We start from the raw sequence: 72,089 nt of genomic DNA, 5'->3' as shown, positions 1-72,089 counted from the left end.
TTTTGCTTCTCGATGCATCACTTGGGTTTCGTTTTGATAAGGTTTACCTATTCGCCCTATCCCATACTAATGGAATTCTAGATTTAATGTACATTGCAAAAGATATGAAGCCATTTGTACAAAACTGGCTTATTCTTCAATTTTGTTTAGGATAAAGTATGCCAAACTTGCCAAAATATAACCTACAGATGACACTTTATAGTTTTAAACATTTAATTAACAGACCCATATATTTCAGAAAAAAACATAATGTTCACATGTACTTTGACAAGGATACGGGATCGTGGATGCGTATACCGATTGTTTGGGAGTTACACCATAGCATGGTCAAGAGCCTCGTGGATCAAGTGAATGTATGGTTTGATTGTATAACCTTGTCTACGACTTTGCTTGTATATAAATATAAAAAACGATTAAATGTTGGCATGTCCTTTATCTTACATTTAATGTATAAAAGTTGCATAATGTCTAAAAAAATATTTTAAATCTCAATTCAAAATTGAACAACCAGTTAATGATGCCGATTAAGTACAAGCTATATCCTTCCGCTCATGTTCTGCTAGACTTTGGCTACACATTGTTTGGTACATGCAACTGTGGCTATGTATGTGTATATTACTGATTTGCTGAATTATATGTATTCCAAGGAATCAGTTCCGACATGGAGCGACCGTAACGACATCCTGTCCCTGCTACGTGCGTGTGACTACGACCCTGATGAGTGTATATCCATATACCTTAATCTACAAAAGGACAGTGAGTACACATGGTGGAAACATATGACTTTAACTACTTGCAATAATATCCTCTTAAGTGTAAACCCAAATACGGTATCTTCCATAATCGTTTCAAGATATGGAACATAGGTCGGGGTCATGTCCACCTTTTTTAAGATTCCAGAGCAAAACATTTTTTCCCTCTGTAAATTGATAAAACAACAACTTATATATCAAGTTTGTCCTGAGCTTAAACTTATTTTGCAACTTAAACATATAGTATGATTTACATTTGTATGCTTTATTATTTTTATTAGCGTATTTTTCTCATATTATGTCTTGATCAACATTCCAAAGAAAAAACCCATCTAGACCAATCATTTTCTCGAATCAACATATTCTAGGCAAGAATGCGCTTTTAAAAAGAGTAAAACAAGATAAGATTTTAATGATTTAATGCTTTCATAAGGCAGTTGAGATTGAAAAATGACTTGAATATTGTCGTGATATTAGGAATAGTTCTTTCTGCACCAAAAGGGTACACTTTTTGTGTAATAGATGTTGAGTAGCGTATTTTAGTTTGGTTACCTGCAGTTAGCAGATAAAATTGTGCTTAATGTAGCGTGGACCTTAAAATCACATTCCACCACCACGCCGCCATTTTTTTTTTTTTAGTAGAAACTATGGAAACTTTGAAGTCATATTTCCCATTCTAGTTTGAGTAACGTTAACTGTCCTTTTAGACCAGAGAATTTCTCGTTTTGCGGTTCTAATCACCGAGTCGTGAGTTTCATATGACAACAACCGTACTGTTGTTCAATTTGAGAGTCCAAGAATTGATGCTTCTGTCGACTCTTGAACCCTCAATCTGTTAGGTGAGAGATTAACCGATGCTACAACCTGTTTGTTTTTTTCCAGAGTGGATGAAAGGCCAAAATACGGCGGAGTAAGGGACGGTGGTAGAGGAGATGGAACACGGATGATCTGGTTGGATAATAAAGTAAGAAGAATGGTACACTCCTTGAGTTATAAAATGACGGATTTTTTTCAACCGATGTGTATTTTAAATAAAAAAAAATGTCATTATAATCATTAATATTATTGTTACGATAAGTTTTACATTCAGCCCTTCTACAGCAGTGCAAACTTGTGCTTGTTGAGTCGTCTTCAAAGTTACATAACAGTTACTAGTACTTTATTATATAAAGTTGCTGATATTTAATGAAGCATTTGTCTTAATAAGTGAGCATGCATATGTTTATGTTTGTTTTTTAAACGTTTCTTCACTGAACGCTTTATCTTCAGCACAATAAAATAATTTGCCGCAAACTTCAAATCAATACCAAACTTGTATAAAACGGTAACGATATTAACATATTTGCTATGTCAGCAAAAAATGTCAGATATCGCAGTCATTTGATAACCTTCTTAATATAATCTTTTTAAAATGAAATACAAATGCGTAATAACATTTCCTGCTATTTTCAGACACGGCTTCGCTTATCTTCTTTAAAAAAAAAACGATTTAACATGGAGGCACTCGTACATAAATGAATGTAACTGACTTTTGAAAAACATAATTCGCGTGTATAGTGCAAGATGGATGTACCTCACTATAGGAATAGAAGCCGTTACAACAGTCTTCTGCTCAGCCCTCGATGTATTCTATTACCTGACAATATTTAATAATGTACACTGATCGAACACTTATGAAAATAACTTTAATTATATATCCATCATAAATCCACACGCAACACATATCGCGTGACCGTATTCTACTACAGTGCAATACGGCCGACGCATTCAACTCTTGTGATATCACGTCAGAACAAGTATCGTTGCGCGATGTTAAAATGACGTCATAAAACAAAATAGTGTGTCGTTAAAATGGCATTTATTATGTAGGTTCTAACCAGTAATGTATATCATAAAAGGGTTATTAGTACTGCGTTTTGATCCGAAACGTCATATTCGACGCTCGTGGATATTTGATGATTTTGATTTCACTCGGCTTGCGCCTCGTGAAATCCAAATCCCCATAAATCCACTCGAGTCGAATACAACCTCCTGGATCAAAACGCAGTTCTAATAACAGTATTATAATGGGACAAGAAAATCAACTTAATTGTATTTTTAGTTTACTATAACTCATGATCAACAGGTGATTACTATACATTGTATTTCATTATGACCTTGTATGGGAGTTACCAATATCAGAACATTTGAAATACATAATTTTGTAATTCGTTTCTTTAAAATACTATATTATATTATGTACATGTATTGAAATTACTTATACGAGCACATTTAAAGAAAACATAATTGCGTTTTTAGTTTTCTGTATTCTATTATGTACATATGTGGAGGTTACTTATACAAGCACATTTGAAATACATAAGTGTGTTGTAGTTTACTATATTATAGTATGTACATGTATGTAAGTTACTAATCTGAGCACATTTGAACTACATAATTGCGTTTTTAGTTTACCATATTCGATTATGTACATGTATGAGAGCTACTTATACAAGCACATTCAACTACATAATTGCGTTTTAGGTTACTATATTATATTATGTACATGTATGGAAGCTACTAATACAAGCACATTTAAAAATACATAATTGCGATTTTGGTTTTCTATATTATATTATGAACATGTATGGAAGTTTCATATACAAGCACTTTTGAACTACATAATTGTGTTGTTAGTTTACTGATTTTTATGTTCACATCGTAGCGATATAACACATATCAAGTTGAAACAAATTTAAGAACATATCAAATACATATGGATGATTAGTTTTCTATAGTTTATTATGTACAGTTGCAGCTAGGTTATGAACAATTAATGATTGTACCACTATTGGGACATTTGAAATACATATGGATGATAAGTTTTCTATAGGTTATTATGTACAGTTGCTGCCAAGTTATAAACAATTCATGATTGTACAATTATAGGGACATTTGAAATACATATGGATGATTAGTGTTTTATAGTTGATTATGTACATTTGCTGTCCAGGTATAAACAATACATGCTTGTACCACTATTGTGACATTTGAAATACATATGGATTATATGGGTTTTTTTAAAGTTTATTATGAACAGTTGCTGCCAATTTATGAACAATACACTCTTGTACCACTATTGGAACATTTGAAATACATATGGATTGTAAGTTTTCTATAGTTTATTATGTACAGTTGCTGCCAATTTATGAACAATACACTCTTGTACCACTATTGTGACATTTGAAATACATATGGATGATAAGTTTTCTATAGTTTATTATGTACAGTTGCTGTCCAGATATGAACAATACATTCTTGTACCACTATTGGAACATTTGAAATACATATGGATTATAAGTTTTCTATAGTTTATTATGTACAGTTGCTTTCCAGATATGAACAATACATTCTTGTACCACTATTAGAACATTTGAAATACATATGGATGATAAGTTTTCTATAGTTTATTATGTAAAGTTGCTTTCCAGATATGAACAATACATTCTTGTACCACTATTGGAACATTTGAAATACATATGGATTGTAAGTTTTCTATAGTTTATTATGTACAGTTGCTGTCAATTTATGAACAATACATTCTTGTACCACTATTGTGACATTTGAAATACATATGGATTGTAAGTTTTCTATAGTTTATTATGTACAGTTGCTGCCAATTTATGAACAATACATTTTTGTACCACTATTGTGACATTTGAAATACATATGGATGATAAGTTTTCTATAGTTTATTATGTACAGTTGCTGTCCAGATATGAACAATAGACTCTTGTACCACTATTAGAACATTTGAAATACATATGGATTATAAGTTTTCTATAGTTTATTATGTACAGTTGCTGTCCAGATATGAACAATACATTATTGTACCACTATTGGAACATTTGAAATACATATGGATTATAAGTTTTCTATAATTTATTATGAACAGTTGCTTTCCAGATATGAACAAAACATGCTTGTACCACTATTAGAACATTTGAAATACATATGGATTATAAGTTGTCTATAGTTTATTATGTACAGTTGCTGTCCAGATATGAACAATACATTCTTGTACCACTATTGCAACATTTTAAATACATATGGATGATAAGTTTTCTATAGTTTATTATGTACAGTTGCTGTCCAGATATGAACAATACATTCTTGTACCACTATTGGAACATTTGAAATACATATGGATGATAAGTTTTCTATAGTTTATTATGTAAAGTTGCTTTCCAGATATGAACAATACACTCTTGTACCACTATTGGAACATTTGAAATACATATGGATTGTAAGTTTTCTATAGTTTATTATGTACAGTTGCTGTCCAGATATGAACAATACATTCTTGTACCACTATTGCAACATTTTAAATACATATGGATGATAAGTTTTCTATAGTTTATTATGTACAGTTGCTGTCCAGATATGAACAATACATTCTTGTACCACTATTGGAACATTTGAAATACATATGGATGATAAGTTTTCTATAGTTTATTATGTAAAGTTGCTTTCCAGATATGAACAATACACTCTTGTACCACTATTGGAACATTTGAAATACATATGGATTGTAAGTTTTCTATAGTTTATTATGTACAGTTGCTGTCCAGATATGAACAATACATTCTTGTACCACTATTGGAACATTTGAAATACATATGGATTATAAGTTTTCTATAGTTTATTATGTACAGTTGCTTTCCAGATATGAACAATACATTTTTGTACCACTATTGGAACATTTGAAATACATATTGATTATAAGTTGTCTATAGTTTATTATGTACAGTTGCTGCCAAGTTTTGAACAATACACTCTTGTACCACTATTGGGACATTTGAAATACATATGGATGATAAGTTGTCTATAGTTTATTATGTACAGTTGCTGTCCAGATATGAACAATACATGTTTGTACCACTATTGGAACATTTGAAATACATATGGATTATAAGTGTTCGATAGTTTATTATCCAGCTATTAACAATACATGATTGTACCATTATTGGGACATTTTGAAAAACAAAATGTTATTATCAGTTGGCTATATTTTGCAAATGTACAACTTCAAAAACCATGTAAGAGGCTTTTGTCAACAAGTTTTTGCCACACTTTGATATTAATTATCATATCTAGTGGTATAAAGAAATACATTTTCATTATAATCAGATACATTGTACGGTCGAATAAAGTTGTGATATCATGAATTCAAAAAGATCATTTAATTGTAAGAGTTAATTGGCACATTCAAAAGGGTACTCAGGTGATGCTACTTGCCCTGCCATGTCGTAGTACATACATTTCGTATTCTCAACGGCATTATGTTTGTCGTCATAGTATATTTGTCATTTGCATTCAAGATCAGTTTTGTAATGTTATCGTAAAACTTTTGCCTGAAAGGCATGGTTTCAGCAATGTATGTTTTCTTAATTATAATGCTTCCAAAATCTGTATTATCTCTGCCGACATACATGTAAATCTAACTTTGATAACATCACACGAACAGTAGAGTGTCCACTTTAGGCTACTTAGTGTAAATGTATACTTTTTCGCGTAATTCGAATGAGTGTAAACGTAAGTTCAAATATTCTAGAAATTGATTGAACTAAGCAGAGAGTACATGAGTTGATATATAAAATATTAAACCAAGAGAGTGCCTTGTTGTCAGAAACATGTTAAACATTAAGTAAAACATGTATCCCCTGCCACCCGAATGGCAGCCAATTCGTCATTTCGTAATAAATGTCTGCGGGACAATTTTATGAGAAAGAAAATATTACATACACGTAAGGCTAATATCTTGGTGCATAATCACCTTCTTTATTATCCCTCGCCCTGTAATGGCCGCATTTATACTTAATGTGTGTAAAATCCTAGAATTACGGTAAACCACAGACTTGTACCCTGTGTTTATAATCGTTAAAATTTTCGAAAGGTAAACGCGTGAATATGTAGCGATTTTTAAATCGAAGTGTTTTTCCTTGACCACTGACCAGTCCAAAGATGAAGACAGCGAAATACTCATATTATCGTTATAGCAGTCTGGCTAATATTTAGCTATATATTGATTGTTTAGCTATTTAAGGATATCAAAACGGTTTCATTACAGTACTGATTAAAGTTACACTCTTATTCAAAATCAAAACACCAATTTTGACTGATAAACGTTTAACTATTTACTGAATAATGGAATTATGGAAATATTAATTACTGATAACAGAATTATAACAGTGTATTTAATAGCTGAAAGTGCAAAAAATATTAAATGCACACTAATTCCTCCTTATGTACTGTGTAACTCAAGAAAAACAAACCATAATTCTAGTAAATCTCTAGAATTCCATTACTTTTCTCGCTGTACAAAAATGAATGAGGAGTTGCAAACAAGCAGGGCCATAAAACATTTGCTATTTAAACTGTACCGCAACAGCAATTTAAAGAGAGTGATACTCATAGATGGAATAGGCACTTAGACAGCTACATTTTCTGAGAAATGGAGATCAGACTAAATTCTCAAGAGATGATTTATAGATTTATTTGAAATAAAGAACATGTTACAGTGTTTGTGTTAAACTTGTTACTTATCCCTGATTTAACACAATCATTAAATTCAAAATGGTGATAAAATAAAAACAAATATACCTTATTAAACACTGTTAACTATCACATCTGTACCCCCCCCCCTTCATACATACTTAAGCGGCTATTACAAAAGTAAAGCATGAAAGGTCTACAAGGCCAATTATAAACCATGAACCATGAGAATCCTGTTTACTAATTTGATTTTAAATCACCCAAAAGGCTTTCTACACATAATGGTTCCTTTATTTAAATCTAGCCTCCAAAGTTGTGATTTCATTGAAAGACTTGAGATACGTCATTTAAAAGAAATGACGAAAGGAAAGCTTAAACGCAGAAGTCTGGCCGGGTATACGAGCCTGGAAATAAATACACAAAAGCTCACCATGCTGCTAAGGAGTCTTATATAATTCCCGGCCCCAGTTCAGCTGGAGATGTTGATTCCACACGGCTGGAAAACCGGCCCGGTGCACCCAAGCTTCACCATCGGCAGTATCTGCAAGAGGAGGGTGTATATCTGGGAAAACGCATTTATAATCAATTTGCGAAAGTTCTTATCCGCCATAAGTAGTGAACACGTATGTGGCTTATAGATCATCTGAAATAAAGTTTTATGAAGAAGACAATGTTCAGTCTGGGATCTAAACCTGGATTTTGATGCTGAAATTGTACGCTTTGTTCAAATGAAGTATAAACTTAAAGTGAGTACAGAGATATCTTGAAGCCCAGATTGATCACTTACCTGAAGTTTGTAGGGCTACAATAGAGAGCTTTCTGTAAACTGCAGGAACTGTCCCCATGAGCCGTTTGTCTGTTAGGGGAATGGTGGCTTAGGTGATTGGTGGTACCACTCTGCATTTCTTATCCACACACAACGCATTGTATCTGAAAATGACAGAGAATGGCCATGCACTTATGAAAGCTATGCTAGAAATACGCTGTTATGAGTGTATCAGATGACATTTCCACGCAGAATTTGTGAGGCCTCCAATACAGCAGCACTGACATCAATGACGAAAACATATATATCTGTCATGGAGCTGTGCTGGTTCTGTGGCGTCTAAACCACTGCAACTGGGCAATTCACTAGAAACATCTTTTCAGAAAAAAGAAACAACCAATACTGGGTAGCCTTTGTCACCCAGTGAACACCCACAGCATCTTGTTACTTTGAGCATCTATTTACTTAGAAGTACAATGTAGCCTCATTAAGATCTCAAATTAACAAAAAATGTATCCGAAAGCTTTAAATACTGAAAGAAGTGTAATTTTGAGGCGGGCTGCGAGCAAAAACTTTCAAGGACAGAAATCTCCCAGAAGTTTGAAAAGGATTATGCAAAGCTCTAGCTTGATGATTTTGGCCCAATTTCAAATTGTTACTCAGTAACACGGCGGCGTAAATTTAATCAAACATCAACATAGTTACACTGGAAAATAAGAAACAGCTTTAAACTCTCTCACATTCATGGCAGAGTATCTAAGGACGGTCCAGTATACCAACCAGGACGGAGAATATGTGAAGAATGCACATACTCACACACATTTACAGCCCAACATTTGGTTATGGTTTCACAGTTATTCATTTACACAAACTCACACTCAATCAATCAATCAATCAATCAATCAATCAATCAATCAATCAATCAATCAATCAATCAATCAATCAATCAATCAATCAATCAATCAATCAATCAATCAATCAATCAATCAATCAATCAATCAATCAATCAATGCCCACCCACCTGGAAAGGTACGACATCCTTTGGAAGAGATGAATCTTGCAGTCTGGTAGACAGTTGCTGACTTAACTTTATTGTCCCAAGCAGCAACTGCAATTAGATAAACATGATGTTCGCACTAAAACAAAGCTTAGTATTGAGTAAAATTAAACATACAACCTGGTGGCTTGGGTAATATATCTAAATCCCCAAATGGATGATCTGATCCCAGTCAACAGATCAGGGGGGGGGGTCCCAGGGATATCTTGACGCAACTTACCATAGCCGCCTTGCGTTTTTGTTCACAAAGCCGGCACACACAGTTCATTCTCTGTTTGAATGTTGTGTACTGAAAAGTTCCATCTTCCCATGACACTCGCAATAAACCTATCCATGAATTAAAACAAATTAACAACTAACTACCAGGAAATTATGGAGATATAAATGTCATTTTTTACTTAAACTATTGATAAATACAACTTATATTGCAGTCAAACTGGATAAAATATCAGAAAAATGTGTCCTGTTCCAAACAGTGTGTTTTGAAGGTGCAGACAGTAGTCCAAAGATCAAGAATTTAAGTGTTCAGACAGGGGCAAGCAAATCTTAAAAAAAATGTCAAAATTTTAAAACTTAAATAAAACTAAAATTATACAAACCTTATATAAATCATGTGTAAACTTGAAAATACATACAAGAAAACAATGTACACATAATGAAATGCTACCTGAGAGAATCATTTTTTTCAAGAACTACTTGAAGGGGTACTGCGACCCGCAAGCATTGCATGTGGGTCGACACCTTTAAACCTCTTTCCCGCACGTTAATTAAACACGTCTTATGTTTTGTCAGTGCCGGTTTTGATGACTACTATCAATCCAAAAGCAGTTTTTCTGCCAAAATTTACCCAAATGATTTGGATGAAAGCTTAACAAGAAATTGCAGTGTAGACAATCAAATAAAGTATTTAGTGTTCCAGAAATAATGAGCAATCTGAAATCTGACCCCTTACATTCCTTAAATATTCACAAAGTGTTAAGTACTAATTTAAGCAACAAAATTCACATTCAAGCAGAATAATTTCAAGCAAAAATGAACAAGAAAATAGAAATCAACTGATATTGTATTTTCAAATGTTTCATCCGTGTTTGTTTGTTATCTTTTTATGATTCAAATGGTAAAACATTGGTGCAAATGTGAGAAGCTCTGAAGAAGAAAACTGATATTTTAATAGAAATAGTGATGAAATCACTGACATTATGTTTACTTAGCAACTAAAGCAACAGACGAACCAGACCTACCAATATGCTTATCTATATTTAACTGCTAAATTTTAAAAACCCAAAACATACAGATAAGATCTGTGGCGCAGTTGTTTACATTGTGTGATTAAAATGCATATATTTTTGTTGGTGATTAGTTTAAATCCAACTGAAGCAATCTCTTATCAATATAAAGTTAAAAACCTTAGTTCATCCAACAAATTAAATATTTGAATGTTAGAAGATTTGTTTTCAGAAGATCAGCAAAAATGTTTTTTCTTTAATTGTCTCAATGAAAAATGTAATGTTCAAGTTCATAAGTGCTGTTTTATCTGAGAATTTCCCTGGGTGTGAACCGCTTACTGTGTCCAAGTTATCCAAGCTGGATCTAAGACATAACTACAATATGGGCAATTTGCTTTGCCATTTTTATAGATAATTGTGTATTCCAAAGGTATATTTTTGGTACATTGAACTCACGACAATATTTGAACTCCTGACGTCCAGCACCGCTATCAGATTATCTTATCCGACTACTATGCCATTGCATGCTCTTTACTGAACGAAAGATAAATGAATACTCACAATTTTAAACAGTATTTTTTGGTCACAGATAGCAACCTTTTAACCCCACTTAAACCTGTCTTTCCTATTTGGCAAACAGAGAATTTTTAGAAAATTTGTTATCTGATGATCCTGTAAATTTTGTGTGGATAGACTAAATACTGTTTGAATTGAGCAAATCAAAACTAACATTTTGGGTTTATTCAGTGTAGACAATAACATATCAATTTTGATTTATTAGTATGTAGGTTTATTCAAAAGCTCAGTACAGTTTACTTTACTTGTTAAGTTATCCAATTTCTGTAAATAAATATTACTAAACTCGACTATAAAATACTGTAGAGGGGCGTGTCGTAAAGTTAGTAAAAAAATCCAAATAATGCAACAGTCAATTGCAGCATGGGCCCCCAAGGTCCTGCTAATAGCGGGGACTTTGACTTTCGATCCAGCCAATCCCAGGTAAAATTCCCGCTCTGCACAGACAAACTGCTGGTAAAAGCCCCGTCAAATGAATTATGGTCATTTCGTAATCTTTCCATTTCGTAACCGCTAATTGTTGGTCATTTCGTAACCATTGTGTTAGTCAATTTGTAACCGTTAAGAATTCGAATGGTCATATTGTAACCGTTGACTCCTATATGAGGAATTAATTAATACCATTTGAGTTTACAAAATAAGTTTACTGTAAGTATAAAACATAAAAATTTGAAGTTAAATCTAGTAGTTGTTTTCCTTCTTTATTCCTAATAGTGTAGTTCGATTTGCCAATAAACTCTGAAACTATGACAATTAGCTATTTTTTACATTCAAACTAGCTATTTTTTATATTGCGAAGGAAATAGATGTTTTACCATTGAGAGGAATTGTGACCTTAAGCCAATATTTTTAAATATATAGATCATATAACTTTAGACTTTCATTTTTTTTAAATTGCATAGTAGTATTGTAAAATGTGGTGAGTTTGCCAAACGAGAGTATGCGCTTTTTATATGCTTATTGTATTAAAAATATGCCGATATGTTTAATTTTGTATCTTGTTATTGGAAATTATTAATTTTAGGCTGTTTTTTGTCGATTTCTGATATAAAGTATGCAGAATGGAATATGGATCAATTGAGAAAAGAACCGAACAAAATTTTGTTCGTTTTAAACAGTTCAAACAAATAAAGTCAATGAAATAGGTCAAGAATGACCCTTGATCATTTATGTAAACGTAATTTAACTAAAAAATACATCGCGATCAGTCTTAGATTATTGTTTATAAGTAAGCAAAATGTAAGAAAATAATTAACATATTGAGGTAGTATAACAAATCATTTCTAATTTACCATGTTATATATTATCTAATTACTATTGAGTAACGTAAATTATTGGCTTGTTATTAGCGAGAATTTGAGTAATGTCTCCCAATTGGTGTCTTCGTTGCTGTGCCATATACATCCAGGTTCGAACAATATACTTAACAAGGTGCTAAGTGTACTATTTATCACAAATGGTGGTTACCATATGACCAATTGATTTCTTGACGGTTACGAATGGACTAACAGAATGATTACGAAATAACCAAGATTCAGCGGTTACGAAATGGTAAGGTTATGAAATGACCAGATCCCCGTCAAATGCCCCTGGGGACATCCTAGGTTAGGCCCATTCCCCGTTTTCGGCGCAAAAACAATAACACCGCATTCACTCAGCACTGCCGGTCCACCTGGAAGGTAAACACATGGCCCATTTCCCCTGCTATCCCCGGTATAATCAAGTCTGGGGGCCATGGTTATAATTCACTGGTGCATAACTGTGGCAGAATAAGGGAAATATTTTATTGTTGCATTTATTATCAAATATGAGAATTTAAGACACATGCAAAAAGCCACAATACGAATGGGTGATATTGTTCGTTCTGTTCCAGTAGTCGAAATTAGCACAAGCCCGCAAGAAATTCGACAAAATTGCCCATATTGTAGTAATGTCTTAGATCCAGCTTGGATAACTTGGACACAGTAAGCTGTTCACACCCAGGGAAATTCTCAGATAAAACAGCGCTTATGAACTTAGTGATTTGGTACTCGGGTACTCGGATGATTGATCGAGTACTCGGGTACTCGTTGCCATCCCTAGTTTATATTGATAAGAGATTGCTTCAGTCAGATTTAAACTAATCAACAAAAATATATGCATTTTAATCACACAATGTAAACAACTGCGCCATAGATCTTATCTGTATGTTTTGGGTTGTTAGCTCGACTATTCGAAGAATAGGTGGGCTATACTACTCGCCCCAGCGTCGGCGTCGGCGTCCGGTAAAAGTTTTACGGCAAGTTGGGATTTTCATTTAGTGTAAGTCCAATACCTTACATTCAATTGACTTAATACTTCACACAGTTGTTCAGGGCCATCACATGATGAGGTTAGATAACTCCATATTATTCTTAACACAGATTATGGCCCCTGATTGTCTATGGAACTTGGGTTAAAGTTTCAGGGCAAGTTGGAATATTTATTAATAACTTCTATATCCTTTGTTCAATTAACTAAATACTTCACACAGTTGTTTAGGACCATCCCACAATGAGGTTACATAACTCCATATTATCCTAAATATAAGTGATGGCCCCTGATTGACTTAGGTAAAAGTTTTAGGGCAGGTTAAAGTTTTAGGGCAAGTTGGGATTTTCACTAAAAACTCCAATACCATTCATTCAATTGACTTAATACTTCACACAGATGCTCAGAGCCATCACAAAATGAGGTTAAAAAACTCCATATTATCTTTTTATACAAATTATGTCCCCTGATTGACTATGGAACTTAGGTTAAAGTTTTAGGGCAGGATGGGATATTGTTTAATAACTTCTATACCCTTCATTCAATTGACTTAATACTTCACACAATTGTTCAGGACCATCACCCAATGAGGTTACATAACTCCATATCCTTAATACAAGTTATGGCCCCTGATTGACTTGGGTTAGAGTTTTAGGCAAATAAAAGTTAAGGGCAAGTTGGGAATTAAATAAAAAATCTTCTATACCGTTCATTTAATGCACTTAATAAAATTCAAAATTATTTACGACCATCTTACAACAAGAAACATAACTCCGTTTTAAGCCTAAATACAAGTTATGACCCTTGAATTTTTTTTTTCCTTTGAAAGGCATATTTGTATATTCTTAACCACATTTTCATAATGGCAAATCAAGTTATTTGAATGACTTGCGTCATTGTTTGGGCGGGCTGGTGGGAGGGCAGCATCAAAGTCACCTTATGTATCAAATTATTTTAGTAAGGTTTGACATAAAGCGACCAAACTTGGTATTATTACATCGTTATTGTATTCTAAGTCAAAGCGACGTAGTTGAGCGCGCTGTCTTACGAAGGCTCCTGTTAAAATTTAGCAGTTAAATATAGATTAGCATATTGGTAGGTCTGGTTGGTCTGTTGCTTTAGTTGCTAAGTAAACATAATGTCAGTGATTTCACCACTATTTCTATTAAAATATCAGTTTTCTTCTTCAGAGCTTCTCACATTTGCACCATTTTTTTACCACTTGAATCATAAAAAGATAACAAACAAACACGGATGAAACATTTGAAAATACAATAAATATCAGTTGATTTCTATTTTCTTGTTCATTTTTGCTTGAAATTATTCTGCTTGAATGTGATTTTTGTTGCTTTAATTAGAACTAAACACTTTGTGAATATTTAAGGAATGTAAGGGGTTAGATTTCAGATTGCTCATTACTTCTGGAACACTAAATACTTTATTTGATTGTGTACACTGCACATTCTTGTTAAGCTTTCATCCATTAGGGTAAATTTTGGCAGAAAAAGTAACTGCGTTTGGATTTATACTGGTCATCAAAACCGGCACTGACAAAACATAAAACGTGTTTAATTAACGTGCGGGAAAGAGGTTTAAAGGTGTCGGCCCACAACGAAATGCTTGCGTGTCGCAGTACCCCTTCAAGTAGTTCTTGAAAGAAATTATTCTCTCAGGTAGCATTTCATTATGTGTACATTGTATTCTTGTATGTATTTTCAAGTTTACACATGATTTATATTAAGGTTTGTATAATTTTAGTTTTATTTAAGTTTTAAAATTTTGACATTTTTTTAAGATTTGCCTGCCCCTGTCTGAACACTTAAATTCTTGGTCTTTGGACTATTGTCTGCAACTTCAAAACTCCTATATGACTGCAATATAAGTTGTATTTATCAATAGTTTAAGTAAAAAATGACATTTATATTTCCATAATTACCTGGTAGTTATTTGTTAATTTGTTTTAATTCATGGATAGGTTTATTGCGAGTGTTATGGAAAGCTGGAACTTTTCAGTACACAACATGCAAACTGAGAATGAACTGTGTGTGCCGGCTTTGTGAACAAAAACGCAAGGCGGCTATGGTAAGTTGCGTCAAGATAACCTTGGACCCCCCCCCCCCCCCCTGGACACGCAATACAATTCGTGTTTCGCTGATCTGTTGGCTGGGATCAGATCATCCATTTGGGGATTTAGATATGTTACCCCAGCCACCAGGCTGAATGTTTAATTTTACTCAATACTAAGCTTTGTTTTAGTGCGAACATCATGTTTATCTAATTGCAGTTGCTGCTTGGGACAATAAAGTTAAGTCAGCAACTGTCTACCAGACTGCAAGATTCATCTCTTCCAAAGGATGTCGTACCTTTCCAGGTGGGTGTGCATTGATTGATTGATTGATTGATTGAGTGTGAGTTTGTGTAAATGAATAACTGTGAAACCATAACCAAATGTTGGGCTGTAAAAGTGTGTGAAAATGTGCATGCTTCACATATTCTCCGTCCTGGTTGGCATACTGGACCGTCATCAGACACTCTGCCATGAATGTGAGAGATTTTAAAGCTGTCTCTTATTTTCCTGTGTAACTATATTGATGTTTGATTAAATTTACGCCGCCGTGTTACTGAGTAACAATTTGAAATTGGGCCAAAATCATCAAGCTAGAGCTTTGCATAATCCTTTTCAAACTTCTGGGAAATTTCTGTCCTTGAAAGTTTTTGCTCGCAGCCCGCCTCAAAGTTACACTTCTTTCAGTATTTAAAGCTTTCGGATACACTTTTTGTTAATTTGAGATCTTAATAAGGCTACATTGTACTTCTAAGTAAATAGATGCTCAAAGTAACAAGATGCTGTGGGTGTTCACTGGGTGACAAAGGCTACCCAGTATTGGTTGTTTCTTTTTTCTGAAAAGATGTTTCTAGTGAATTGCCCAGTTGCAGTGGTTTAGACGCCACAGAACCAGCACAGCTCCATGATAGATAGATATGTTTTCGTCATTGATGTCAGTGCTGCTGTATTGGAGGCCTCACAAATTCTGTGTGGAAATTTCATCTGATTCACTCATAACAGCGTATTTCTAGCAAAGCTTTCATAAGTGCATGGCCATTCTCTGTCATTTTCAGATACACTGTGTTGTGTGTGGATAAGAAATGCAGAGTGGTACCACCAATCACCTAAGCCACCATTCCCCTAACAGACAAAAGGCTCATGGGGGCAGTTCCTGCAGTTTACAGCAAAGCTCTCTATTGTAGCCCTACAAACTTCAGGTAAGTGATCAATCTGGGCTTCAAGCTATCTCTGTACTCACTTTAAGTTTATACTTCATTTGAACAAAGCGTACAATTTCAGCATCAAAATCCAGGTTTAGATCCCAGACTGAACCTTGTCTCCTTCATTAAACTTCATTTCAGATGATCTATAAGCCACATACATGTTCACTACTTATGGCGGATAAGAACTATTGCAAATTGATTATAAATGTGTTTTCCCAGATATACACTCTCCTCTTGCAGATACTGCCGATGGTGTAGGTTGGGTGCACCGGGCCGGTTTTCCAGCCGTGTGGAATCAACATCTCCAGCTGAACTCGGGCCGGGAATTATATAAGACTCCTTAGCAGCATGGTGAGCTTTTGCGTATTTATTTCCAGGCTTGTATACCCGGCCAGACTTCTGCGTTTAAGCTTTCCTTTCGTCATTTTTTTTAAATGACGTATCTCAAGTCTTTCAATGAAATCACAACTTTGGAGGCTAGATTTGAATTAAGGAACCATTAGAAAGCCTTTTGGGTGATTTAAAATCAAATTAATAAACAGGATTCTCATGGTTCATGGTTTATAATTGGCCCTGTAGACCTTTCATTCTTTACTTTGGTAAGAGCCGCTTAAGTATGTAAGAAGGGGGGGGGGGTACAGATGTGATAGTTAACAGTGTTTAATAAGGTATATTTGTTTTTATTTTATCACCATTTTGAATTTAATGATTGTGTTAAATCAGGGATAAGCAACAAGTTTAACACAAAATCTGTAACATGTTCTTTATTTCAAATAAATCTATAAATTATCTCTGGAGAATTTAGTCTGATCTCCATTTCTCAGAAAATGTGGCTGTCTAAGTGCCTATTCCATCAATGAGTATCACTGTATTTTAATTGCTGTTGCGGTACAGTTTAAATAGCAAACGTTTTATGGCCCTGCTTGTTTGCAACTCCTCATTCATTTTTGTACAGCGAGAAAAGTAAGGGAATTCTAGAGATTTACTAGAATTATGGATTGTTTTTCTTGAGTTACACAGTACATAAGGAGGAATTAATGTGTACACAACTCTTCATTTCATTTCTGTTTATTATTTATATATGTAACATAGATGTGTACAAGACTTACGGTACTTTAGAAACATGACATCAAAGAGCTCACTTTGATTAATTTTCTAAAAAAAAATATATCTTTCCTGTTAAAGTAAGAACTTTTACTGCATAGTAAGCAATGTCTTCTGCTCATCTTTATGACATCATTACCTGGAATTATGTCAACTTCCCAAGACACATTTCCACATGGCGCAGCTCATTTATATATATTGCTGATGGATTGTTTAGAATGGGACAGTTTTAATTGGACATAATGTTTTAATCGCCATTTTACAGAGTGTCAGCCAGTCATTGCTGTTCTTTGCATTGCTGAGGAGGACAGTCCTGCCAACATAACAGTTTGTTCAATAACAGGTAACAAAACTGGTCTCACTTTACATTTTCAACCACTGCCAGATTATATAATCTTATATAATGATAACTCCTTCTTCATAACTGTTGTTATGTATATAATGTTTAAACTAACAATAAAATGGAAATTATGCTCTTTAAACTCAGAACCACTATTGACTCTCAGATTCTCTGGTAAATGTTCTGGTCTTAATGTCATATTTCTGAGATAATAACTATTTGCATATTACCCAGATACTACTATTGTTCATTCAATAGAACATCGTCTTGTTTGTATCGCTAAATGGCTTTATAATGTTCCCCCAGTGTAAGACTACCAGTGATATATCGATAGATATATGGGTGCTTTTCAAAATAATGAGGCAAAAGTGTGACATAGGGGTTGAAAATTCAAACCCAGTTTTCATGATTGTCACCTATTTTTCATATAAATAAATACTTCAAATTACACAGAAATAGCTTTGGGAAAGTATCAGGAAATACAAATAAAAAAATATTTCGACCTTAAATCCAAATATTGCAAACATTTCCAAGATGGGTGATTTATAAAAGAGTCAAGAACCTAGAATAAATCATATGCTTTTTCTGAATCATATAATCAGTAATTGGTACCTGTGTGTAGTCATATGCATAATTACTCAGTTGTTTAAGAAAAAAAAAAAAAAAAAAATCACATTTTGTCTAAATTTGAAACCAAAAATAAATTGTTAACTAACAAAGTTTTTGCTGTATAAAAACAAGAATAAAATAAGGATAAAAACTACATTAATCTCACCTTATGCATCTTTATAGACCACATACTAAATTTGATTAAGGTTTCTGCACATAAAAATTATTGAGAATAGCATTTGGGTCAGTCGGTTCACGTTCAATTTTACTGATAGTATAAGTGGAAGCAGTGACTTAAAATTAACCAAACAGTTTCTGCTCAATTGCTTTAAGTTAACATATGAGTTATGAAACTTGGAATACTAGTTCTTGGTGGCATAAATGAAAGACCTTGTTTTGTCACATTGACTTGTGATAAAACACTAACTTCCTCTAAATTGTTTTCAGGTGATGGTTGGGCACACACAAGAAGACATAGATCACAGGTGTCCAGGCATATGAGTAGACAAAAGTTTCGCACTCTGCCAAACTTACTTCATCAGACCAGCAGAAAGCTTCTCAAGATCCCGCACTGCACACTTAGATATAGTCTTTGACTACAACAAGGCGATGAAAGTACAGAGAGGTCCAATTGAAATCAATTCTGTGCTGCGTCATTTCTTCATTCTGGAAGTCGATGGACATGATTTATCATGGCATCAAGTGTTCAGTTTGTCGACTATCAGCAGTCTTATTCACCAGCTGTGCAACTTGAGCTGGTAGCTTTATTGCTTGAAGCCACTGCATAAGAGGGGGAAAGTGCAGGCTCATCAAAAAGTCTCAAAAGTTGAAACTAGGAAAAGAAGTTTGTCAAGAGTGTGAATATTTTTGCTTTGAAAACAATCGTTACAATGATTTGGTTTCCTTTGAAACTTGATACATACTATGTGTATGTTGAATGAATTGAGATGCTTAAATAAAGAACCGCTATTCATATATCAGGAAACTGCATTTTTCATACTAAAGGGTTAATGATGTCGCCATTTCCTGTATGTATTTAAATAGGATATGTTTCCACAAATAATATTTTTAGGGAATTTTTCTCAACCTAATGAATGTTATTAAATTGTACAGCGTTATATGAGCTTAATATGTGTTTTCTGTTTCTTTAAAATTGGTGAAAGATTGTCAGAAGATATTTAGACCAGTATCCATTACTGCAATCATACAATCAAATATACAGGGACAAGCCCACTGGGCTTATAATATAATTAAACCCTGTTTAGGGGCACGAGGCAAACAGAGTTACTTTCAAACGTTAAAGCTGCACTCTAACATTTTGGACGTTTTGACAACTTTTCTCATTTTATGTCTTCGATTCGAACCATCCATTTTTTGCGAAAAATTAAATGGCAGATTTTAATATTTACTTAAAACATTGATGTTTTATGCACTTTTCTTAAACCGTTAGTATCATTAATTTTCGAACGGAAATATGAAATCTGCGATCTGATCTTTTGTCAGCAATCTTTTATTATTGATTTGCAGATAATTACGCAAATATTTGCTCATTCCAAGACAAAAAAAGTTGTGAAAACGGTATATCAGTGGGAGTGCAGCTCTAAATGTTTAATTGCTTGATTTTACTACTGTATTAGAAATTACAGGGGTTGGGGCATGTTTTTAGTGTTTTTATTGCTTTTTTATGATTCATTCAGTCATACTTTATTCCTCAGGGCACAACTTACAAATAGACAAAACTGGAAAATGGTTATATCAAAAGGTCAAAGATAATGCAGGTTGAACAATCATATTGTTCATGGCTTGTATGTTTGGTACATTTTGTTGCATATGCTATAGAAAAAGTTGAAAGTTAAAAATAAATTCATAGTTGAAATGATGGCTTTGAATGGTATTGTCAGATGAGAAACGGCTTTATTAAGAAATATGTATAATGGTACTTTATTTATTTTAATCAATTTTAGATATTGTACGAAAATATTATCTTATTTAGTACATGAGAAACAGTTTTTGTTGTTAACAATATAACAATGTGTAGCTTTAGATCAACACTTAAAGCTTCACTCATACAGATTGTCAGTTTAGACACAAAATTGTCTCAAAATCGGCTGATTTGGTTATCATTCCTTTAATTCAGTCATATAAGATAATTCACAATAGAACCAATCAAAAATGACTGGTAAACCGGCCGAAAAATTCATTTACATTAAATTGTTTGTAATGCTTTTAGCCATAAAACACCATTTGTTTAACATAAATAAGATTAACTGCAATCTGATATTTTTTCAGCAGTCTTATATCACTTAAAATTGGGTCTAGACATTTCTGCAAAAAAAGTCCATTTATAGACAAACAATAAAAGAGTACCGGTAGTCAAAACGATCAATCGGTGAGATTGCAGCTTTAAATACACCTTTTAAGACCGCTGCAAATTCCAATGGTTTGCCTAAATCTTTAAAGCTAGCATACTGCTTAATTGACAACCATACTTATTGTTTAAAAGTGTTATGATATATTTGTACAATTTTTTTATATAATTCATTAAAGAAGTCAAAACAAATTTGTTTATCATGTAATTTGTTTTCTATTATTTAAATGACCCAGACAAAAAAGGGAACGTCAGTGCTAGTTCTTTACTATTAACATCCCATGAAGTTTCTATTGGTGTAGCAGCAAGGAGGTGTTACATTAAGGATGCATCATTTAAACCAAATTATACATTCATATGCACAACATACAGGCGTGTAGCCGCCTATACGTGAATACGCGACTGAATCCACATGATTGTGACAAAAAAATCTTAATCTTAATCTTTCCACATCCGCCCCTCCCTCAGAACAGAAATTGAATGGCTTAAAAAGTTGGACCTAATTTATAGTCCGAAATAGTGCATTTTAATCTTAATATTGTATTTTTTCCTGATATTGACTGAGAACGTATTATAAACGGATGATTCAAAGAGGTGGGGGACGGCGCGCGCGCTGGGACCGATCACCCCCACCTCCCTAAATCTGCAATTGAGTACATGCATTAAAACCGTCTCCGTAGCCTATTGGTAAAGGCGTTCTATACTGTACAAATACAATTTCACTATGAGAATAAAAAGTTACTGCCTGGAAAGTTTGAATTTATTTTAACAATACAAAGTATATTTATATCAGTTCTTTAATCCCCACCAAAGGCAGAAGGATATTCTTTCAGTGTTGTTGTCTGTCCGACCCTCCTTCCACCTGTTCGTCCGTCTGTAACACTTTTTTTCTGTCCTGGGCCATATTTTGGTACTTGATAGTAAAACTTTGTTGAAACTTTGAATGAATGTATACTTGATAAGGGAAATGATGTGTTAAGAGCTTTTAAATTCTACTAATGTAAAGCACATTTATGGCCGTTTAGAACTTAATACTAGCTATTTTTAAGGAAAATTTTCACCAGGAGCAATATCTTAATACTGGTGGGTCATATATCACTTTCCATTATGTAATATACAGGAATGGGAATGATGCATGGCAAATGCCGTCAAAATCTATATAGTTATGTATAGTATAGTTATGGCCCTTTGTTACTTTCAAATAACCATTTCTGCCAGTATACAAAAACATGTCCAATCAATAACTGATGAATGGTCATGTATAGTGTCCTCAAACTTGGTAGTTTGTTGATATTGACAAGTAGATGACCCCTATCGTTTTGAATGGCAATAGATTACTTTAGGAAGGTTTTTTTCTCTATTTAATGTTGAACACAAATCATGCAGGTCTATAACATGTCCTTCAGCATTTCTGATGTCTTGTCTTAATTCTTAACAGATTCATTTTTGTTTTCTTTCATTTCTTTACATCTCCAGATGTCATTTTTTGAATCTGAGCCTTACTTTATCCACCTTTGCCTTTGTTATGCTTTTTTCATCGTCTAATTTTTCCAAATTACTTCTCAAGCATTGTGTTGCATGATTGGCTGATTCATGTTTTTTTCACATGACACACCCAAATTGGAACAAAGTTCAATATGTTCTTGTACACGGAGCTATCACCATACCAATAATTATCATGTAACGAATTCCATATTTGGATAAACATTATATTAATCCGTCAAGAATACTGTCTGATTCCTTTGATCGTGAAGTAGCAGTCCAGTTTTTTTAAGCATTCATGATTTGGAGGTTCATTTCCCTAGGTTTTGTCTCCACTACAAATATAACACAATTTGTTCCAAAACCAATGTCTAAAAGATTTTTGTTCATGTCCCAATGTATTACGCCAGCACCAACAATAGCATTATATGAATGTTATGATATATTTTACACCAACCACCATCACAAATAACTGTTATGGCAGGCACATCTTTCAAAAAAAAGTATTTATCTTCCTCTGCGAATTTCTTTTCCTCTTCAGCAGCCTCCTGTATTGAAGTACTGTATTCCCTGTCATAAACATATGCAATGCCATTTAATCCCAATCATACATTGAATTGACGATCCCCTACCCAATACCACACTGCCCTGCACACCCTTGACACTATTTTACTACCTGCACTGTGAACACTTCCATAATATGGTTTTTAAATATCAATCTAGTTTTTTTTTTTTCATTCTTGATCAAAATTATCTTGTTTGCTTGCTTGTGTTTTCTACACTAGTATTTCTTATAGATCTTGTTACTGTTTTTATCAAGTGATTTAAATACACCCTTTTTTCTTATAACTCATTTTACAACCTGCATTATGCATTCCACGTGCTTTATTAAATTATTTCTGTTTATTTTCTATTTTTGTATTCGCAATGTTTATAAAAAAAGTCAAGCAAAATATTGTCAGAAATATAAAATGATTGCCTACAAATAAATCAAATGTTTGCCCATAGCTGTTCAATTATCCAAATCAATCTTTATGCGAAAAACTACAGAAACAAGCTCAGTTTCAAAACGTTTAAATATAAACCTAGTTAGGTAGATGCCAAAGACATACAACATAAAAACAAAAAAATCACAAACAAAAAAACATGGAAAAACAACACAAAATTCAACAAATAACACATTTTATACGTACTATACATAAAAAACTAGATATGTTTATCAAGGATTGTTATGTACCGCTTTGGAACGGTCAGTAAAATGTATATTTACGGGGGGGGGGGGGGTTAAACCAGTTTAAGTGCATAAACCTCATTCTTATCCCAACAATCTTAAATAAAGAAAAACGCAGAAAGTAAATCTTGTCAAATACTTACATTAACTTGAGAAAACTTAACAATAAAAAAAAACATTATAGGTACACCCTAAGTACTTCTATGATTAGAGATCCTAACTCTATCTGCAGACAAGTATACAATTAACTGAACCTAATGCAAAAACGTTTCAAAGAAACGATGCAGGCGTTGTTTGAAACTATGTGATCATAGAGTTTCAAAATAAAAAAAATATCATTGTCCTAAAACTGGGAACAAATAAAGAAAACTTAATAATAATAAAAATGACATGTATTAGCTAATCTTCTCTTCCAAATGGTTTAAAAATGTAAATTATATTTTAAGAAAATGAAGTCACATGTCAACATTTGGTTTCGTTTCAATCGATTGAGCCAAAGGATTTGCTTGAACTTCCGGCTATTTCTAATCGGATATAAAGTAGTTCTCCAAGTATGTTAATATCTTTAAAAAAATCTATATTTTTGCATACAAGTCTGTTTATTAAATTTAGTGTTTTAAGAATATTATTAATACAATAAATAAAAGTTTAAAACAATTGGAAATGGCGCAATAATTTTAAAACCTGAATATATAGGAAAACTGACAAAGAATGTAAACAAATAACAAAATAGTCATTTATGAGGCAATTGTTTACACAATAAGTACTTTTCCACATTTTTTGCTTTCAAATGTATAAACATCTCGTAATTATATTGTAACATTGGTTTTCAAATGTGATCATTATGTTATTAAGGCATACTTTTACCTTAAATGGCTGACTCATTTTTTAGTTCTGGTGCAGACTGGATAATTTAAACGATTGTACAAAAAATAAAAAGTCCCTCGGCCCTACACTGAATTTCAGACCGAAAGATTATTAAATATCATAAAAAGTATCTGTTACCTTTGTTAAGAAAAACGAAACCGCAAAAAGGATATGTTTTTACCGAAAAATGACACATTCATCTCAAGAAATGTCCCTCAGAACAGAATGTTTTGGACAAACGATTTAGCAGGGGATTTAAGGTTTTTCCCGCAAGAACATGAATAAAAAAATTCTAGTCTGAAATGGTACAACTTGGGTGTATTTGTTTGTTCTTTTTTTTTTTTTTGGGGGGGGGGGGTGGGGGGCGGCGCAAGGTGATCCTTGCCCCCCGCCACCGTACTTGCTTGTGCTACCGGCCTAGTGGCGGTATAAATTTCATAATTTTCCTGAATTTCTCATAAACTTTACTTAATTATTAATTATTGATTGCGAGCTCTTGATATATTGACTATGATTGATAGATATGTTATATACTAATTGTATCGACGAATGTGTAAATTGATAATTGATTTTTAATGATGATTAACTATTTAAAAATTTATATGATAATTGGTATGAGATTCATTGAAACAATCTAAATCCAGAAAGTTGTTCGAGTACTTCCTGAAGAAATTTTTAATCGTATGATCATTTAAAGTGTTTGTTTAAAACTTATCTTAGTAACTAATCTAATGTGTACGTAAACATTAATATAGATGATGTCAATCGGGAATTTAAGAATAAGATGTTAATGAGCAATATATTCACGAGTTACCAAATAAGTTCACATTTATTTAAAGATCGAACGACATGCTGCGGACAATGACACAATGACAAACATTCTCCTTTTATTTCTAAGACTTTATATATAAAGCATTTAATTAACGATGCTGTATATAGCTAGCTATCTGGGCCCGCAGTTTAAGCGGCTGTTTAACAGAGAATATTTAACAAAATGATAAGTTAAGCAAAGTTGTCAAGTCCATAGATTATAAGGATTTTAAGCAAACTCTGTTTTTGTAAGTGTTGACGTTATTGTGTTAAATATTCGACGCCATTCACCTAAATTTATCTTTAAGGAAATGGATACGTAAAATAGCTATGTTAAACTATGTCCGAATGAACTACGCCGATACCTGTTAAACTATGTCCGAATGAACTACGCAGATACCTGTTAAACTATGCCCAAATGAGCTTCGCCGATGCCCGTTAAATTGTGAACGAATGTGTTACGCCGATACCTGTTAAACTATGTCCGAATGAGTTACACCGATGCCTATTAAACTTTGCACGAATGCGTTACGCCGATGCCTCTTAAACTATGCCCAAACAAGCTAAGCCGATACCCGTTAAATTGTGTGCGAATGGGTAACACCGATACCTGTTAAACTATGTCCGAATGCGCAACACCGATACCTGATAAACTATGTTCGAATGAGCTACGCCGATGCCCGTTAAACTTTGCACGAATGTGTTTCGCCGATACCTGTTAAACTATGTCCGAATGAGCTTTGCCGATGCCCGTTTAACTTTGCACGAATGCGTTTCGCCGAAACCCGTTAAACTATGCTTGAATGCCTTACGCCGATACCTGTTTAACACTGTCCGCACATTATAAATAGTCAAGCATTGTAGTATTTTAATTGGCTCATCTTTTTTCACTAATGTAAACTCTTGACTTTTGACTACATGAACAACTGAGTATCACGAGACAGGTGGTTCATAACGGAACACATACGTAGGACTATTGCAATTAATACCCTTTCTATACAACAATCGTTCTTAACGACTTGTACAATGGGCAAAGAGAACTATTATATCCATTGTAATCAAAAATTAATCCAGTTAAATAAATCAATCACACAAATTCACAGAATAAAAAGTCACCAAAGCAGCATTCAATCGAAAAATGTAAGTTTTGAACTTGAATTTCGATGAACAGGATGAATAGGCCTCTCCTAGATCAATACGGCATTTTGACTGCACGCCTAACCTTACTCTGAAAGGCACATCACCAGTGGTTATTAATAGCTTATTTGCCTAGCAAGTATTAGTGTTTGCCATACATTTCCAGCCAATCAGCGGCGCTAGATTGTTTTTAAAATGTTTCGTTTTTTTATTTGTGAAAAATCGTTACTTATTTCTGAAGACGACTCTTCATTAATAAGTAAATTGCTATAACTGCACATGCGCCTATAGCCACGCCTACTGTTTGAGTATTGAAATGCGCATTTCAGTGTCAATGTCAACGATGATTGAAATGAGGTAACTGTCTTGCATTGATTGACAGGTATTGTTGACAGGGGCGCGGTTTAGTTTTAAAGCTGGTGCAATTTTGGAGTGGCTTACACTAAGTAACTCGTGAATAAGATAACACGGTCGCTTCACTACGCTCCACCTCGAAAGGTTACTAAGAAAATACTTATTTAGTAAACGCTAGCCTATACGTATATCGAGTACAAGCTTCTCTTTAAAAGTCTCCTCTTACAGAGGATTAACACAATTACACGCACTCAGTATAATAATCATTTCCTTAATATTTTAAACACACATTTTTTTAAAAACCCACTACTCCCTATCGACATTGTTTTCAATGTCAGAGTACAGCATGCAGTGAACAAACGTTATACATCATCTTTTTACGAAATATTTGCGATATAAACCCTTTGGTGATCAATATAACATAAATTAAGAGGAACTGATACCATTTAAGAGAAATTTAAAATATTTAACCAATAAATATCCCAATGTATTGTGTAAATTTACATCATAATTATGAATCTATTGTTTTATATAAATCCTCGTAAATTACAGAACGCATGCCATAACCGCCAAGTTGACCGGCAGCTTCAGATAAGTTTCGTTTGTATGCTTGATGTTAATAGTTGTTCAAAGCTCCGTGTCTATAAAACCCCTAACTGAACTCATATTAACAACTAGATAAGAGTTTTTTGTATTTACTAATTGACATTCATAACACTGAAATGTGTCATTAATTGGTTTCCGATAGCCTGCGTTTATCGCTTCACTCGAATACAAATATACACATTGGTATTACTGCCTCCACGTCGGACGATACACCAGTATATGAGTTAAGCTAGTATTTAGTACGCCAACGTCGTTCCACAATACTGTATAATTTAAGAAAAGATGTCTCTTTTGATAAAATAAACCCCTCGTAACTCGCATTTGCATTGTACCACTGAGCTATCTTGACACAGTTGACATTAAGGGAGTTTTGTAGTAAAATGTTTTAGAAATCGGTCATATTTATCTTACTTATTAATGTATATATTTTCCCTAGACTGATTATCACATGACTGGCTTTCTCAACTGCTAAGCTATATATTTCCCGTAGACATAAATTATTACTAGCTCAATATGTAGCTACCGTAGGGATCTGAACCTTATTAAACGTATTTTCTGACAAAATATCTTGATCATTGTGAACAGGTTGTCGACTTTTATATATCTTATCAATTGAGATAACCAATCTTCCGGAATTATATTCCTTAACGAAGATTTTTTTTTAAGTTTTTCATTAAATATCCGGATTCATGGTTAAATACTTCTCTAAAATTAAACATTAGGACGACAATGCATCTATTTTTTCATTACATAATTAAAACATGACAAATTAGTTGAAAGTGCAACTCTTCACCAATTTCCCCAGGAATTAGTTAACAAGATACGACTTTACAAGTACGTATACTAACCTGTTTTGCAGTAAGTCTTGTTTTGTTAGTGTAAGCGTATATATAACGAGTTGAATCAAGTATTGACTTGCCTTAATTTAATTACTCATACTAAATCGATTCAAAATATTTCCATTTCCACGTTTAGAGGTGCTTTAACAAGGAGTTCATTAAAATATAATTAACATGCTTACGCAAATAGATATTAAGTTTACGTCTTCATAGTATGAAAATAATTGTGTTTACTTTTCTTTTAACAAAGCACTCTTATCGATAACTGGTTATACGGCAGTTAAATGCCATGCACTTCAAACTTCAACCCTGTCAGGGCCAGTTGGTCTAAAGAAGAGATTGCCCTTTAAAGCTGCACTCTCACAGATTTACCTTTTTTCCAACTATTTTATTTTTGTCTTGGAATTAGCAAATTTTTGCGTAAATATCTGCAAACCAGTGATAAAGGACTATTGACAAAAGGTCAGATCGCAGATTTTCATATTTGCATTCCAAATTCAATGTTTAATGGCTTAAACCATTACTAACGGTTTAAGAAAAATGAATAGAATATCAATTTTGGACAGGAAATATGAAAATCTGCGATCTGATCTTTAAGCTCCCTCTCCCCCACATGCGTACGCACACAAGAACTCCCACTGTCCCAAAACACGCGTATGCGTATGCGTCTGAACACACGGTCGCGTGCACACACTCTCTCTCCCCAACACGCGTACTCACACAAGCACCCTCTTTACTCCAACACGCGAACGTGCACACGCACTCCCTATCCCCCACACACGTAAGCGTGCACACACTCCCTCTCCTCAACATGCGTTCGCGCACAAGCACTCCCTTTACTACAACACGCGAACGTGCACACGCACTCCCTATCCCCCACAAACGTAAGCGTGCAGACACTCACTCTCCCCAAACACACGTACGCGTACACACACTCCCTCACCCCAATACGTACGCGCGCACACAATCACAATACTTCCAACACGCGTACGCAAGCAAACAGTCCCTCACCCCAATACGTACGCGCACACACATAATCACTATACTTCCAACACACGTACGCGCACACACACTCCCACTAACCCAACACGCGTACGCTTACATTGCCTTGGTGTCGACTCATTTCCTGTGTATCGTATTGGTGTCAAATCATTCCTTGTGTATTGCCGTGGAGCCAGAGAATCCACTGTGTATTGCCCTAATATGTCGAAGCATTGCCTGTATATTGCCTTGGTGTCGGAGAAATCCGTGAGGTTTGCCTAAGTGTCCAAGAATTTCCTGTGAATTACTCTGGTGTCGAACAATTTCCTGTCTATTGGCCATTGTCGGAGATTTCCCTGTGTATTTCCCTAGTAAATCAAAGCATTGCCTGTGTTCTGCCTTGGTGTCGGAGAATTTCCTATGTATTGGCATAGTTCGTCGAAGCACTGTCTGTGAAAACTTGAAACTTGTTTATTGCTTAAATGCCTATTTCTACATATAAATATTTACTATTTACCCAATGGCGTTGTACAATAATGAATTATTAGATAATAAAGGCAATATAGCAATACAGACCAAAGAATTAAATAAATAGTAATCAATACAAAAATCATGAATATTAGCACACAGTACATAACATACATAGTTCAATGAATAGTATATAAATTATTTACAACATGATGGGTGTTCACCATCGTGTAAACAGAAAACAGTTTATCAATATATTGGTAAATAGTTCATGGGTATACGTTTTAAAACAATGCATAATAATCTCTGAAAAGATGGGTTTTCAAATGTTTCTTGAATATGTTTACTGAATCACTTTGTCTAAGGCTCAGAGGCAGTTCATTCAAAAGCTTAGGGCCTACAGTTCTAAAACTTCTATCACTGAAGGACTTTTTCTTATTTAATAGCACAACGTAACATCCTATTGATGATTCCGAGGATCGTAGTGTGCGTTATGAATATTTTCTAGACAAAAGTTCAATAAGGTATTGAGGAGCATTTCCAACGGAACAGTTATACATATAAGTGAGGATCTTAAAATTAATTCTTGCCTTTATGGGTAATCAGTGCAGGTCATATAATGCCTGTTTAGAACAATCACGCCTAAAGCGGTTAAGAAGTTTGGCACACATATTCTGGATGCGTTGTAATTTATGTAGTTCACACTGAGCGACACCATACAGAATGACGTAACAATTACCCAAGTGTGAAACTACTAATGATAGAACTATGACCTCAGTTGTTTCTTTGGTTAGAAACTTACGGATAGTTTTTATCTTAAAATAGTTCAATAAGCAGTTTTACACTTTCTTTAAATATGCTCATTGAAATTAAGTGTGGCATCTAGAAATGCACCCAAATATCTTATATAATTCTGCAGTTTGATGTTATCACCGCATATTTCAATTTCTTTGGTGTCACATTTAACCACGGGCGACTACCCAAGATGGTAAATTCTGTTATGGGTGCATTCATCTTAAGTTTGTTATTGTTCATCCAGTCGTGTTTGACAATAGCACAAGCTTGAAGTTCCTGAACTGCAGCCTCATCTGCGATTTTGTTGGTTTCAAACGAACGTTCGCTGTATGGTCGTCCGCAAACCCAAGGGCCCAAACAACTTCCTTGCGGGACACTACATGTAAGATGGCGCTGAGATGAAGAAATTTGATTCACCTTCACGCAGCAGCCACGTGGCCGCAGGTACGAATCCACCCATTCCAGCGCTGATCCACAAACACCATACTGGTTGGTCAATATATGGGCGAGAATGTCGTGGTCGACCGTGTCGAACGCCGCACTAAGGTCTATAGCTATAAGTGCCGTAACCTCCTGATGTTCCATCCCATCAAGCAAATCATTCACAAGCCGAAGTAAAGCGGACTCGCACGAGTGAAACTGTCTATAAGCAGATTGGTTCTTTGGGAGGAGCTTATGCTCATTCACATGCTGATTAAGTCTATAAAGTGCCGCTTTTTCAATTACTTTTGACAAAAATGACAAGTTGCTGACAGGGCGATAATTTGAAAATTTCAGCTCAAGGCTCGACTTTTTCAAAAGTGGTCTGACAATCGCCTTCCATTTTGCTGGAAACACTCCTTGTGTCAAGGAAAGGTTCACAAGCCTAGTGATTGAAGGCAACAGCTCGTTCAGAAATGACTTAAGCACATTTGTAGGCAACACGTCGAGTTCTGATGATTTTGTATGTAATTTATTTAAGTTTTCTAATTTCCTCCTCTGAAAGTTCTTCAAAATATTCAAAAGTTGGCACATTTTTCACTGCTGGGTTAAAATGGTCGAAATCCTACAAAGATTCTCGTACGTTTTCAATTTTGTCCATGAAATGGTCAGCAAACTTATCAGCTAGATTGCTTCCGTCTTCCACAGTTGGCAAAGGGTTCTCAGGCGTGCTTCCGGTTAAGTCCTTTACAAACTGGTAGAGGTTCTTAGAATCTCCCTTGGACTCGAGTACTTTCTGGCTCAGAATTAACTCTGTCTTATGTCTTAGAGCATAGTGATATTAATTTAGTGCTGATTTGAAAAGTTCATAGTCTTTTGGCTGGCGATATTTTCTCCACAGTTTCTCAGATCTACACACAAGTCGTTTCGTGGAGTGGATATCCTCACTGAACCAGGGTTTCGGTGCTCTACAGATTTGATGTATTTCATTCACAGGAGCATGTTTATCAAGAACTATATTTATTTCATTCTCAAATTGCTCAACACAAATCGACAGATTCTCTACAAATGGATATCTCAGCAAGATCATTAGCAAACTCAGACTCATCCATGTATTTAAAATTCCGGAAAACAACAGATTTGCAGATAATGTTTTCCTTTCTCACTTTAGTTACAGTGTTAACAGCACAATGATCTGACAGGAAAGGACCTGGTTCGCATGAAAGTATGTCAATGCTATTTGCGACTTCGGTGATCACAAGGTCAAGACTATGACCGTGGACGTGGGTGGGGAAATTCACGTGCTGCACCAATCCAATAACAATTAATGAATTGTTGAATTCTGCCATAGCGTTACTGTCATCATGGATATGTAGGTTGAAATCACCCATTAATATGAGGTAGAAAACTTTGGAACCAAATCTTCTACAAACTAAAAAAAGTCCGACACAAACTGGTTGGCTGTTGCCAATGAAGGTGGTCTACCTTCATTGGCAACAGCCAACCAGTTTGTGTCGGACTTTTTTTAATTGTGTTGGCATTTATAGACCATAAATGCCAACACAATGCGTGGTTATATTTTTAAAAACAAGTTGCCATACTGCGTACTCAAGGCTTTGTGTAACACCAGCTGACTTTCTACGCACGTTGATACCACTTCGGCATGTCAGAGCAACACCGCCGCCAACCGAGATTACGATTTGAGACGCTGATTTTGTATCCATTTTGATTAAGATCAGAATATTCAAATTGATGTTTTTTCTTGTCCGAAAACCAGGTTTCCGTTAATATATCACACGTCAATATTTTCTTCGCGGAGCAATTGTTCAACAAGCACATCTTTCCTTATAAAGGATCGGCATTTTAAAGTCATACAGATAACATTCTCTTTAAACTGCCTAGGGTTTTGCAGTCTTTTGGATACACAAGATTAGTTAAATTCACTCTAGTTGGTTTCTTAGTCCTGGGGCGACCTGATATTTTCCTTCTAAAGTTTAATATCCCAAGACTTTTTAATCTAGTCAATACATCCTGATCAGGTATGATCCTTTGAAAACTCACTAATTGATCAACACTATACGTTGTAACTGTAAACGTGTGATTTGGAGTAACCATTCTGATCACTGAGATGGAGTTCACCAAAATTAGGTCACCAAAAATTCCTTTGTTATATACTGATTGTTTCAAGACCACAAATGCAATGATAATTCCAAGAATTAAACTGATCTGTATGATGAATAAATGTTAATCAGAATTTCTGCCAAAAATCCAGTTTCTATGTATAATATAAGTCACTTAAAATCCAATTTCACTGAGAGCATCAAAACAGCCTGTGTATTGCTTATGTGTAGGATAATTCCCTGTGTACTGTTAAAGTATGATGAAGCATCGCCTGTGTATTTCACTTGCGTCGAAGAGTTCCCTTCCTGTTTTGCTCGAGTGTGTTCATTGTATACGCATTGCCTGTGTACTCATTTTTGTCATAGCATACTCTGTACACTGCCCTGATGCCGAAAATCCTCGTTTTATTGCCCTAGTGTCGAGCTTCTCCCCTTTTATTGTTTTGGTGTCGGAAAACTTCTTGGTATTGTCCTGGTGTCGAAAAATGCCGTGTGTATTATCAAAGTGTCGGATCAAGCCCTTTGGGTTGTTTTGGTGTCGGAGAATACTCTGTATATTGCCCTGGTGCTGTATTCAATAAGCTACTTATATTGAACTTAAATATAAGATTATAAACTCAGTATTTTGATTGGCCTGTTTATTGATCTGACAAATAGGCTGAATGGAATCACTGAGGCATGTCTAAGGATAAGGCTAAGATTAATATTGAATACTGGACCAGGTGTAAATGTATGCCCTTTGTATCGCTCGGGGACAGAGCATTCTCTGTATACTACCCTGGTAATTCCCTGTGTATTGTCCCAGTGTTAAAGAATACCATGTGTATTTCCCTGGTGTTGGAGCATACCTCATGTATTACCTTAGTATCGCAGAATTCCTTGTTTATTGTCCTGGTATCGGATAAATATCTGTGTATTGCCCTGGTATCGGAGGATTCCAAGTGTATTGCCCTTGTCGCGAATATGATATCAAAACATTTATTTCGTTGTATAATTGATAGTTCATTGGTAATATTATGTTTAATAAGTATTTGAATATAAATCAGATCGATCTTCATTAACTCAAATAAACGTATAATGTTTGCTTTGCACCATTGTATGTTTTCATCATGAGTTAATATTTTTGTTTACTTGATATGTTTGCACCGTTAAAGCTTTTCATTACATTTTACCGGTTTGATTGCTCCGTTAGCATATGCTTCCATGTTACCTGCAATCGTCGTGCATTTCATGTGAAGTTGGCGGGAATAATGAGAATATAAACCACAGTTTATTGTCCTGGTGTCGGAGAACCCCCTTTGTATTGACCCTGGTGTTGAGAATCTCCTGTGTGTTTGTCCTTATGTCAGAGCATTCCCTTTGTATTTCTCTGGTGTTTGAGCATCATTTGTGTATGGCCCTGGTGACGGCGAGAACCCTGTATATTTTCCTGGTTTCGGAGAGTCTCATATGTATAGCCCAGGTGTCAGATTAAAAAACACTGCGCGAGGGTCGGGATGAACCTATCTTACATGAGCGGCTATGGTTGATGCTTTTTCTCTAACCTCAGTTAAACAAAATTAAGTTAAAATGTATTTTTGCTGGAACTCTTGTGTGCGTAGTGAAAATAATTGCGTATTGATATGCGATCATTCGTTTGTCATGGATATGCGCGCAGTGATTCAGATTATGTTAATAGTCAAATCGCTCTTCAAATAGTTCGAAGGAGAGTGAAGCATTATTTCTTGAAAGGTGCGTGAAAACTGTTTTATGGTAACATTTGAAGCGAGAAATACTTAATTAGCGGTCTAAATATTGCCACTGGGTCAGACAAGATGTCCATGAAGCTACAGACGACAGTCTACAACAAGAGATGTAATTACAATGTGGTGACCATTAAAAAGGAGTTCCATACGGGCATTTTATCTCCGACGGTGAGCAAGATAAGAATTTCTAGCATGGTTTAATGATTGGATCTACTTATCTGAGGTGGGAGAAAATCGCTTCCACCTTAATCGAGTTTTAAATGATTCGTCATATTCTTAAAAAAACTGAAAAGGTTTTAGGCTGAATTTAAACGTAAACGCCTCATGCACAATACAAATAAGCGAAAGATGGACATTATTGACATAAACAGGCAGGTCATTATATATAGAATAATGCGCGGATAATTAATTAAAAAAGGCCATGACAAAATATACTTAACTATAGTTATCATTATAGAGTTACTGTCTCTCTTGCGTTTATGAACTCGGTCATCGGCTGGAAGTGCGAAACACCAATATGTTTGTATGACCTCGGCCAAAGAGTGAAAGTGTAAAACTTTCATATGTTTGAATGACCTCGATTATCGGGTGAAAGGGCTAAACAGCCATCTATTTGTGCGACCTCGGCCGTCGGTTTAAATTGCGAAACTGCCACTTGTTTGTGTGACCACGTGCATCGGTTGGAGTGCAAAATTTTACCTGAGTGAATGACCTTGATGAAAGTACTTTTATTATTTATCAAGTGGAAGTAAAGCAAAATAATGACAGTACTCAAACAAAACGGTTAGTTCCCTTCCATTACAATCAGGAAGTTATAAACATGAAGTTGTTAGTTTCTTTTTCAAAAGGCTTGTCTGTTCATAAAGTTTTGTTTTTTTAGACAAAATTCATTTGGTATCCTGTTCACACCGAATTTAATCTGTCGAAACACAATACAGTAAACATATTTCTTGATATTGTTTAAGTAGATACATTATAATCTGTTTAATTCTCAAGTATTTATCAAATGACTTGACCCAAAGTTTATGAATCAAAACGATCTAAAATGGAAACCGGAATTTCTATTGAATCTAAATGAATTTCCGTATACAAGTATTTTATAAACCTTCGTGTTTCAGTACTTACTTATAGATTGTTCGTAATAAAGTGAGTGAGGCAGGTTATTACATATAGCAATATGATTTTACACGTTTTAATGAACATGACAGAACGGGACAAATTACACTTATATTTAATAGAATAGTATAGAACAGTATTGAATATAATAAAATAGAATTGAAAAGATATAAAATATTATAATATGATACAATAGAATAGAACATTATAGAATAGAATTGAATAGAATGAAATATAATTTAACATATTAAGGAGATAGAAAGAAGCACTCCCCCCTGATCTTATACATTTAATGAATTTTGATTTATCTATTTAAAATGAATATTATTGCGGCCCTCACCTCGCAAATATAAGCAAATCAGATTGATCAAACTGTGACATGCGCTATTTGTGTACAATTAGTTTAAACTGCAACATAAACAGGTCTCTACGCTTTACTATTTGATAATATTGCCGAAATCCGCTATAAATGCATTACGTGGCATTAAACGTTTAAATCAAAAGGCGTTATCTTATATACATGATCAATACTAGTTATCGCGGAAGATTAATGACACCTTAGCAACTAAATATCTTTACTCTCTGCTTTTCTGCTTTTATCCTTTGTATAACTTCACAGTTAAGAAAATACTTGAAATTCGTTTTTAAAGATTATTATATGTCCTTACTTTCCTTGAAGAGCCAATGGTAGTATTAATAGCACATCAGTTTGGCAAATGATAAACCCACAAATAGGAATGGGGATGTACTAACTGACCCGGGTCAGAATAATCCGTAATATATGAAGTAAAGTCTTGATAGGAAAACATTTACATATTGCAGAACATAACCACTAAAAGCCGACCATATCTTTCTATTTAGATATTGTTTTTATTTGTGAAGGTGACACGCCAAATCGGAAAATAGCTCATGGAGCTTATGTTTCTTGCTATCATATACCCGACCAAAAAAAAAAAGATTAGTGTATCCTCTAACCTGTACCTTATGGTAATAATAAGTAGTTAAGATAACGAATAAATTGTGTCACCGATCGTGACATGAAATATTTAGTATGATAAATAATCAGATATACCTGAATCATTATACATATACGGCCATTAATTATTCCCTATAGCGGTGCAATTTCACTTATATACATTAAAGGACACGCACATATTTGATTATATGAATAGCGGTGTAAGAGGACGAAAGTGCACTAGTGGTATAGGTATCCATCTTTGACCCAAGAAATTATTGGTTCAAGCCCCACCAGAGAAACAAACAATTGTTCTATCAAAATGGAAACCATGGCATAGAACGATTTATATAAACTATTTACTAATTATATGTACACACGTACCCGCACACGCAACTCCACACATAGATACGAATGAGTTCAGCACGCACGACGATACACATATGATTGCAGGAAATACTCAATATTGTTCTTGGTATTTGACTGAATAACCACTCACAGATATAGGTGAACGTACACGGCGACCCCCCTCCCCAAGAAAAAATAGATAAATAAATTATGTAAGTTTGATAAAATGAAGTAAAAAACACGATAATAAACATATGATTGCATGATTGACTCTCTTTTGTCTGATGAAATCAATGGACTAGTCAAATTTTAAGTCAAATACTCCTGTACAATTGCTGTTAAAATAACCTCAGTATCAACACCCTTCAAAAGACCAACAAATATGGCATATTTGCGGGTGGCTATTATTAAATACTGATGTCATTGGCTACATTCTAGATATTAATCTAAATCTGGAGTTTGTGGTTGTTATACATACATTTGAAATACAACACAATGCTTTAACTAATTCCGGTGAGGCTGTGTTGTGATAAAGACTAGGCAATATTATGAAGATCATACAAAAAGTAAAATTCAGAATGTCAGCAAGCTTTTTTTTGTGATTTCACCTTTATTTGGCCTAAATGAGCAGAAATGTTTTGTCAATGCATGATTGTTTAACGTATGTAAAATATATTTGAACGCTTTGGGATTTGCAGAAAAGGGGAGCGGAGCATGGTCATAACGAAGGTCATGTCGACAAAACCTCGACAAAAATCTGATAAAGGTTCTAAACTGTCAAATTTTTGTAAAAACTAAAAAAGCTGATGAATATGAGGACTGCCACCTGTGTGTGTCCTCGGTTAAACGGTTAGTTTCCATCCATTACAATCAGGAAGTTATAAACAGGTCGTTATTAGTTTCGTTTTTAAAGGCTTATCTTTGACCTGTGTTCTGTTTTTCAAAAACAATTGATCTGACAGCCGGTCTACAACGAACTAAATCTGTCGAAAAAACGTGCATTGGACAAAACAGTAAACAAATTTCTCCATATTGATTGTAAGTAGATATATACTCTTCAGTTTTCTAGCTAGTTCTTAAAATACTTTACCTCAATTGTATTCATCAGAATTACCCTAAATGGTGACTGGATTTCCCTGTTAACTTTACTTTCAAGTATATTTTTTTAAATCTTGTTTAACAAGAAACGTATAGATATTTTGTAATAAAGCGAATGAGGAGAACTATATTTATAGCCTACCATATCGTACGACCACCCAACAGTCCAACCAATATTTGTATAATCTTGCAAAGGACAGTTGACCTCGACCTTTGACCTACATGACATCAATTAATACATATCGACCATGCAGCTGTGATTTCACCATAAACGTATACAAATATTAGCGATCTATTAGCCCTTTTGGGGGAAATTGTGTCCACGTAGCGTTACACTAAAAATCTCTTTATACGGGCTTAAACTGTTTTATTGGTACACAAATCTGAGTCTTCTTTGGTTTGGTCAAGTAAGTCAAATAAGTTCAAGATAATAAAACAAAACTGTTGAAATATGTTTTGTGTTTGAGAGAGAGAGAGAGAAAAGAAAAGAGAGAGGTGGATGGGAGAGACAGAAGGGGGAGAGGGTGTGATAGAGAATTAAAAACATGTTTGTTTGACATTGATTATCGGGTGAAAGTGTAAAACTGCCAAATGATTGTATGTGCTCGATTATCGGGTGAAAGTGTAAAACTGCCACATGTTTGTATGACCTCGATTATCGGGTGAAAGTGTAAAACTGCCAAATGTTTGTATGTGCTCGATTATTGGGTGAAAGTGTAAAACTGTCAAATGTTTGTATGTGCTCGATTATCGGGTGAAGGTGTAAAACTGCCACATGTTTGTATGACCTCGATTATCGGGTAAAGGTGTAAAACTGCCACGTTTTGTATGAACTCGAGTTTGGGGTAAAGGTGTAAAACTGCCACATGTTTGTATGAACTTGAGTATCAAATGAAAAGGCTAAACTGCTACATGTTTGTATAACCTCGATTATCGGGTGAAAGTGTAAAACTGCCAAATGTTTGTATGACCTCGATTATCGGGTGAAAGTGTAAAACTGCCAAATGTTTGTATGACCTCGATTATCGGGTAAAAGTGCGAAACTGCCGTTTATTTGTTGGCCTCGGCCGTTGGTTTAAATTGCAAAACTACCACCTGTTTGTGTAACCTCGTCCATCGGTAAGGGTGCAAAAGTTAACCTATCTGTATGACCTTGATGAAATAACTTTGATTATTCATCAAGGCGCAGTAAAGCAAAATATTAACATTACTCAAACTTAGATGGGTAATTCCCTTTCATTACAATCAGGAAGTTATCGACAGGAAGTTGTTAGTTTCGTTTTCAAAAGGCTTGTCTGTTCATGAAGTTTTGTTTTTTGAGACAAAATTCATGTGGTATCCCGTCCACACCGAACCTTATCTGTCGAAACACAAAAATTGGATAATACTGTAAACGTATACACATATTGTGTAAGTAGATACATTATATTCTCTTTAATTCTTACAAGTATTTCTCAGATGACTTGACCCATAGTTTATGACTCAAAATGATCGAAATTGGAGACAGGATTTTCGTATAAATCTGAATGAACTTCCCTATACAAGTATTATTTAAACCGTCGTTTTTCAGAACTTAAATACCAATTTGTTTGTAAGAAAGTGAATGAGACAGATCATTACACATTGCAACATAATTAAACGCGTTTTAATGTTTTAGAACATGACATAACGTAATAAATAACACTAAAATATAATAGATTAGTATAGAAAAGTATTGAATATAATGAAATAGAATAGAAAACGTATAATAAAATAGAATAGAACATTATATAATATATTAAAATAGAATAGAATAAAATATAATTCAGCATTTTAAGGAGATTGAAAGAAGCAGTCACCACTGATCTTGTACATTTCGTGGATTTAAATTTTTATTGAAAATGAATGCAACTGCGGCAATGTCCTTATTTAAATCATTGTTTTGGCGAAAATGAGAAAATCAGTTTAAACTGTGACACGCGTTATCTTTTGTACCTGATCAATCAGTTTGAACTGCAACACATACCGGTCTCTACGCTTTACTATTTGATAATATTGTCGATATCCAGTACAAATGCATTACAGTAGGAACACGTGACATTAAATCTTGCTTGTTTCAACAGGCGTTATCATATGTACATGATCAGTTTTAGTTATCACGTAAGATGAATCACCCCTTAGCAACTAAATATCTTCAATATTTGCTTTCCCTCTTTTGCATAACAGTTTAGGAAATAATTGAACTTGTTATTCAAGATTATTATACATATATTAACTTTCCTTTCAGCGCCAATGGTAATAATAATGGTAATAATAATATGACATCCGTTTGACAAATTATAAACCCACAAATCGGAATGGGAAGGTGTATTTACTGACTAGGGTCAGAACAATCCAAAATATGTAGAGCCCTCAAACAATGATAAGAAAACATTAGCCTAAATAGGCCAATAACCACTTAAAGCCGACCATATCTTTCATTTCAGAAATGATGTGATAAACACATTCTTTCAAGCTTAACTACGTTTAATATTAGTTAAGCTGACATGTGCGATAACTTATTTTAGCTCATTGAACTAATGTGTCTTGTTACCATGTACCCGAATTAGCTATAGATTATTGCGTCCTGTATCTTGCATCTTGTGCTTTGAATAAATAGTATTAACAGATGTCGGAAATATTTGTGTCACCAATTACCATGTGTCACCTGAGAATGATTAATACACAAATAGACCAGCATTGTTCACCATATATTTGTCAATTGATCTCAAATCGTTTGGTGTTGGTGTGCCTGTTAATGACGACAGAGTCTGTATTGGTATGTATGCTGATGACATTGTTCTGTTAGCCGAGTCCGCAGATGATATTCAGTTACATTTGTCTGCCTTAGGTGACTGGTATTATAATCAATATGCATGTTAATTCTACTAAGAGCAAAATAGTCCATTTAAACCCAATTCAGTATCACGTACAACTTATAATTTTGTGTCTGGTTCTAGTCAGTTAACAGCGGTAGATAGATAACTTGCCTTGGTGCGGTTTATTACGAACACGTGGATCTAAATGTTACTGTCAAGTCTGTTGCCCAGAGTGCAAGTCGAACCCTAGGTTTACTGATTGCTAAATATAAGATTGTTCGAGGACTCCGATACGATGTATTTACAAAACTGTATGACGCAGTTGTTTAGCCTGTTGTTCGTTAAAGTGCTCTCCTTTGAGGAACATATATATCATAATTTCAAGAGCAAATGGTATGATTGGGTCTTCTGGGCGTGTTCAAAATATGCTAAGACTGTTTCGGGCTCTTGCACTCCCTCTCCCCGAAAGTATGCGCTTACGGACTTCATCTCCCTCCACACACATACGAACACATGCTAACCCCTGTCCCTCACACACATTTATGCAAACACGTACTTCATCTCCCCCACATACATACTAACACATGCTAGCCCCTTCCACCATATACGTACGCGCTCACGCATTATATTTGCAGGTAAAATCAATGATCAAATTAAAATTAAAATACTCATGTACGCTTAAGAATGTAGGCTATAATCTAAAGATGAATGTTGAGCTGCCTTTGGGGGTCTAAGACCTGCATTTGAAAATCACTTCTCAACTCATTCCGGTAAGGCTGTTTTCAGATAAAAAGCTGGGCAAGTTAATACAAAAAATCATAAAAAAGTGACATTTACAGTGTCAGCAAGGTTATTTTTGGTTCCACCTTTTTTCGGCCCGAGTATAGTAATTTGTTTCGATTCATTTGGGTGTTTAACATTTGTTCAATATATGTTAAATATTCATTGCATGTCTTGGGATTGGCCGATGATGTGGGAGGGGGGAATGATAATAACGAAGGTCAGGTCGACGAAACCTTGGCCATCCGATAAAAATGGGTGAAACTGCCACTTATGCAACTGTCCTCGGCCACAGCGTGACTTTATGGGTGATAGCAACGGGTAAAAATGCGGAAATGAGACCAGTGTGTATTACCTGCACTGTATAATAAAAGTGCAAAGCCGCAATCGGTTTGTATAACCACGGTCATATGATAAAAGTGTAAAACTGCCATCTGTGTGTATGACCTCAGCTAATTGATGAAAGTGCGAAACAACTACCTGTGCGTATGTCCTCGGCTATCGGATTAAAGTGAAAAACTGCAACCTGTGAGTATAGCCTCGGCTTTTTGGTGAAAGTGCGAAACTGCAACCTGTGAGTATAGCCTCGGCTTTTTGGTGAAAGTGCGAAAGTGCCATCTGTGTGTATGACCTCGGCTAGTTGGTGACAGTGCGAAACTGACACCTGCGTGTGTGGCCTAGACAATCGGATGAAATTTCGAAACTGACACCTGTGTATATGTTCTCGGCTACCTGAAAAAAGTGCGAAACTGTCTTCTGTGTGTTTGACCTCGGCTATGTAATGAAAGTGCGACACTGACACATGTTTGTATGTTCTCTGCTATCTTAAAACAGTGCGAAACTGTCTCATGTGTGTATGACCTCGGCTATCTAATGAAATTGAGAAACTGCCAAATATCGGCTATCTGAGGAAAGTGCAAAACTGCCAACTATGCGACTGACCTCGGCTATCTGATGAATGTGCAAAACCGCCATCTGTGGGTATGTCCTCGACTATCTGATTAAAGTGCAAAACAACCACCTGTGTGTATGTCCTTGAATATCTGCGGAAAGTGCGAAACAACCACCTGTGTGTATGTCCTTGACTATATGCGGAAAGTGCTAAACAGCCACCTGTGTGTATGTCCTTGACTATCTGCGGAAAGTGCTAAACAGCCATCTGTGTGTATGTCCTTGACTATCTGCGGAAAGTGCTAAACAGCCACCTGTGAGTATGGCCGCGGCTAATTGATGAAAGTGCGAAACTGCCACCGGTGTGTATGTTATCGGCTATTTGGTGAAAGTGTGAAACTGACACCTGTGTGTGTGGTCTCGACAATCGGATTGAAATGCGAAACGGCTACCTGTGTGCATGTCCTCGGCTATCGGATGAAAGTGCGGAACTTCCACCAGTGTGTACGACCTCGGCCATTTGATGAAAGTGCGAAACTGCCACCTGCGTGTATGTCCTCGGCCATATAGTGAAAGTGCGAAACTGTCACCTGTGTATATGTCCTTGGCTATCGGATGAAAGTTGGAAACTGCCACCAGTGTGTCTGACCTTGACCATCTGATGGAAGTAGGAAACTGCCACCTTTATGTATGTACTCGGCCATGTGGTAAAATGCTAATCTGCTACACCTGTATGTATGTCCTTAGCTATTGAATGGAAGTGCGAAACTGCCAGCTTCGTGTTTGTTCTTAGCTATTTGATAAAAGTGCCAAACTGACACCTGTGTGTATGGCCTCTACTATTGGATAAAAGTGCGAAACTGCTTTTTGAGTGTATGTCCTCCACTATTAGATGAAAGTGCCAAACTGACACCTGAATGTTTGTCCTCCACTATTGGTTGAAAGTGCGAAACTGCCTCCTGAGTGTATGTCCTCCACTATTAGATGAAAGTGCCAAACTGACACCTGAATGTATGTCCTCCACTATTGGTTGAAAGTGCGAAACTGCCTCCTGAGTTTATGTCCTCCACTATTGGATGAAAGTGCCAAACTGACACCTGAGTGTATGTCCTCCACTATTTGATGAAAGTGCCAAACTGCCACCTGAGTGTATGTCCTCCACTAGAGGATGAAAGTGCCAAACTGACACCTGAGTATATGTCCTCCACTATTGGATGAAAGTTCCAACAGACACATGAGTATATGTTATCGGTCATATGAAAAAAGTACGAATCAGTCACCTGTGTGTATAAACTCGCCTGTTGTTCAAATGCAAAACTGACAACTCTGTATAACATCGCTCGTCAAAGTGCGATACTGCCACCTGTGAGTATGACTGCGGCAATTTGGTGAAGGCTTGAAACTGTGATCGTTGTGTTAGATAGTGCGAAACTGCCAACTGTTTGTACATCCTCGGTCATCAAGTGAAAATGAAAAACTTCCACATGTGTGTACGAACTCGGCCATCTAGTGAAAGTTCAAACCTGCCAGCTGTGTGTATGACCTCTGCCGTCTAATGAAACTGCTACCAGTTTGTATGACCTCGGTCATCGGGTAAAATGAGGAACTGTCGCCTGTGTGGATGACCTCGGCCATCTGATGAAAGGGTGAAACTGCCACCTGTGTGTACGACCTCAGACATCTTGTGAAAGTGCAAACCTGCTAGCTGTGTGTATTAAATCGGCCATAGGGTGAAAGTGCAAAACTGCCTCCTGTGTGCATAACCTCGGTCTTCGGGGGTAGGTGCGAAAATATCTGTGCGTATGACCTCAGTGATCGGGTCAATGTTCGAAACTGCCATCTGTGTGAACGACCTCGGCCATCGGTAGAAAATGAATTTGCGAAGCTACTTGAGTGTGACCTTGGCCGTCAGATGAATTTTCGAGTTTGTGAGTATTACCGTACTGGCCGGGTAAATGTTCGTAACTGCCACCTATGTGTATGACCTCGGTCGTTTGGTTAAAGTTCTTAACTATAACATTTGTGTAAGACTTAAGCAATCGGGTGAATATGCAAAACTGACACCTATGTTTATGGCCTCTGCCATCTCACGAATATGCGAAACTGCAACCTGTAGTATGATGAAGTGAAGTACTTTTATTAATTATCAAGGGGCAAAAACACTTAGCAAGTCACTTAGCGAAAACGGTAATTTGCCTTTCATTACAATCAGGTAATTATAAACAGGAAGTTGTTTTGTTTTTAAAGGCTAGTATATTAATGAATGTTTTTTAGTCGGAATACATTTGGAAGCCGGTCCACATCGAACTAAATTTGTCGAACAACGGGCATTGGACAATACAGTGAACAGTGCTCTGCATATTGTGTAAGAAGATTTTATATACTGTACAATTCTGTCAACTATTTCTTGATTAACTTTTGCTTAAGTTGTGAGTTTCAAAAATAAAAAAAATGGAGACTAGTATTTCCTTTCTAAATTACCTTCCCTATAAAAGACATTTTCAAAGCTGCACTCCCACATATATACCATTTTTACAACTTAGTTATTTTTTGTCTTGGAAAGTGCAATTTTTTGCGTAAATATCTGCAAACCAATGTTATAAGATTGCTGACAAAAAAATTAGATTGTAAATTTTCATTTTTCCGTAAGAAAATAATGTGTAATGGCTTAAACCGTTACTTACACAATTTTAAACTTAAATAAACAAATCTGCAATCTATTTTTGTCAGCAGTCTTATATAACTGGTTTCTATGGTTTTCGCAAAAATTGGCTCGTTCCAAGACAAAAAATGATAAAAATATATGTCAAAACGTTAAATCTGTGAAAGTGCAGCTTAAAAGCCTTTGAGTTAAATAAACAAAATATAGATACTTCGTAATCAAGTAAACGTACCGTACGGCCATTAAACAGTCCAACCAAAATTTGTATATAATGTTCTTAGAAGTGGACATTTGACCTCGACGTTTGACCTAAAATACTCAAATAAATACGGATTGACAATAAAGTTATGAGGTCACTATAAACGTTAATAGAATTGGCATCTTTTGGATGTGGCAACATATATATCTAAATAAAACCCCTTTAGAAAGACTTTAATTAATTTATCGGTGAACTAATCTTAGTCTTTTTTATTTGGCTTGATCATAAGAGTCAAATAATTCAAACATTTTAAAGCATAACAACTAAAAACTATTTGTATGAACCTATAAGGTGACCCTTCAAGGTCTTCAATTTCATTTTTTAAATTGTATTTCGCGTTCACAATATTTAACAATAGTTAACAACATGATATAATTTCCCTTTATTTCATTTAAGTTGGATGGGTATTTTTTGGTTTTCATTTAAAGCGTCATTTCGCCGTTCTCTTGTATACAAATAGATTATAATACACGTTTGGATAAAAAAATGTTAGCAAAATGAGAGAGAGATAGAGATATGGGGTGAGAGAGGGAGGGGGTGGGGTAGAGTAGGACAGAGTGACAGAAAGAAAGACGACGATAGAGGAAGCAAGGAGGAGGAAGAAGGGACAAAGATAAAAAAAATAATAAATAATTATTGCTGGATATAAATAATTATTATTTAATTATTTATTTTTGCCGAAATAGCAGGACGCCGTGGTCACTAAGCTGTTCGGTACGCTTCGGTTGTTCACGCGCGAATATCGCGGATGCGCATCGCGATCTCGGTCCTTCTCGTGACGAATGCTAAAGTAAGAGGCCAATAATTCTTGGAAAATTCTTAGACACATTTAAGATCCAACTAAATCCAGCTCTTTCTACATTCACCATACCGGGAAGAGGTCGAGGGGTCAAGAGGCGGAGGACGGAGGTGCAATTAGCGGATATCCCAAGCCTGGACAGCAGTGAAAAAGGTAAAAACACCGTTGATTTTGAGCAAATAATACAGGAATCGGGATTAATTTCTCCAGTAATGTTGCACCAACCCTCCGTCTCTGATGCCCCTGTACCTTCTGTCCCTACTTTTAATGACACCCCTCTCCAATCTTTAAGCGATAATATTCCTTTCAATTACCATCCAACCTACAAATATCATGTCCTTTGGTTTTCCCTAATGCCCCCGCACGAATTCGCCTTGCAGTTGACGATGTTTCCGCCCATGTTCCAGACCAGATTCGTAATCAGATCATGAAGGGTGAGTTTGTCAACTTGGCATTGTTACTCAATGGTTCGATTGAGTTGTCGGAATTCGTTAGTGGTTCGTCACTTTTTGTTTCGCGAACGGTCGACTTGAAACAAGGGCAAAAGAATGTAGGGAAAAATCCAGACGGTAGAAAAGTGGACCGATGCCTTCATAATTTCCATTTCCGTTTACATAACCGCGGAACAAAACAAGGGAAAAACGCAGGAACTGCTGCAATACATGTGGCGCTTCCGCGAATGTGCCTTGCGTCAAGGCGGAACCGCGTGGCGCACATACGATGAGCAATTTAGGTTAAGGCAAGCTATTGCTCCGTCATCCTGGGCCACCATTAATAACGATCTTTGGTGGCGCTGCATACAATTAAGACCGGTAGGTGGCGGACAAAGAACATCGAATCATCCAATGCCAACTTGTAATTTTTACAATGCTGGAACATGCAATTGGAACAATTGTAAGTTTGCCAACGTATGTGTCGGCAAACCCACCCGGCGGTTAAATGCAATCAAAGGGCAGGTAGCACGCCGTCCTCCTTTTTTCGTCCGCGACCTTAATTCAGCCCAGCTGTTTTCGGACGTAACGGACGTAATCACAACCAGATGGGGTCAAATGCCATGCAACAATAACGTTTAAGATTTGGCACCTTCACCAGTTCATTTAGGTTTTTTGAACCAATACTTGCTTAACTATGATGATAATCTTTCAAAATTTATTCTAGACGGTTTTACATTCGGTTTCAATTTGCAATATACAGGCCCTAGGTAGGAACGAAAGGCTAAAAAATTGAAATCAGTTGCCCCAAACCCGCATCTTGTCCAACAAAAAATAAACAAAGAAGTGTCGTGCGGTCGTGTCGCCGGACCTTTTAGTAATAAGCCTTTTAAAAATGTTATTGTGTCACCAATTGGCCTTGTGCCAAAAAATCCAACGGCGAATTTAGAATGATACATCATTTATCATATCCAGAGGGCATATCTATCAATGGTTATACAGACCAGTTATTAACCTCTGTACAATACACAAGTTTCGACAAGGCGGTTGAGCTGATTCAAAATTTGGGAAAGGGGTGTAAACTTTTCAAAATGGACATTAAAAATGCATTTAAATTATTGCCCATCCGCCTTGAAGATTTTGAGCTTTTGGGATTTCAGTTTAGGGATAGCTATTATTTTGATAAGACCCTTCCATTTGGTGCATCTATTAGTTGCGCAACGTTTGAAAAGTTTAGCACCTTTCTCGAACATTGTGTTAAGACCAAAATAACTTCCGGTGAGCTCATTCATTATTTAGACGATTTTCTTGGCGGTGATAAAACAACCGAGCAATGCAGGCAACTAATGCAAGTTTTTCATTCAGTTATGCAGGACCTCAATGTTCCATTGGCTACAGAAAAAACCGAAGGTCCGACAGAAATTATTATTTATCTCGGGCTAGAGTTAGATTCAAATAAACTGACTGTTAGAGAGCCAAAAGATAAAATAGACGCGCTTGTTTCAATGATCAAATATATTATGTCAGAGCAAAAAGTCAGACTTAAGGAGCTACAATAACTGATAGGCTCTCTTAATTTTTGATGTCGTGCTATTCCGGTAGGCCGACCTTACTGCAGACGATTGATTAATGCCACGTGCGGTGTTTCAAAACCATTCCACCGAATAAGAGTTCGTAAACCAATGAAACTTGATCTTGCCATGTGGTTATGTTTTTTTTTCAAAATTTCAATGGGGTTTCTGTTTTTCATGACTTTTTTTGGCAATCAAATGATGATGCCAACATATATACAGACAGCGCGGGCGGACAGGGTCCAGGATTTGGAATATTTTTCCGAGGACAGTGGGCATGCGCAAAATAGCCCGAGGTTTGGCGCTTAGAGGGCATAACTAAAGATATAACCGTGCTCGAGTTATTTCTCATTTTAGTGGCTATTTTTATTTGGGGACCATTTCTTCGCAATATGAAAATAAGACCTAATTGCGACAATGTTGCGGTAGTGCACGTAATTAACGCGATGTCTTCTAAATCAGAACGAGTTATGTGCACACTTAGGCTCCTGACGCTTAAATGCTTACGGTTTAACATCATGGTAAAGGCATTACATTTACCAGGAACGGTTAACATGATTGCCGACTCGCTTTCTCGCTTCCAGATGACCAAATTCCGACGGTTGGCCCCAAACGCGGATGCGGAGCCACAGCAAGTACCGGACCGTTTTTTGACGGTCTTCAACGCCGAGCCAATGTCCTTTTGCACAACGCGGTGACAGAAAACACGAGAACGACTTATAATACTTCTTTAAACGCATTTGAGGGATTCCGTTCCGAATATAAGCTCCCTTGTTTACGGCCCATACCAAAGCAACATATAATATTGTTTATTGCATATTGTCACGAAGCAAATTTTGCTTCAGGTACAGTACGCACTTAATTTGGAGTATCAATTTTCATCATAAATTACAGAGTTTTCCGAATATTCTTGATATTTTCGCTGTTAACAAGCTGCTCGAAGGCTATTCACGAGCGATGCCACAGGTCAAAGACGCCAGGCGGCCCATTACAAAGCCTATTCTCGTTTCAATTATTGATGTACTGCATATTGTTTGTTATGATTTATATGAAAGCAGGCTATTCCGCGCAAGTGTTTGTCTTGCTTATTTTGGATTATTTAGGATAAGGGAATTAGTATCGCCCAGCAAAGCCTGTTTGTGCAACCAAGCCAGCGTTGAAGACATTCGAGTTGCACCTGATTCAATGTATATTGTAGTAACCCTATTAAAATCCAAAACAAGCCAAAATGGTCCCATAACACTTAAAATTCCGCAAGAAACCCAAAACCCCTGCCCTGTCAGAGCAATGCAAGAATACTTGGCAGTAGCACTTAGACGGGTGGCTGCATTTTCACATAGGAATGGCAAACCAGTCACACGACAACAAGTAACAGCAGTCTTACATAAATGCTTGAATTGCACAGGGCATAATGCACAATTTTTTCAGTCCCACAGTTTCAGAATTGGACGAGCAACAGACCTCTCGGCGAGCGGGATGTCTAAAGAGGCCATCGCTTAACTGGGTCGTTGGTCATCTGACTCATATAAACGTTATATCAGACTTTAAGGCTTATCACATTCAGGATTTTCTTTATTTAAACAGGGGTTTGGGTGCTAGGTGACTCCGTTCCGCGTTGTGTCGGTGTTCGGGCGCAGGTGAAGGGCATTACCAATCTAAAACTCCAAACTACGATCGGCTGGTGGGGGGTTGTCGGCCTAACCTGGTCCAGGTTCCGGTGGGCGGTGGAATCACCAGTGTTATTTGGTACCCCGCCAAAAATTATCGTAATTCACCTTGGTGGCAATGATATCCAAAACGACCCTTTAGCTAAGACATGTAATGCCGTCACTAAGGAAATAGATACTTAAGATCACACTTTCCCCAAGCAATATTAATTTGGGTAGATATTATCGATATAATTCAGAAATTAAATCCTGACAGTAAAGCAATTGAGCAAACGGGCTCGTATCAATCGGTATGGTAGGAGCTGGGTCCGTTCTACCGTACGGTTCGATACGCTAGTGCTTGACATTGATACGGAAACACCTGGGTTTTATCGCCAGGACGGTGTTCACTTGTCCGAAGTAGGGTTGGAGTTTTATCTAGACGCACTTAAGGACGTCATCGCGAAACATCTTTGATAATGCAATCGACGCAAATATTATTATCTTCGCTGTTTTCATCGAGCAGAATTTTGGAGGATAAATTTTCATTAAAATAGTATTGTGGCGTAAAATTCTGCAGGGGGTGTGATGCTTATTAACTTCTATGCACTGTTATATAAACATCTTGAAAGCATTTATTTAAAAAAAAAACATTCAGTGCGCTGTGGATTCACGCGACGGTAAGAGAGGCTAAGGGTCCAACGTCCTTTCCGTAGCAACGAATCCTAAACCCACTTTATTATATTAATGTAAACATTCATAAATTATAATTAACGCATTACGTTACATACGTTGACGTTGGCCGTACGTGTTATGTGTTGTGTATCCATGTGTTAACGGCTGTTGGTATTGGTTTGCCAGCCAAGTGTCTATGTTATGTGTAAAGTGTGCAATCGCACAGGTGGTATAATATATGTCTATTGCCCAGACCTGCATGGCCGGCTGTTTACTCAGCCCTTTGTCCGTGTGTCAGGTTTGGGAGTGCCGGTGGTATTTGTTTGCTGGCACGTTTTGTGTAAACTGTTATCGTTACGGCCGTGACACCAACTACGTTAAATTAAACATTTCATCACGCCTCAATTCCTGGCAGGGTTTCACGTCACGTATCCGCGGCCTTGATGTCACTCAATGATTTATTTACTAAATGACATATTAAATATGCTGGTGTTGTTACTCGTAATGAATGAAAAGAACTGAAATGTTAATTCGCTTTATTTATTTCGCATCATAAAATAATGAGAGAAAGAATGAGATTGAAAAATTAGAGGGGGACAGAGAGAAACAGGAGAATAAGTGGGGATGGAGAGACAGGGCAGAACAAGTGACAGGATAGTAGGAGAATGGATGAACGAACAGACAATGAAAGTGAGAGAGAGTGAGAGGGGATGGGGAGAGGGACAAAGAGAGAAAAAGAAAGAGAGGAAGGTAAGTACAGAGAGAGGGAGGAAGAGCAAGAGGGAGAGGGAGAGATAGAAAGAGAGAAGAGAAAGAGAGACAGAGAGAGACCATTAAATTTGTTATGTTCTAAACAGAATTTATTTTCGATCCTAATAGCTGTATGGTTCATATTGTAGCTACACTATATTCCTTAAATGTTTAAGCACTTAAAAGAATGGATGTAGTTCCCACAAGAAAGGAACAAATGGCATCTGGATCGGCGACTGACCGCATCTACTGCCAGCCGTGCGCGGAAGACGGCAATAAAATCCTCTCTGAGGCCTTCTGTCCTGTCTGCAAGGAGTTCCTGTGTTCTACCTGTGCCCGAGTACACCGGAACCAGAAAATGACCAAAAGCCACCGTCTCCAAGACAAGGACAGTGTGCCTACCTCATTCCGCGATGAGAGTGAATATAAAAGTTATACAGAAATATGTCAGCGTCATGCTAAAGAGATCATAAAATATTACTGTCATAATCATGAGACACTTCTGTGTGGCGACTGTCTAGTTGAGGATGAGGAACATCGCTCTTGTAAGGTGGAGAAACTTCCGCAAGTGGTAAAACGATTCAAGCATGGTGTAGAATACAACAACCTGAAAACAGGCCTTGTCCAGACGGCCAGTGACATCGACAAACTTTCTCACGAAATACATGCGATTCTGAAATTAGTTGACGAAGAAAGCCAAAACAATATCAATGAGCTTCGCAATTTTAGGAATGAAATTAACCAGTACCTGGATAAAAAGGAAAACGAACTCTTGGCAGAAATTGATCAGAAGAAACGAACATCCAATACATTGATCAATGGGCTGAAATCAAAATGCACTAACATGAATTCATCCATTGAGAAACTAAAGTCGGAGCTACAAGCACAGCATGACAACGGAAACCAGCTATTAATAGTAGGAAAGCGAGCTATAAAGGAGCTAGCAGGTATTCAGGCAGCCCTGGAGGTGAGCAGGAGGAGTAAAGTTCCCCGATACAAGTTTCACAGGAACCCTGCAATTGAGCAGTCAATAGCTTCTGAAAATGCGATAGGAGGGTTGGAAGAGGGCGAATCAACGTCGGCGTTAGGGCAGCAACATCGAAAACAGAAGACGAAGCAGGAAGAACGGCAACAGGAGACAGTGAAACAACACAAAAAAAACATGGAAGCTTTATCACAAAAAGGTTTGCAAACAACCACTGACATATTTGTCAATTCCTAAGTGAAGTAGTTGATTAGTCTGTAATTAAAAGCCTGTTGACGACACTCGAGCAAAACAGGCACTTTAACGTTACGTTAAAAACTATGTTATAAAGTGCATCAAGTGCTTTACAAAAAAACAGAATAAAATACTTCGACAAATAAAATTGAGTTCCAAATAAACCTAAGGTATATATTTTGAATGATATATACTTTTTTGCTTAGGTAAAACAATACTGTGTATATTCTTAATTTATACCAATCATAACTCCAGGCGAATCAACTTCGGTGTCAGGGCAGCAACCACGACAACTCAAGACGATGCCGCAACAACAGGACCACATGCAAGGTGTATCACCCAAAGGTCTGTGTACAATGTCAAACATATTTGACATTTGCCTTTGTATTACAGTCGATAAGTCTGTTTCCAAAGCCTGTTGACGTCGCTCAAGCTAGCCAGGCACGTTGACGCTGCTTTGAGAGCTATGTTATAAAGTACTAAACCAAAGCAAAATATTCAACTACTGCGATAAATAATATTGCGCAAATAAGATTAAGATCCAAATAACTTAAGGCATATAATATGGAATGCTATAAACCATATTATGTGGGTATTACAATACGGTATTTATACGTATTCCACTTATGTCAGTGCAACATTGCTGTATTCTATTCTGCTGGCGTCATATCCTAAAAAATGCATTCGAAACGTATCGGCCATTTTTATCGAAAACAATCTCGGATGTATCTGGACTATTTACATACTCATAAATTGGAATGTTCACTGCAAGTATATCGCTTAATAATTTAATTTAGCAGTAAAACTTAATGACTTAAAACTCTTGGGAATCTTAACTATTTTTGCAATAATACACTTCACTGGCAATCAGTTTTAGCTTACATCAATAAATACAACTCTTAAACACTAAGTTTATTTCATAATACAATTCAAAAATTACGAACTACTTCTACTACTGTACCGGCATACATCCGAGGTTGTTTTCGATAAAAATGGCCGAGGAGCTCCGAATGAAAAAGTGTGACAATGTTGAAATGACGTCATCAAACAAAATATTGCGTAATTAAAATTGCATTTATTATGAAAACATGTGTCATTTAAGACATTTAGCCGGAAATTTATTGAAAAAAAATGATAACTTATATTGCGTTTTGATCCAAAATATCGTAATCGACTCTCTTGGATTCATGCAGATATTGATTTCAATCGCCTTGCGCCTCGTGGGATCAAAATCTGCAAAAATCCGCTCCATTCTAATACAACATTCTATACGAAAGCGCTACACTAACGATTTTTTTTATCTTTTCAGATGCAAGGATATTTGCTTTGTATAACTTCGTATTTACCCTAATCATATTATACCAATACTGCTACAGCAATGATGATTCATATAAATTATATGGAAACCGTTTAGTATCAGTTTGATCCATTTACAAATGTTCTCAAAAAAACAAAAACACATAATTAAAATTCATATGTATACACTTATTTAGCTTTAAGAACCCCTTTCAAAACCGATTTTACACTGCACAATCCCGAATTGAATGTTTATAGAACAGACAGTGAAAGTGAGAAAGAGTGAGAGGGGATGGGGAGAGGGACAGAGAGAGAAAAAGAAAGAAATGGAGGTAAGTACAGAGAGAGGAAACAAATAGAGGGGAGGAAGAGCAAGAGAGAGAGAGAGAGAGAGGAGGAGATAGAAAAAGAGAGGAGAGAGATACAGAGAGAGGCCTTTAAATTTGTTATGTTCTAAACGGAATTTATTTTTGATCCTAAAAGCTTCATGGTTCATATTGTAGCTACACTATATTCCTTAAATGTTTAAGCACTTAGAAGAATGGATGTAGTTCCCACAGGAAAGGCACAAATGGCATCTGGATCGGCGCTTGACCGCATCTACTGCCAGCCGTGCGCGGGGGGCGGCAAAAAAATCAACTCTGAGGCCTTCTGTCCTGTCTGCAAGGAGTTCCTTTGTTTCACCTGTGCCCGAGTACACCGGAACCAGAAAATGACCAAAAGCCACCGTCTCCAAGACAAGGACAGTTTGCCTACCTCATTCCGCGATGACAGTGAATATGAAAGTTATACAGAAATATGTCAGCGTCATGCTAAAGAGATCATAAAATATTACTGTCTTAATCATGAGACACTTCTGTGTAGCGACTGTGTAGTTGAGGATGAGAAACATCGCTCTTGTAAGATGGACAAACTTCCGCAAGTGGTAAAACGATTCAAGCAGGGTGTAGAATACAACAGCCTGAAAACAGGCCTTGTCCAGACGGCCAGTGACATTGACAAACTTTCTCACGAAATACATGCGATTCTGAAATTAGTTGACGAAGAAAGCCAAACCAATATCAATGAGCTTCGCAAATTAAGGAATGAAATTAACCAGTACCTGGATAAAAAGGAAAACGAACTCTTGGCAGAAATTGATCAGAAGAAACGAATATCCAATACATTGATAAATGGGCTGAAATCAAAATGCACTAACATGAAATCATCCATTGAGAAACTAAAGTCGGAGCTACAAGCACAGCATGACAACGGAAACCAGCTATTAATAGTAGGAAAGCGAGCTATAAAGGAGCTAGCAGGTATTCAGGCAGCACTGGATGTGAGCAGGAGGAGTGAAGTTCCCCGATACAAGTTTCACAGGAACTCTGCAATTGAGCAGTCAATAGCTTCTGAAAGAGAATTAGGACAGTTGGAAGAGGGCGAATCAATGTCGGCGTTAGGGCAGCAACAACGACAAAAGCAGGCGAAAGAGGAACAACGGCAACAGAAGACAGTGCAACAATACAACAAACACATGGAAGCTTTATCACAAAAAGGTTTGCAAACAACCACTTACAAAATTGACATTTCATAAGTAAAGAAGTTGATAAGTCTGTAATCAAAAGCCTGTTGACGTCGCTCGAGCAAAACAGGCACTTTAACGTTACGTTAAAAACTAAGTTAAAAAGTGCATCAAGTGCTTTACAAAAATAACAGAATGAAATACTTAGACAAATAATATTTCGCAAATAAAATTGAGATCCAAATAAACCTAAGGTATATATTTTGAATGATTTATTCCTTTTTTGTTTAGGTAAAACAATACTGTGTATATTCTTAATCATTACCAATCATAACTCCAGGCGAATCAACTTCGGCGTCAGGGCAGGAACCACGACAACTCGAGGCGACACAGCAACAACAGGAACACATGCAAGGTGTATCACCAAAAGGTTTGTGTACAACCACACACATATTTGACTATGTATTACAGTCGATAAGTCTGTTTCCAAAGCCTGTTGACGTCGCTCAAGCTAACCAGGCACGTTGACGCTGCGTTGAAAGCTATGTTGTAAAGTACTAATCCTATGCAAAATAATCAACTACTGCGACAAATAATATATTGCCAAATAAGATTAAAATCCAAATAACTTAAGGCATATAATATGGAATACTATAAACCATATGACGTGGGTATTACAATACGGCATTAACACGTATTCCACTTCTGTCAGTGCAACATTGCTGTATTTTACTCTGAGGACGTCACAGTCTAAACAATGCATTCGGAACCTATCGGCCATTTTTATCGAAAACAATCACGGATGTATGTGGACTATTCACATACTCATAAATTGGATTGTTCACTGCAAATAGATCGCGTAGTAATTAAATTTATCAGTAAAACTTAATGACTTAAAACTCTTGGGAATCTTAACTATTTTTGCAATAATACACTTCACTGGCAATCAGTTTTAACTTATATCGTATTTACCCTAATCATATTATACCAACACTGCTACAGCAATGATGATTCATATAAAATATATTGAAACCGTTTATTATCAGTTTGATCCATTTACAAATGTTCTCAAAAAACAAAAACACATAATTAAAATTCATATGTATACACTTATATTGCCTTAAGAACTCATTTCAAAACCGATTTTACACTGCACAATCCCGAATTTAATGTTTATAGACCATGGCGATAGCTATCGTAAGAAGGTTTTGTTTAAATGAATGTTGCATTGTTGAGAAGAGGGCAACTCTTCTAAATATTACCCAACATATCAAAATGTTATCATCTTTTTTTAAATGATTGAATGGTACCCTTATAAATGTTTATCTCAGGCTGACCAATGTGCTTTAAGATATTTTTGAATTACACTGTATTCAATGAAATTTAGTTATGCATAACTGATTTTCGCATTCTTATATTTGATATAAGAAGAGATAGGCAATTATTAACTATACAGCATTTTGTATATCATTGCGGTAAAATATAAGGACTATCTACAATATATTTAGTTGTGTTAAAAGTTCAAATATGATAACTCATTTTATTATTTTTCATATTATTATTATTATTATTATTATTATTATTATTATTATTATTATTATTATTATTATTATTATTATTGAATGTCTTGACGAAACAAACGTTTTTGTTTCACTTTTGCAATTTATATTATTCATTATGAATTATTTTTGAATGTGATAAAATAAAACTTTTTTTATTTTTGATGATAACTAACTTTACTTTCAGCCCACATCATGAGCCAAGCATCCTTTAGCCGGGCCAAGTTCAGCAGGCAGCCTGAAATTTCAGTGAAGACATCATTTGACACCCGTGACTCCTTCCTGACCAGTATGACCCTCCTGACCGGGGACAGACTCCTACTGGTAGATCGCGTTAATGACTCATTGAAGCTGGTGAACACCCCTACCAACAAGGTGTTGTCTCAGGTGAAATTGCCAGGTGGGCCGTGGGACCTGTGTCTACTGCCCGGGGACAGGGGAGCCGTAACTCTGCTTTTGGAGGGAAAGATTCAGTTCGTATCTACTCAGGGAAATGTCACTCTGCAGGATGTTGTTAAAGTAGATGGACAATGTCGTGGAATAGATTTTTGTGATGACAACTTGATAGTGTCCTTCTCCTCCCCAGGTAAGGTTGTGTTGATGGACATGAAGGGAAAGGTGAAAAAGATTATGGACAAAGACAACAGTGGAACACCTTTGTTTCAGCAACCTTACTATCTGACAGTGACCAGAGGGAGCCAGACTACTCCGGTCATATATGTCTCGGACTGTGGCACCAACACCATAACCAAGCTGAGCATATCACTAGATGTGCTCCAGTCCTTCCAAGACCCGACACTGATATCACCATATGGTCAGGCAGGTATGGGGGACACCCAGCTGCTCGTGTGTGGGGGTCGCAGTAACAACATCCAGTTACTGGACACGCTCACCGGGGATATAACCCAACTGATAGGGAAGGAGGCGGGGATAGAGGGTCCATACAATGTGGCTTACTGTTCACTGAGGAAGATGGTGTTTGTAACCTGCAGTCAGTATGGCAGACCTGATTTGAAGAATTTCGTGAAAGTATTCAACTTAGTATAGATCAAGTCTGCCAATTAAAATGAATGAAATCTGTATCCGGTTTGAAGTATTTGTTATGTTTAAGAATAATTGTAATGTAAAGTATCATACTGAAAATGCGTTAATGCAACGCTTAATTGTCATATAGTGCGCAATTCAATTCATTCGAAAGCATTTGACGGAAAACATGACGTTTAAATTATGTTGAATATTAAATTATAGATTAATTTCATAAGTGACAAGTCGTGTTGTAATTTGTTATTAGACATGAATATACGAGTATTGGAATGTGTATTATAAATTGAAATGTTAGTAGCTGATTGTGTATGAAATATAGCAACAAGTTGGCTTCTTTCATCATGGGAATAAAGTCTTGGTGAAATGTGTGATTTTAAATCAAACATTGTTATTGTGTTGTTGAATGTTAAAGAATATAGAGTAATATAAACGGTTTATCATTTTTTCACGCACTTTGTATTTAGTAAAGTTGATGTTCATTATGTGTCTATATTGAAATTAACATACGTATCACTATACATATATAGTGATTGAATAATTTTATAGACATTGCCCTAACTGTGAATTGTTTCCACAAATATTGTTTGATTTTATCATACAGACATGGACCAAGGTTAAAGTGGTTTCCTTATGACTGTATTGATTGAATGATTAAACAGACAATGTGCAACTCGTTTCCTCATATAGAGATTGAATACAATATGCAAACATATGTGTACTAGATGCAACTACCACTGTATTGTTATTCTTTAAAGAGACTCGCTCATGTGATTGGACATAACAAATATTTCCCCAGTAATGCACATGAAACGACTTTAATAATTCGTAAACTCATACATTTCTTTCTGGATATTCTTATCTTTCTCAAATACATCACGTGATAATATCAATCAACCACCACGCTCCAGTCTTTTATTGATTTGCGTTAGCAACGTGTTTGGAAAACGTGGACTTAAAAAGCATATTTAAGCATATATTAACATTTGATAAAGGTTTCCTCCGTCTTAGTTTTAACGGGCATTTGTTCGGCATCGTAGGCATCACTTACGTCCTGTTTTATTATAAAAATAGCACAACAATGGTTGATCAACTTTTTGAAGATTTTACAATAATAATATGCCATTAAACACAATTCATCTCATAAGATGAATCACATTCACAATGTATCTAAGACAGGCTCCACATGCTTTTGGCATAATTGATACATTTCTGTGCCAAAGACACAACTATTGAAATTCTAAAATTTTTGAACAAATCCTTATAAAGTATATATATATATATATATATATATATATATATATATATATATATATATATATATATATATATATATATATATATATATATATATATATATATATATATATATAATTGGATAAAACTTGAGCATGTGACATTTTTTGTTCATTGAAGAACAAATTCAACAGATTAAAATTAACAAATATGGACTTATAAGTCGGTGTGCAGTGTTTCTCGTTAGTGTATATCTATTCACTGTTGCTCTCAGACTCTGGATCTTACGGTATTTTTTCGGGATGAATTCATGCTGTGCAGCCGAAGGATGTTTTGTTTGAGACAGCGAATAAGTTTCATATCTATTTAAGTTGAATATCACGTTTCCGTGGAAATGTCGAGGATGTACCCGAAGATGCTTTTGAGAAGGATGGTGCACAGACTGCGGAAGTTTTCTCGCATTGTTTTAAAAAAGAAAAAGGAATTGTTGAACTGATGAACTTAAACGGTTGAAGGAAATTAGTCAAATTCACAATGCTTGTGCATACATGTACGCGGTTAGAGTTTGTAGGTAGAAATGATCTATCAACTCCATTACTAGCACATGTGGCCAAGTAAATATTCAACCGATACCTACCAAGCGGGTTAATTGTAACAGTATGTTCCATGAAATAGGTTAGCCACAAAATGGTAAGTTCATTTTTTTAATAGTTATAATCAATCGCAAAACATTTTTGTATTGTTAAAACTATTGCCTAATTTGATTTTGACAATTCTATACGATTCGGCCTATGTGTATATTACTGCACTACAGACGACAACAAATATGTACTTGTTATGCAACAGTCAATTGGAACCACGGCCTCCCAGGTCCGGGGATATACCCGGGATAGCCGGGGAAATGGGCCGTGTTTTTACCTTCCAGGTGGCCCAGCAGTGCCGGCTGAATGCGGTGGTTTTGTCTTCACGCCAAAAATAGCGGGGAATGGGCCTTACCTAGAGTCCCTGGGGTGCAGGGGATTTAGCGGGGATTTTAACAGCAGTTACCCAGGCTATTCCCCGAACCTGGGGAGGGGGGGGGCGTGGTTACAATTGACTGGTGCATTACATTAATGTTCTTTTTCAAGTCAAGGGAAGCAAGTCTTATGTAAAATGGATAAAAAGTCCCGAGTTGTCTGCAGAGTGAAATGATCAAATGTTATCATTTCACTCGAGCCAGAGTGAAATGATCAAGTTATCATTCACCAATATTTTCCAGTCTTTCACCGTTATCCATGAAATAAATTAAAAACATCACATTGTAAACATTGCGATGGAAGAATGTTGGGTGTATACACATGGCGATAATAGGGTGTTAAGTATGTACACATGGGAAGGATGGAGTGTTGGGTATGTACACATGGGGATTATAGAGTGTTAGGTATGTACACTTGGCGATGCTAGGGTGTTGGGTATGTACACATGGTGATGATAGAGTGTTGGGTATGTACATATGCGGATGGTGGTGTGTTGGGTGTGTACACATGATGATGATTAATTGTTTGGTATGTACACATGGGGATGATAAAGTGTTGGGTATGTACACATGGGCATTATAGAGTGTTGGGTATGTACACATGGAGATGATAAAGTGTTGGGTATGTACACATAGCGTTGGTAGAGTGTAGGGTGTGTACACATGGCGATGATAGGATATTGTGTATGTACACATGGGGATTATAGAGTGTTAGGTATGTACACATGGAGGTGATAAAGTGTTGGGTATGTAATCGGATTGCGAGTGAAAGATAACGGGTTTGAAGTCAATCATGTATGGCCACAAGAAAGGCTTTAATTTCATATTTAATACCATTCCAGAGGCACAAGGCTAGGACCCAAAGGACCCACAAAATTACGCAGAGCATTGCTATATTAGTTTTATATTTTCGGTAAGTATACACATATTTTGTAAACACTTCAATATAAGGTCTTTTTTAATAGTTTTGTGTTAAATAGGATTCTTTTGAAAATCGTCACTCTACGAAATCCCTTTTCCATAAAGTTGTTTTGACATGACCATGACGTGTAAACCTAAATGTCACGATGGCTTACATTTCTCCACAATTACGTTACAAATGATATATGTTCTTAACAACGTATTTAGTATGTGTTGATACGCTTGTTTCGTCAATTGATACATTTCATCGTGTCGTCTAATAACTCCTCTGAGACATTGGCCTAGAAAACTGCTTGACTTGCTTCAAGAATCGCTTATCCGTTGCTAAGGAAATAAAAACAAACACAAATTGCATTTAAATGCTTTTATTTCATTTTGTTTCCTCTTTTTATTTACAACGGTTCTCGAAAGTTAGCCAAAAACATTAATATTGTAAACAAGTTGAAATCATCAGTAATATTATGCGCCCGTAATGCTTCATCATCAATGCCTGGACGCCCCCTAAATTCTACATCAATAGTGACATAACGCTCTCTAAATGCTACATCATCAATGCCTGGACGCCCCCTAAATTCTACATCATCAGTGACATAACGCGCCTCATGAGTGTCTGTACGCCCCCTTAATGATACTTCGTCACTGACATTACGCCTAATAAAGTCTGCATCATTAGTGGTTTTACGCGCCCTAGATGCTACACCATCAATGCTATTACGCCCCAGAAATTCTGCACCATCAGTGGCTCTACGTGCCTTAAGAGCCACATCATCAATTACATAACGCCCCTTAATGCTACATCCGCTTTGACTGTACGTCCCTTAAATGCTATAATAACAGTGATTGTACGCCCCCTAAATGCTTTATCATCATTAATTGTATGCCACATAAACGCTATATTTTCTGTGAGTGAACACCGTAATTATTGGTCAATCATCAGTGTTTATACGGCCCTTACGGGCTACATCAGTTTTTATAAGCTACGTAGAGTGAGTGCTTGACCATCTAAGTCAGTAAGCTGACCTGAATTTAAGTATTGATAATAACGAAGGGCTCGTTTGCTAGGCTCACTCCGCCCATTATTAATAATTAAGATTTTAATTTAACTCTTTTCATTTCACTATAACGTAAAAGAATATATAGAATATATAATCATTCTTAGTGTGTTCCATATCTGTAATCATCGGAATACTTGCACAAACACTGTCGAGGAGAAACAAATTAAAACAAGAACATAACTTTTCTTACACAGTAAGTTCCCTTTGAGAGGAAGTTCCAAGTTTTCCTACTCCCCCTTGTAAGATAAAGATTTTGCTTTGCACAAAACAAATTACTCGGAGGAAATAAGTCTACCCGAAACAATCGATCAAAAGAAACAATAAGCATATTGTTCAATATAACGCGTAAGTCTACAATACAACGGAAACATTAACAAAGAAAGATATAATTTCACATTGAGAGGGGGGACATGATAAAACCTGACATTAAGAAACAAGGGGACATCTCTAACATATTCACGTTCATGGACAAAAAAGAGACATCCACACAATTTATTTCTCAAAGTGAAAGGGGCATTTGACCATGTTCACATTAAGAGACAAAGGGTCATTTTTTCAATCAGAGTAAATAAACATTTAGCCATTTTGACAAATTCTACAACATTTCTGGTAAGTGCAATTTGACCTTTCATATAAACAATACAATATGTATTACAGTATCCCATCAATCGCACAAGACATAAACTTGAACTCAATAAAAACACTACACATATAAGTCAATTGTGACCGGGCCACTTGGCAGGCAGGAGGAGTAACTGATTTCTGTTAATCCCCATTAATGATAATCACTTAAAAGGGTCATTGTACCCTTTTTTGGACCCTGCCTCGTTATGTTCCCAGCACCTCTCCCCTTTACTGCGACACACTTTAACGCGAAATTGTGTTCTTACTCGCTATTTCCCCATTGAAGCGAAACACTTTAACGGAGCATTGTGCCATAGCTTGCTATATTGTCAGTGTCCTTCCTAATGCCGGAGGAAAACTTTAATAAAGCAGTGTGCCCTTAATCTCCATGTTACCAATGTCTCTCCCAACTACTGAAACACACTTGAACAGAGCATTGTGCCCTGTTTCGCTATGTTCCCAGTGACTCTCTCCATCACTCTGAAACACTAGCGAAGTATTGGGCCCTGACTTGCTATGATACCAGTTCCTATCCCCATTACGCTGAAACACTCTAACGGAGATTTGTGCTCTGCTTCACTATGTTGCCAGTGCCTCTCCCCATCACTCTGAAACACTAGCAAAGTATTGGGACTTGACTTGCTATGCTACCAGTTCCTATCCCCATTACGGCGATTCGCTATGTGGCCAGTGCCTCTCTCAATAACGGTGAACCACTTTACCGGAACATTGTACCTCTCCCAATTACGATGAACCACTTTAACGGAGCATTATGCCCTGATTCGTTATGTTACCAATACCTCTCCTAATTATGGTGAACCACTTAAACGGAGCATTGTGCCCTGAATCGCTATTATACCTATTCCTCTCCCCATAACGGTGAAACACTAAAACGGAGAATTGTGCGATGATTCGCTATGTTGCCAAGGCCTCTCCAAATGACGGAGAAACACTTTTTCACGAAGCATTGTACCCTGATTCGCTCTGTCGCAGTGCCTCTCCCCATCATTGTGAAACCCTAGAGGAGTATTGTGCCCTGACTCGCTATGATACCAGTTCATATCCCCACTACGGTGAAACACTTTAACGGAGCGTTGTGCCTTGATTCGCTATGTTGCCAGTGCCTCCCACAATGAAGGTGAAATACTTTTACAAAGCAATGCAAATAAGGAATGAATTTTATGCACATCCATTTAAATGTGAGGTATTCTATGGTTTGATGTTCGATCTGAATTAAAGATAAATATAAATATCTGATAAATTGGAACATTGGTAACATGTAGTTTGTTTGCCAACTGTAGACTGATAAACATTGAAATGAAATGCATGTATGCTATGTTTTTACTGAAGCCTAAAGCTATGTCAAGTTTTCTTAAAAAGGAGAAACATCGTAGGAGAGCATTGTCCATAACAACTAAATGTAAAATTGATCAATTTACACAAAACAAGTACATGTTTATAGACATGTATATTGTTTGCATGTATGTAATATAACTCTTCGGCTGCATCTAGAATATTAAGTTAAATTATTCAACGGTTGACGATTAAAGTAAATTAAGTGATCGATATGCCACCTGTAGTGGACAATCAGAGCCCAGTATTGATAAACCCGCCTCTGTGTATGATAAGCCCGCCTCTGGCTAACAGTTGCATGCATGTTTATAGTTCAGTTATTGATTGGATTCAAGATCGTGTGCGTATCTGTATGAATGTAATAAAGCTCTATTAAACTATCCCGTTTTGGGTCTGTTATATACATTACACTGACAACATAACATTGGCGACGAGGATTGAGGATTAAAAGTGCTAGTGGATTAACATAAGAAATACGTCAGTGTCAGGATTAACGCACCATGTTTGGATTAGCGCCGTTCCCGAAATTTGATTTGTACGGGGAGGAAACGTCCCTTGGCACCGGATGGACTTAATACGTGACAAAGTTGGAAAACTTGTTCACAAGACATAGGATTGACTCAAAGAAACGGAGGAACGCGCTTTTACATCACTACGCCGGAGATGAAGTATTCGAAATATGCGAAACATTGAATCTTGGAGACAGCGATTTAAACTACGATGACGTCAAGCAAGTGTTAACAGGCTATTTCCAACCGAAGAAAAACAGAGAGTTCGAGCGGTTCGAATTTAGGAACCTTAAACAACGACAAGCTGAAACAATAGACCAATTTGCAACTCGCTTCCGCCAAAAGGCAAACAATTGTGAATTTTCGGACAAAGACGGTGAAATAAAGAGCCAAATCATCCAAGGCTGCGAGTCAAAGAAGCTACGACTAAATGTCTGGAAGAAGACAAGCCACTTGAAGATATTTTAACAATGGCAAGAACAATGGAAATTGCGGACAGAAAAGCCAAAGCAATGGAACCGCAACACAGCGACGTACACAAATTAAAGCCACATCGCGACACACAAAATCGCATGCAAGTTATAGCTATCCACCCTCAGCACAAGGAAAACGTCATCAGCAGTCACAATCAAGACAAAAATGCAGAACATGTGGTGGCAAATACCCACATCTAAACAAGTGTCCAACCTAGACACATGCAATTATTGTCACAGGAAAAATCATCTTATAGCAGTATGCAGAAAGCGTGAAAGGGCTCAGGTTGATGGAATTGATCAGGTGAGAAATGAGCAATCAGTGTCCGACACAGAAAAATTATTTAGAGTAAACGTTTTGACAAATGACAAAGTGCCGAAGCTAAAATTAACAATAAATGGTGTTCCAACGAAAACTGTCATTGATACCGGAAGTTCAATAAACATAATCAACCAAGATGTTGTAAACAAAATGGAATCAATGCCAAAGCTAAAGAAAACAAACATAGAAGTGTTCGCATTTGCACAAAATAAACCGTTAACTATAAAAGGCAAATATACATTTACAGTGGAATCCAAATCAAAAGTGACAGCAGCAGAATGTCACGTTGTTCAGGGGTCATCAGTGACATTAATCAGTTACCAGACATATGTTGAACTCGGTATTGTGCCAGTAATAAACTCAGTGAACAATAACAAATACGAGGAATTATGTGACAAATATCAGTCTGTGTTCACAGGACTAGGCAAATTAAAAGACAAACAAATTAAGTTTCATGTTGACGAAAACGTCGTTCCTATAGCACAACCAGCTAGACGAATTCCATTTCACGTGCGATAAAAAGTTGAACAGAAAATAAAACGACTAGAACAGCAAGATGTCATTGAAAAAGTGAACGGGCCGACAACTTGGGGTTTGAACATTGTTGTAGCGCCAAAGCCCAACGCTCCAGACCAAATAAGGCTTTGTGTGCATATTAGAAAAGCGAATCAAGCCTTGAAGCGCGAGCGTTATGTAGTGCCTAAAACAGATAACATAATTCTGGAATTAAACGGATCAAAAGTAATCTACAAAGTGGATTTTAACAAAGGTTTTTACCAGCTCGAGCTGTCCGAAGAGTCACGCAACATGACAGTGTTTGCATCACGTGTCGGATTATACAGGTACAAACGACTGAATTTCGGTGTAAGCGTAGCGCCAAAATTATTCCAGAACGAAATACGACAAGTGCTAACAGGTCTCGAGGGAACATTAAACATATCGGATCACATTATAATACACGCACCGAACCGTGAAGAACATGATCGGAGACTCGAAGCCGTACTGCAACGACTGCAAGACAAATATCTCACACTCAACAAGCAGAAGTGCGAATTTGGTAAAACTTCTGTCAAATTATATGGCTTTGTTTTTTCGGACAAAGCATAAGTCCCGATCGCGCGAATCAGTCTGGTATTAAACGTCTTAAAGAATGCATCGCCTCCTTGTGTTTCCCAGTAATAATAAATATATGACATGGTGTCAGAAGAAAAGTGCTTCAAGGGATTATTAATTATCTGGAATATTATTTCATACATGTGAATAACTTGTAACTATAAATTTAAAGTGATTATGCCAAAGAATACAAATCAGAATGGACTCCAAAGCACCATCACCTATTAACTTCAGAGGAAACCCAAACTTAACGGAAACTTTCAAAAGATGGGAGCAAAAATTCAACTTGTATATGTTGGCGTCCGACAAAATTAAAAAGCCACAAAAAGTCCAAGTCGCAGTTCTTTTAACATGCCTAGGAGATGAAGGAATTGAAATTTACAATAATTTTCAATATGGAGAAATAGAAAGTAACGAAGATTTAGAAAATGTGCTGTCAAAATTCTGAGCGTATTGTGAGACAAGAAAGCATACCTTTATTGAGAGACATAATATTTGGACAATTCAACAGAATGCAAGAACAATAGACGAATTTGTTACAGAATTAAAAACAAAGGCAAGAAAATGTGAGTTCAGCGACCAGAAAGACTTGATGATCAGAGACAGGTTGATTTTTGGTATCAGTGATAGTCGGTTGAAAGAACGGTTATTACGTGAAGGTAAAAATCCTGATTTGGACAGAGTGATTGAATTATGTCCGGCTGCAGAATGCAGTAAGCAGCAAATACAGGAAATAAACAAGGAACAAAAGGTAGATGTCATAAAAACAAGACTGACTCAAACAAACAAATTTAGAAAAGCACAACAAAAACCTAAGCTTCCAAACTACTATAGGCCGTCATTTCATACAAGAATAAAACAAACAGTTGACTGCAAAAAAATGTGGACGGAAGCATAAGGCAATGCCTGCCCTGCATATGGATTTAAATGCAAAACATGCAAGAGGCTAAATCACTTCACGTCTGAATGCTTTTACAACAAAAGTCTGTGAATGAAATTGACAAGAGCCATGAAAATGATGTGTTTGCCGGTGAAATCACAATATCGGGCAATTAACAGCAAAAATGGATGGTATGAAAATATAAAACTTGAAGATGACGCAACAGTTCTATTCAAACTGGACACCGGTGCGGAAGAAAACGTTATTCTCCAAAGTCTCTTCTACAAATTGCCTGGACTAAAGCTACGTAAGACAAACATTACTCTTCGAACATTTTCCAATCAGTCTATTACCCCATTGGGTACAACGACAATAAAGCGCGAATTAAACAATGGCGAAGTGCAATCATTTGATTTTTACGTAGTCAATTTCAAAGCAACACCTACCTTGGGAATAAATGCATGCAAGAAGTTAAATCTTATTCGGAAAATTGATGCAGTCAAAGAAAACTCATCGCCGACAAGCGAATCGGTAATTAGAGACTATGGACACATATTCACAGGTTTAGGGAAGTTTGTCGGGAAATATCATATTGAAATAGACAAAACCGTACCTCCTGTGATAAATGCACCAAGAAATGTACCGTTCACATTGATGCCAAGACTCAAAGAAACATTAGATACGCTGGAAGAAAAAGGTGTAATAAAGCCTGTATATGAGGCGACTGACTGGGTCAACAACCTAGTAATCGTAGAAAAGAAAGACAAGTCCCTACGTCTTTGTCTCGACCCGAGAGACCTAAACAAAGCCATAAAAAGACATCACTTCAAAATACCCACACTAAAGGATGTCACGGCTCAACTAAGTGGCAAGAACATTTTCACAATTCTTGATGAAAAATATGGATACCATCAAGTAGAGCTAGACCAAAAAAGCTCATACCTATGCACATTCCAAACGCCATTCCAAAGATATGGTTGGACACGCGTACCTTTTGGATTGAAAAGTGCAAGCGAAATATTTGCCATGAAAAATATGCAGACATTTGGGGACATCAAAAATGTCCATATGATTGCAGATAACATGATCATCGCTGGAAAAGATGAAGCCGAACACGATGAAGCGCTACGGCAAGTGCTCAGACGAGCTGAAGAAAAAAAGTCAGATTCAATAAAGATAAAATGCAATTTAAAGTAAAGTCTGTGAAGTATATGGGGACACTAATCAGTGAAAATGGGATGAAGCCAGATTCTGAAAAAATAAAGAGCATCACAGAAAAGCCACCCCCTGAAGACAAAAAAGGGCCAGTAGCACCTACTAGTAATGATAAACTACTTGGCTTCATATATTTCTAATATGGCCGAAATCACAGCGCCATTACGCATGCTATTGAATAAGAATGCAGCGTTTGAATGGAACCATGAACAAAAAGCCGCCATGGAAACAATGAAAACAATATTGACAAGCCAACCAGTGCTGAAATTCTATGATGTAAACAAAGATGTCACGGTACAGACGGAAAGTTCGCAGCACGGAATTGGTTGTTGTCTTATGCAAGACGGACATGTGATTGCATATGGTTCAAGGTCACTGACCGCAGCCGAAATGAACTATACAAACATTGAAAGAGAAATGGCAGCAATTGTATACGCCGTCGACGTAAAGTTCCATCAGTACGTGTATGGAAAACACGTAATCGTGCAGTCTGATCACCGGCCGATTGAGATAATTCGGCGCAAACCAGTTATTAAAGCGCCACCTAGACTGCAAAGAATGTTGTTGAGACTACAAAGATACTCAATAACCATAAGATACGTACCTGGCAAAAACAAATGTACGCAGCTGACACTCTGAGCAGAGCACACCTCAACGACAATATCTCAGATGAGACCGAAATTGAGGAGGATATGAACATAATGATACATTCGCTCGTATCCGAACATCCGATGGACGACAAACAGTTGCAAATCATAGAAAACGAAACTGAAAATGATGATGAACTGCAATTACTGACAAAAACGGTAAATGAATGCTGGCCAAATCACATAAAAAGTATCCAAGCTTGTCTTAAGGCTTAAAGATGAAATTCACATCATTGATGGAATGTTATTCTTTAACGAAATAATTATTATCCCGATCGAAATGAGGCGAGAAATTATCATGAAATTACATGAAAGCCACCTGGGAATATCAAAGACAAAAGCTAGAGCTTCTGAGTCAGTGAACTGGCCACGGATGAAATTAGACATTGAAGAAATATGCTCCAAATGTACAATCTGCAACATGTACAAAAGAAGCAATACCAAAGAACCATTACTACAACACGGACTCCCACTGGGACCTTGGCAGAAGTTAGGGATAGACCTAATGCAGTACAGGAACCGTGATTACGTTATTGTCATTGATTACTTCTCATAATTCGTTGAGCTACGGCTATTAAATGGAAAAAATGCACCAACGGTAGAGAGACATATAATGGCTATATTTGCAGTGCACGGCTGGCCGCAACAAATTGTAGCCGATAACATGCCGTTTAACAGCGAACACTTTAGAACATTCTGTGAAAAGCATTCAATCAAAATAACAACGGCATCACCAACATACAGTCAAAGTAATGGTCAGGTTGAAAGATATGTAGGAATAATCAAATCATTGTTACGTAAAACTCATGAAAATGGACAAGACGAAAGCATAGCCTTGCAGGAATATCGGAATACGCCAATCACTGGATGCGAATATTCTCCCGTATAAATGCTCATGAGTAGGCGATTACGAGATAAAATACCTACGAAGTCAGATCTTTTGAAGCCGAAAGTGTGTGAAAATGCCCGCGAGCAGTTATTAAAATGCCAGGAAAATCAAAAACGGATTTTTGACAAAGGAGCGAAACCTCTAAGTAAACTTAACCCCGGAGAAAATATCATGTATAGAAAGAACGATCGCTGGGAACCAGCAGTTGTTCATTCACGCCACCCTGCACCAAGGTCGTATATAATTGACACGAACACCGGTTCTAGACTCAGGCGAAATCGGCGTCACATATTTGACACGAGAAACAAAAACAACGCGGACAGGGTAACAGACGCACACGTGCCCGGTCAAGAAGTCGAAAACTTCGGACGAGCGCAGCGACCCAGACAACAAATAAACAAACCAGCACGCTACATGGAATAAAGTGTTAAATGGGTTATTAGTTATTCAGTGTAAAACCTAAAAAAAGTGCGAAAAGGGATAATGCGCTAGTAACGTCTTATCCCACCATTACAAATGCATACAGCATTACCTCAATAAGCAAAGATAAATAACAGAAATAAGCAAAATACATATATGTAATATTTCTTAAAACCTAAAACTAGGAATAGTTTTCAATTTGCCAATATTGCAAGTATTGAGGTCTTACTGTTTGCAAAACTAATTTGTGTGAAATATCGTTTAATTACGTTGTATAAAACATCATTATTTGTTTGAAGTGCACATGAAAGTTTTCTTGAATTAACCTAGTACAGTGTACAGATACTGACCTCACATTCAACTCTTGACAGCAAGAACATTAATAGAACAATACTGTACCATGCAAGTGAAACATCACGGGACAGAACCATTATAATTGGACTACTCAGAAACATTAATTTGATAACCTGTAAAATCAGCATGACTAAATTATCAGAAGACTTTCATCTATTTGTAAACTAACAAGAACCTTCAAATATTTACAGCTGTTGTTTGTATTAATGAATTGATAACAATTATCTTTGCGAGGAAAGGAGATGTCATGTGAATTGTATATGACCTCTATGGTCCATGCCTCTTGACCTCTCGTAACCTTGTTGTTCTGAGAATATCATGAATGAATCAGTCTGGTATTAAAAGTCTTAAAGAATGCATCGCCTCCTTGTGCTTCCCAGTAATAATAAATATATGACACAGCCAAAATCACAGCAATTCAAAATATAGCCGAGCCGAAGACAACAGGTATGACCAATTACCTCTCAAAGTTCATAGACAAGTTCTCTACAATTACGACACCCCTGCGCGATTAATTGAACGATAGCAGCGATTTTAAATGAACACATCAGCAGCAAACTGCTTTCGATCAGCTGAAACAAGCGCTATGCAGCGATACAGTGATTAGCTACTTTGACCCGAAAAAAACCCTCAGAATTCTGGGCAGACGCAAGCCCCGAGGGAATATCAAGGATATTAATACAAGAAAACAAAGTTATCGCATATGGAAGCCAATCATTGACACCAATGGAAAAGCGTTACAGCCAAACAGAACGAGAAATGCTTGCATGTGTTTGGGGCTGCAAACATTTTCACATTTACTTGTATGGAAAGGCATTCCAGCTAGTTACAGACTGCCGCCCTCTGCTCTCAATATGCACCAACTCTAAACACATGCAGT

General features: G+C 36.4%; 2 protein-coding genes across 2 annotated transcripts; both read left to right on the top strand.

The window, feature by feature from the left end:
* Positions 1 to 51,751: 51,751 nt before the first annotated feature.
* LOC128216352 (E3 ubiquitin-protein ligase TRIM33-like) lies at positions 51,752 to 54,438 on the top strand. Its single transcript, XM_052922911.1, has 3 exons — positions 51,752 to 52,748; positions 53,039 to 53,128; positions 54,338 to 54,438. Exons 1-3 carry the CDS (start codon positions 51,752 to 51,754, stop codon positions 54,436 to 54,438), a joined length of 1,188 nt encoding a protein of 395 aa, XP_052778871.1.
* A 182-nt stretch (positions 54,439 to 54,620) lies between these two features.
* LOC128216351 (E3 ubiquitin-protein ligase TRIM33-like) lies at positions 54,621 to 58,189 on the top strand. Its single transcript, XM_052922910.1, has 3 exons — positions 54,621 to 55,617; positions 55,924 to 56,013; positions 57,330 to 58,189. The coding sequence occupies exons 1-3, from the start codon at positions 54,621 to 54,623 to the stop codon at positions 58,187 to 58,189; spliced, it is 1,947 nt and encodes a 648-aa protein (XP_052778870.1).
* Positions 58,190 to 72,089: the final 13,900 nt, after the last annotated feature.

Source organism: Mya arenaria, chromosome 14, assembly GCF_026914265.1.
Source record: "Mya arenaria isolate MELC-2E11 chromosome 14, ASM2691426v1".
Taxonomy (NCBI): domain Eukaryota; kingdom Metazoa; phylum Mollusca; class Bivalvia; order Myida; family Myidae; genus Mya; species Mya arenaria.
The sequence above is the reverse complement of the archived record's forward strand: the minus strand, read 5'-3'. Positions and strand labels throughout refer to the sequence as shown.

Excerpts from the sequence above, each read along its gene's own strand:
- LOC128216352 (XM_052922911.1), top strand. The coding sequence starts at position 51,752 with ATGGATGTAGTTCCCACAAGAAAGGAACAAATGGCATCTGGATCGGCG. Across the intron at positions 52,749-53,038 it reads GGAAGCTTTATCACAAAAAG|GCGAATCAACTTCGGTGTCA; the intron begins GTTTGCAAACAA and ends TCATAACTCCAG. Across the intron at positions 53,129-54,337 it reads GCAAGGTGTATCACCCAAAG|AACAGACAGTGAAAGTGAGA; the intron begins GTCTGTGTACAA and ends GAATGTTTATAG.
- LOC128216351 (XM_052922910.1), top strand. The coding sequence starts at position 54,621 with ATGGATGTAGTTCCCACAGGAAAGGCACAAATGGCATCTGGATCGGCG. Across the intron at positions 55,618-55,923 it reads GGAAGCTTTATCACAAAAAG|GCGAATCAACTTCGGCGTCA; the intron begins GTTTGCAAACAA and ends TCATAACTCCAG. Across the intron at positions 56,014-57,329 it reads GCAAGGTGTATCACCAAAAG|CCCACATCATGAGCCAAGCA; the intron begins GTTTGTGTACAA and ends CTTTACTTTCAG.